Source organism: Euprymna scolopes, chromosome 46, assembly GCF_053919585.1.
Source record: "Euprymna scolopes isolate OS-2025 chromosome 46, ASM5391958v1, whole genome shotgun sequence".
Taxonomy (NCBI): Eukaryota; Metazoa; Mollusca; class Cephalopoda; order Sepiida; family Sepiolidae; genus Euprymna; species Euprymna scolopes.
In genome coordinates, this window is record NC_136527.1 from 207,028,200 (window position 1) to 207,100,288 (window position 72,089).

At 32.3% G+C, this 72,089-nt stretch overlaps 1 protein-coding gene across 1 annotated transcript; it reads left to right on the top strand.

Moving 5' to 3' along the window:
* Window positions 1–21,606: 21,606 nt before the first annotated feature.
* On the top strand, window positions 21,607–48,861 carry LOC145270339 (uncharacterized). Its single transcript, XM_080125987.1, has 2 exons — window positions 21,607–23,499; window positions 43,429–48,861. The coding sequence occupies exons 1-2, from the start codon at window positions 22,288–22,290 to the stop codon at window positions 44,740–44,742; spliced, it is 2,526 nt and encodes an 841-aa protein (XP_079982113.1). The 5' UTR covers window positions 21,607–22,287; the 3' UTR covers window positions 44,743–48,861.
* Window positions 48,862–72,089: the final 23,228 nt, after the last annotated feature.

Genomic DNA, 72,089 nt, shown 5'->3' on the forward strand with positions numbered 1-72,089 from the left:
TTCTTGTATAAATAATTACGAAACATTTCAAGTTTTGAAAGAAAAAATGGGGTTGTATTAATATACACATAGATTGGAGAAAGTTATCAAAAACAAATATATAAGGCAAGATAAGTTATTTTTCAACCTAATTGCATACGTTTTTAATGTATTTCCTTGTTGTTTTGCGGTTCAGTTTGAAAAGTGTCGTACAACATTTCACTTGGTAGCTCTCAGTTTTAGATAGTTTCTATGTATCTTGGTCTCAATTGGTTTATATGTCTTTCATGGGGAAATGTGCGTCCTTTTATGATATAGACCATTCTCCCGCTTCTTTTGGAGACTATTCAATCCCCCCCAATTTTTTCTGCCCGATAGCTTTTAAAGAAAACTTTATCACCGTCCTTATACGTCCTGTACTTTGCATTAGCTTTAACAATTTTTCTCGGAATTAATCGATTAAACACAGAACGTACTTTCCTGACAAGCATTTTTTCAGCTGGCGATAAATTTGCACAAGTATTCTGGCTTGGTATTATCCTATAATTTGTTAGGAATTTTTAAATACTCTTTTCTTCAGTGTCGATGTTGTTATTTTTCAATGCTCTTTGAAGGTATCGACAGACCTTTCTGCCTGCCCATTAGACCGAGGGTTATGTTGGTGTTGTGATATGTTACATGGCTACTTACTCACAGCAGTCCTTAAATTTTTTTTACTGTAAACATGGTACCATTGTCACTGGGATAGGTCTTCTACCTTTCCGATCAATTATTTGTCCTAAATATTCAATCTTGTCCATACGAAATTCAAATTTTCGAGAGACACTTTGAATCCGCAGTTTGCTATTCTCTCGAATGCTTCAAGAGTATGGTTGTAATGTTCTTCAACATTCTTGATTCTTATTAGAAAGTCGTCTAAGTAGGCCATTGCAAAACCTAGGCCTGCAAAAATGAAGCTAACAGTTTTAGGGCAAATAATCCTTTAGGTGTATTTGTTGTGAAGTATTTATTGTATTTTGAACCATCTTCCAGGACGTTGATTTGCAAACATGCTTCGGATGGATCAATTTTTGAGAAATTCCTTCCCCCATTCAACTTAGAAAATATATCCTCAGGTGTAGAGAGCGGATAGTATGATCTTTTAAGCAATCATTTAGTTCAGTTGAAAAATTCGCAGATACCTTGCTCTTTTTATTTTCACTTTTTACATATACTACTCAGAGTAGTTCACGTTTTTTATTACTCCATTTTTTTCTAGTCTATTTGGTTCTTCATCTATTGTTTCCAGTGGAAAGAATGGAACCTTCATTTTAGGTTTGAACACCGATTTAGTTGGTCCTCTAGTTAAAATTTTACTTCAACCTTAGTGCAACAACCTAGTCACTCAAAGAATACATTTTAAAAATACTTTTTTAAATCCTTAATAACTTTTTCTGGCAGTTTGGAATTTTCTATCCCTACCACACTTACCTTTCTACAAACGAATTTATGAGCCTCCCCCTATAAACTGAATTGTATCATCAAGTTGATACCAAAAAAATTAGAATTTTTTTCCTGGTATGACATAAATTTTGGTCTTTACTGTATTTTCGTCCAGTGTCACATTTGTATAAAACACACTTTTGTTTTCCATATTTTGTAACTTTTTTCCAAGTTATTTCATCAATTAGTTTTTCCAAAATATTATCTTCGTCGCCAAATGATATATCTTTCTTTAGATAATCATGCCACAAAACATTCACTTAGGGTTAATACAACGTTTATTTACAAAGGATATAAAGGCGAGAGTCTGTCCCTCTTGGTGTCCTCATACTCTGATTCCCGGAGAAGTATTTCTACTTTGTCTGCATATTATTGTACGGAGGGGTTCTAGGTCATTCCATACGAACTTTCCAAGGATAATGTTTATTTATCAGCGACTTTCAATCCTAAATGAATAAAAGAACGCAAATATAATCGGATAAATAATTTTATTTCCAATCTGTTAATATAAGTAAACAAATGAAAAAAAGACTTCGTAAAAATGTATAAGGGATGAGTCTGTTTTCTTTTGTTTAGCCAACCAGGCTCAATAGGTTTTTGGAGTAAAGATTTAATGATTAAGACTTTACTTAATTGTGAATTTAGAAAGCGTACAACGAGAGAAAATATAAGACAATATCAGGCAAAGTAGCACCATTTTCCATCTAATGCTTCGATTAGTAAATGATCCAGGAAATACTATATGCTACCCGATATGTCCCCATAGAAAAAAATTGGATCATCGCGAGCTTTAGTAGAAACCCAATCTTATGGTGCATAGTTAGTTTGCAGTCAACTCTATAGTTTTGATTAGGTTGATGAAGGCAATGGACAGTGGTTGCCTTTGTACAAGTATATACACATAATTTACACGAATGATTTTACTGTGTGATTTTTAGACTGTGCATCATCTAATTAATTTGAGAGAACAAGATTATTCACATACAAGATTATTGTCTGGCATGCGATATCTCTTAATCTTCAATAGATGTGATTTATCATTTTTTTCTTTTTTTGCATTTTTTTTATTTCGTCATAGCAAATGTCAAACAGTCATCCGATATCTTATATATTTCAATCGAGAAATATTTTTAAAGATTCTAACCGTCCTTTTAAGTGTCATTGTTTGTAACCCTTTCGTATTTTGTTTATCGGGTATATTTTTCAAGTATTTTTTGAAATTCCTTTTCATGATCATGGTTGCTTCTATAAGTATTTTGTTATCTTGTTCATCTCTTCTAACGTTTCTTCTTCCCTTCATGACACATAATAATAACTTTGTTTCACGAGATATCAAACTATGCGGATTTCGATTATCGTTGATGATCTACGAGTTATTTCCAACAACTCTGTCGAATATATGTCTTCTAACAGATCGACCAGTGTTGATATTGTATTGTGAATGTCTTTTCCGTAGATCACTGTCACTTTTCCATTTGATGTTGGTTCATGTTCCCAGATGTTCCACGACCTATCTAGTTGCATCTCTCCACAGATCTTCCAATGTAAGTATCTACATACTTTGTTATGGCGAGCAGTGTAATGACCATCGGCTAGAAGGATCTTGCATCCAGACATTATGTGGCTTGGGCTTTCAACAGCTGAGTGACAGAATCTGCATTGGTCGTTTTTTTGCAGACCAGCCATTTTCTTAAATTCATTTGTGAGCAAGCCTTGGTCTTGTGCAGCTATAATTAATCGTTCTTCATCAAATGGAAATTTGTCACTTTTAATCCATTGTAGTGAGGCCTCCTTGTCAATGTAGCTCTGGTTCAGTTCTTCCAGGAACCTGCCTGTTCTCTTATGTTGTTTCCATCCTTCTAGTCTTGTCTTCAGTTCCCTTTTAGTATACTCCATTCTCTTCTTTCGGGCGATTAGGGTTGATGGGTTATCATATTCTTCTACTGTGTTGTCCAGTGTGTTACCACTGAAATTTTCACCGAGCTTTGTAGTTGACGTCTGCTGGGGCAAAGATTTGGTGTGATGTTCATTCACCATTTTTATTTTGGGGTCAGAAGAACATTTGATGTATTGGCCTATGCTTACCACTGAAGCTCGGTATGCGTAGTTTATTTCAGTGAGGCCTAAACCACCTTCTCTCCGTAGTAAGTACAGCCTGTCCATGCACTGATGTTTGTAAATGACTTTATGAAGGGCCAGCATTTTTCGAGTTTTTGCGCCAAGGCTATTGATACAGTTTTGTGGCCAATTAATTATGCCAAATCCATAAGAGACAACAGGGTATTGCCAATTGATTGATTGCAGTAATTTTGTTTTTTGGTGATAGTTCTGATGAGAGAATTTTTTAAAGTCGCTTGAAGTATTCTCCCTGCACTTTTTCTCTCATCTTTCCATGTTCAAGTGTCTCATTCTCCTCTACTCCAAGGTATTTATAAACAGCATCCTATTCAAGGTCTTCAATAGAGCCATTGTCAAGATTAAGATGTTTTGATGATGCCTTTCTTCCTTTCTTTATGGTTCACTTAGCGCATTTCTCGAATCCAAATTCCATGCAGATGTACTCTGTATAATTTTTAACAATATCTATCAGAAAGACAAGTTGTTTCTTGGATTTTGCATGGAGTTTCAATTCGTTCATAAAGAGTAGCTTACTTAGTGGATCCATTTTGAGACAGAAAAGGAGCGGTGAGAGGCTGTCTCCTTGGAATATACATCGCTTGATCTTTATGTTTCCCCAGTGTGAATTCTCATATGTTTTACTAACTTTGCTTTTCCAGAACAAGAATATTCACACATTTCACAAGAATGTGGCTTTACAAAGTTTACATGAATGCGACTTTTCTCCAATGTGAGTTATTATATGTGTCACTAAATGTGATTTTCGAGAAAAAGAATATCCACACACTTACCAAGAATCTGGCTTCTCCCCGGTGTGGGTTCCTGTATGTCTCACTAACCTTGATTTTTCAGGACAAGAATATCCACAAATTTCACAAGAATATGGCTTTTCCCCAGTGTGGATTCTTGTATGTGTCACTAAATGTGATTTTGAAGAGCAAGAATATCCACAAACTTCACAAGAATATGGCTTTTCCCCAGTGTGAGTTCTTGTATGTGTCACTAACGATGATTTTACAGAACAAGAATACCCACAAACTTCGCAAGAATATGGTTTTTCCCCAGTGTGGGTTCTCGTATGTGTCATTAACAATGATTTTACAGAACAAGAATATCCACAAATATCGCAAGAATATGGTTTTTCTCCAGTGTGGGTTCTCCTATGTGCCATTAACGATGATTTTATAGAACAAGAAAATCCACAAACTTCACAGGAATATGGCTTTTCCCCAGTGTGAGTTCTTGTGTGTGTGACTAAGCTTGATTTTGTAGAACAAGAATACTCACAAACTTCACAGGAATATGGCTTTTCCCCAGTGTGAGTTCTTCTATGCGTCACTAAATTTGATTTCTTAGAAGAGGAATATCCACAAACTTCACAACAATGTTGTTTTACCTTAGTGTTAGTACTCATGTGTTTTACTAACAAAGATTTTTCAGAACTAGAATGTTTATACATTTTACTTGAACGTTGCCTTTCTCTTTTATTCCAATTCACTTATTAGTTTGTTTAGCTGAGGAGTTTCCTAACAGATGACAAACATTTACTCACTATCTTATATATTCCAAATATTTTTAATGCTGACTTCTATATGAGTGCAATTGTGTTCCTTTAATGTGCATATGTTTTGCAAATGCGTGTTCACAGTAAACCATATTTTGCAGAAAAAGAATATTTCACATATCACAAAACGTGTTTATCCAGATGAGTTCTCATATGTGTCACTAAATCTTATTTTTATAATAAATCACATATAATAAACATATGCCAAGTTCAATTTCTCATCTCAATTTATTGTAAAATCAAGAAATATTATTTTCAAGACTTGTTACGTTTTTACAAGTATATTAGGTAATAAATATTTATAGCATAATATTTAAGGAAATCATATTTCATTAAAATCCAATGATAGTGTTCAATCATGTTTAAAGTAAATCATATTCGATTAAAATTCAATAGTAGCGTTCAATCAGGTAAAGAAAAATTATACTCCATTAAAATTGATGAATAGGGTTCAATCAGGAACATCTGCAAAACAATAAAAAATCAATATTTTAATTGACGTATTAGTATTCTGCTGATTGTTGTCAATATTATTGGATTGAACTCACAACATCCAAATTTATTTCATCCCAAAATGTCATGAAAGTCACATTAAAAATAACCTTTTCCAAACAGTACACTGAACCAGTCGATATAGGTGTTGCTTAGAATATAATCGAGTTGAAATTTTATCTGCAGTTTTTATATGATATTCAGTTGACACGGTAAAGATTCGGATAAAAAATTGTTATAAAAATAAATACAATTTAGGCGTGCATTATGATTATGTTGGCGCGTGAAAAATAAAAAATAACTCCCACGCAAATCCCGGCGTAGCCTTATATATTAAATCGACTCAAAACGAGCGGACGTAGTACAGAGCACCCCACGTGATGTTTCCGTCCAATAGGATTTCTCCAAGGACATTTGTCTAAACTTTTCCTTTTAAGCTCACTTGAAGCCGGTCCAAATAGTATTTAAACACACACAAACATCAAATCCCTCTCTCAACTGTATTTTCATTCGGACGTTCCACGCATGTTAAAATCACTCTTCCATTTTCACCGCTCCGTGCGCTTCATGCAATTTCACAGGCGAACATTACCTATTGCCTCTCTTTACATGTTTTAACATATGAACAGTTCAACAAAAAAATACATTCTCCTTTTTTTATACGAAAACTTACAAAAGGACTTCTGAACTCATTATAAAGAGAATTATATTTTGTTTGTTAATGGTTGGTTTCTGTGAATAAACCTCCGTTTGTTTTGCATGTAAGTCTTCTTCTTTTTATTTTTTATTTATTTGTAGAGGAAGTTAGTTCCTAAAAAGGCCTGACGACCCCTACACACTGAACCAGTCGATATAGGTGTTAGAATATAATTGAGTTGAAATTTTATCTGTAGTTTTTATATGATTTTCATCGTGGTAAGAAAACAAACACGCGCACACACACACACACACATATATATATATATATATATATATATATATATATATATATATATATGAATGTTACAATTAAAATAACTTACAAAAATCCATTAAAAATTTACTGCTTGCTTTCTTCAAGCAAGTTACAAAAATTCATACACATACACACATACATACATACGCACACAGATAATTCATAAATGAATGTGCAAAATGATCAAGAAGAAAGTCGACAACATTGTCTTAAGATGTGTTTATTTAGGAACAAAAATAATTATTTGATTGAAATTTTACAGTGAAATTTCATATATATTAAGTTTGTTTTATTAATAATTTTAATTTTTTTCTAATATATTTGGTACAAACCATTTTTTTAGTTTAATAATCATAACGTACCTTGAAAAATCCTACAAATAATCCTAATTCTATACATATTAATTTTTTATTTATCAATACTTTTGGGGTTTTTTTTCTTATAGATTTGCCAATTATATTATTCCATCTATTCTTTTTATCTTTAATATTTGTCAATTTGTCAATCTACTTAATCAATGTAAAAAAATATTAGTTCTCATATGTGTTACTAAATGTGATTGTTTAAAATAAAATCACAATTTAATTTCTCATCTTAATTTGTGATTCGATCTTGTATTATATTTAGATCTATATAAAATTAAAAACAAATTTCACAAAAATAAAATTACATTCAAGATGTGTTTACATAACTATTGAACGTAATGCAATCATATGATTTTAAAAGTTAAAAAAGTAACCCGGTTTGCTTTCTTCAAGCAAATTACAAAAATTCATAATCGTTAGCCTCCTGGAAAATTAATGTAAACTTAAAGTATCCTAGACGACTTTTAAGCTCACATTAGAATATGCAATTACTATTATTGGCACATAATTTAGAATGTCTATATTCGTCTTAGATAAAATTCAAAAAGAATCTCAAATCAAATAGGTCTACTCTGTTCCATTCTCACCTTGTAAAATTGTTTTTTAAGCATTTCAATGTGCTCTGATGAATATATAATAATTGAACCCTCGACGTAAATAATTCTAAATCAAACAAGTAGACAAAATCCCACTCCTTCGCTGTCGATATATACCGGAAAGCTTTTTATTCTAATAGTTATCTTCTTTGGTTTGCTAGACTTTGGAATTCCCTTCCTGTTCCTGTATAGATGTAATATGTATAGTTATCTTCTTTGATTTGTTGGACTGGAATTCCCTCCCTGTTCCTTCTTTTTTATTGTATAGAAATCCAGTAATTTAAATGTAATATGTAAAGTTATCTTATTTGTTTTTTTGCTAGACTTTGGAATTCCCTCCCTGTTCTTGCTTTCCTGATTGTATACATATGCAGTAGTTTAGATGTAATATGTATAGTTATTTTCCTTAGCTTGCTAGACTTTGGAATTCCCTCCCTGTTCCTGCTTCCCTGGTTGTATAGAAATGCAGTAGTTTAGATGCAATATGTATAGTTATCTTCTTTGGTTTGATAGACTTCACTATTTGTGCGTGATTTATAAAACTTCGAATGTATGAAATTATTCGATTCGAAGTGGAGCACAAATTATTCAGGGTAGACACCAGTGCCTTCCGTAAGAGTTGGAACCTGGTGTTACAAGGATATTGCAAGACGGTTTCAGCAACACTCTCAAAATTCAACAAACACTGAGTACCCATACTGCCATTTATTATCATCTTACAGAACACTTTAATCAGTCATTAAATTAAGGTTATGTGACTGAGAACTGTATGCGTTTCACATATCATGTCTTCAGGAAATGTTGAAATATGTTGCAATTAATTTTGTGACACCACTTTTAAGGACATTTTAATAGTTACTTTTTAAAGAACAGTCAAAACTTTTTATTAAATTTAAGACAATTGTAATTCTGATATATTTTTGCGAGTGAAATAATTTTCTGTTTGGAATTTTACACATCTATGTTAGATCTTTGTTATTTCCATTCATATATTCCTGTATATCTGCTTCGTTTTGTAATTTGTTTTATTGTGAACGTCAATTAACCGTTAATCTATGAACCCCAAACAAAAAATATATAAATTTAAAAGCTTTTTAAACTTTCAAAAAGTTATCCCTATTCTATAAAAATACTCTAAATCCTACACGAAGATTGTTGAATTGTTTTCAATTGTTTTCAATCTTTTTATCACAGCATAAAGACTTTTTTTAATATTTTCCAGAAAATATTTGAAGCATTTTCATTAATTAAAATGTTAGCTTACAACTGATAATAAATAAAGTTAATTTATAGAACTTGTATTTCTTAGTTGAACACAAAAATATGTTTTAAGTCTTATTTGTGGTGTATGTAATGCTTGGAAAATTTGGGAGACAGGGAGAAAATGATAGACGACATTGTAAAACATAGGTTATTGATGTGTTTATTGCAAAATTAATTAAAACAATTAAAATGGACTTTTGTGAAACATAACTCAATCCCTACACAAACTAACATTATGCTGTTATATTTGATATTTATATACTTTTAAAATCGCTGGCTAACCTTATGGTAGAAAGGGAACAACTATGCATGTCTTCCCTACCAGTACATAGCCTCTCCATCATCAAGACTCCTACAGTGCCTCCACGTTGGCCACACATGGAAACTGGATGCCTTGCGGCCCCAGGCTACACCTGTAGGAGATCTCGGAGTAGTATGGGACCCCAGAGGTAGTGCGTTATGGCACACTAATGTATGGAGATGCCCTGACACACTACCAATCCTTACACCACTGTCTTGTGGGTGCCTTGGTTGGACGAAGACTAGGGGAACCAACCCGAAATCAAACACCACTGCCTTGTGGGCTTTATCCCAACAAAAGGCTTCAAATCCTACTGCTGCCTTGCAGTTTTCCTTAACTCATCCAGAAAGAAAAGGCATAGTAGCGTACACGATAGGGCAACTCTCTACCTCAGTGAGATTACTTTCGGCCAGAAGCTGCAGCCTCCTCTACTGCAAGTCGCTGCGGGTTTGCTCGTCTGGAAACGAGCATTGGAGGTTCAGAGAAAGCTTATCTGATGTGCAGCAGATACTACACCTTTCTGCGCAAGGAATTTTGGAACCAAAGTGGAAAGTCCTGTACTTCTAATACATTGTTATTTACTAAATAAACAATTTACATTCACACCAAATAAAGAGCATTGAGACATAATTGGATGCTATGTGAGAGAGAGGCATACAAATAAAGGCACCGTAAGTAATTAAACTAAATGTAAAAAATTGGTACCCACTTTTTTACGATCACCAATGTAAACAGGTTTTTATGTGAAACACTTAACGTGCATGCGGCTAGATGAACAGTTTTGGTTTTTTCATCCAAATATTTTATATCTTTTAAAATAAATATAATAGATAAACAGTTTTGTTTTTACATCCTAAAATTTTATCTTTTTCGATTTCCTTTGTTTTTTAAGGAGGGATAACAGCCGGTGTGTTGTTTGGAGAGAGTGCATGTATTAATCATACATTCTATGTTGTATAGTTTTAAATAAAAAAAAAACACCTCCCCTCATAAGTAATAATATTTCAGTTTAAATTCTATTTTTTGCTGTTTTAAATAAAAATTTCGATTTCCTTTGTTTTTTATGGAGGGATAATAATTTGTGTGTTGTTTGGAGAGAGTGCATGTACTTATCATACATTTTACTTTTTTGCTCAAAAGCTGCATAATCCGAAAGATAAGAAGACAGTACACCATTTTATAAATCAATAACACATATAGATCTCTCCTTCCCTCTCTTTCTTTTTTCTCATTCTCATTCTCCTTCTCTCTCTCTCTCTCTCTCTCTCTCTATATATATATATATATATATATATATATATATATATATATATATATATATATATATATATATATATAATGTTGTGTGTGTGCGTGTGAAAAAAAGCCCTTTTGGTGCTAAGAGATATTTTTTCAGTAATTGAAAAGATAAATCAAATATTTCGGTGGATCTGATGATCCTCTTTGAATTATAGATATATTTTTCTATTTATTGTCGATTCGTAACATTGAACATCAATAACAGCCGACCCTCCTGTTGCTGAATTGGGGGACTGTCATTAATGCCTCCCCTCATTAAAAATAAAATTTAAATTCAAATTCTATTTTTTGCTGTTTAAGAAAAAAAAAACACCTCTTCTCATTAGTAATGATGTTATTATTTAGAAAGCTATTCTTAACACAAGAAAGGATGTCCTTGCTTATTAATATATACTTTCAACTAACAAATAAATATAAGGAACATTTTCTGTGTTATAAGTTATTTACTTTTTAAAAAAATGTTACGTTACGTTAGAAGAAGAAAAAATGGTTGATACCAAATGGTCATCTCGGAAGTCTCGATAATCGTCCAAAACATTGCAAAAACAAAAAAACTCATAGAAAACCAATAAGAATCAGGATGTCAGTTTTGGCAAAATTTTATGTCAAACTATTTTTACAATATCTCTTGTTCTTTTTTGTTTTTGTTTTTTAAATTATGCAGTGAAAGTACAGAATAGTTAACAGCATATGACATCTAATCCCCATCTAAAAACGTAAGAAACCAAAAACTAATACGAATCCCCGTCTCCTCCCCTTGCAACACAAATTTGAAACTGCGAATGATTACAAGTATCACTGACTGCTATCTGGTCATAAAGTGAGTGCTAATTTTACATTAAATTATATAAGAAAGTGATCTCCACTATAAAATCTGAAATGAAAATGATGTATATTTTTAAATATTACATATTGGATGAAACATAAAAATTAAAACGAAATTCTCCAACGATATAATAGTTGTTTTTTTTATAAACTTAAACAATATAATACAAAAAAAAATGTAGTTTTCGTGATCAGATGTATTAACAAAAAGCTTAATTCGATCAACTTCAAATTAAATTATTTTCTCAGAAATCACACAAGTTTTACAAAAATAATCAAATTTTTAACAAAATCTAAATATCACATTGAATAAAATATTTTAAAGATATTTTTTAAATCATACTATTATTATCATATTTTATTGGATTGTAAAAACAAAATTAAATAAACTTATTTTAATGTTAAGATTATATTAAAATTTATAGATTAGATTTTTTAGTGTAAAAAAAGAAAACAAACTTACGTATATTTCCAGGAATTAATTACGAAGAAACATCCGGATGAATTCGTTTTTCTTTTGTGTTCAAAACACAAAAATTGTTTTGTTTGTTAAGATTTCTTTCGTAAATTTACCGAAATTTTGTTTTGTGTGCCCAATGCATTGCATTAAGGTATAAAATAAATGAAAATATAAAAGAATAAAAAATTAAAAGATGAAAAACGTGAAATTATTTAAATAGAAAGTCAACTTCTAAAGAACAAAGAACTTCAGGTCATCGTAATAACACGGTGTAATCATTATTTCGTTCCTCGTGTAAAAAATGTCTTTTTATTAGTTAAATGTTCGAATTGTTTTCCTGTCAAATTTAGATTGTATTTGTCAATGTGTTGGGATTTTTTTATAAAATGTCTTTTCTTGTGTGTATGTATCATTTATTAAAATAAATAAGATACATGATGATTAAAAAATCAGGTTTATTTTATTTTATTATTTATTTTTTTATTTTTTGGAAGACTGGCCATTTTATTATTATTTGGATTAGTCAAACTACTGTTAACATTCAAGATGAGAACTGTAGTCAGAATAATCAGCAGATTTACCGTTTAGTTGTACAAATAGCCTCGAACCATATAATCACTAAAAGGGACTCTTACAGGTCAACACCGGTATCGAGCAGAAGTTTGTTTACATGTTTCATAAAGTTTAAATGGCTAAAATATAATCACGTAATTATTGAAAATGTGATCATGTGATTAAAATTTAATTTTTTTAACCACGGTGTTTAACAAATTTTAAAAAAATAATGAAAGATTAAGTTTTAAAATGATTAAACGTGTTTTATTTTATAATTTAAAATGAAAAACATTGAACAATAAAAACAACATTTTCAGTACTTATGTATTGTTGGTACTGTGCTGAAATGATAATGTTATTTTATTGAAAGCCATTCTTAACATGGGAGGGTGTTTTGTAACTATTCTGTGATTCCACCTTACAATTAAAAAAGAAAAAAAAAGATATCGTAAAACTTTAATTTAACCTGAAAAACTATTTAAAAATAGCGCGGTACCAAAAATGCATAAGCACCAAATTTTGGTTTAATTTTACAATAGATATTTTTCTCGGATGCATATTACGGCAGATGGTACCGCGCTATTTTTATATAGTTTTTATTTTTTTAGTTTAAATTCAAGTTTCAAGATTTTTTTATTATATAAAGTTGTAATGTGCAAGTATAAATTAGTTACAAAACACCCTCACCTCCTCATATTAAGAATGGTTTTCAAAATAATAACGTTTTATTTCAGCTCGGCTCGGCACCAAAAATACATAAATACCCAGAATTTAATTTTTACTGCTAAATGTTTTCTCATTTTAAATTATAAAATAAAATGGGAACGTGTACAGTTTAATAAAGACATTAAAAATGAAAATATCGAGAGAGAGAGAGAGAGAGAGAGAGAGAGAGAGAGAGAGAGAGAGAGAGAGAGAGAAAGGTTATATTGTACGTTACGTATCCATTTGTTTTTTTATTTATTTATTTTTTGCAGCGAACAAAGCAAATTGTCATGACACCAATCAAAAGGTAGCCGTGTTTCGATTTTTAAGAAGAAAAACTATTATTTAAGATGGGAGGTATCGGCACTTTAAACTGAGTTATCTCCCCGTGGCGTGTTCAAAAAATCCAAACACGGCTATCTATATAATGTAATATTATGTAATATGAAAAAAAAAACACACATATTAATATATTTTATTATTTTTTATGTAATAACGAAAGAAAGATACATAATAAAATAATTTATTATTTTTTATGTAATATGAAAAAAACATATTAATATAATTTATTATTTTTAATGTAATAACGAAAAAAAAAAGACACATTAATATAATTTATTATTTTTTAATGTCATAGGAAAAAAACAACTTCATGCAGTATCTCTGTTACTGCTCTTCTCGGGTAAATGTACAACAAATAACCATTCCAACGTCCCATGTTAAGAACGACATTCGGAATAGACACCCCTAATCTTCCCATGTTAAGAACGGCTTTTACATTAAACACACAGCCTTTTCAGTATATTCGAAAACCTATAAAGTTGACATGTCGAATGTGAACGATGAGTTGGACGTAATGTAAAAATGATTTGAATTTAAAACGGAACGAAAGTTAAATTCTTTTTTTCATTTTACAAGAACCGTAAAACTGCACATTCATCGTAATTTTTATTATCATTTATTATTTTTAATGTTAGAAAAAACAAACACCAACTGCTTGAATCATTTCTGTTGATCTCATGAAATAGTTTTTAATGAATATAAATTGAAGTTTTTAAGGCAATCTCCTATAATATATCGATAATATAGCATAGTTCCTTTTTTAGGCGAAACCACGCTGATAATTATGTAAATGACCATTTTTTTTATACAAGGTCATTGTGCAGAGGAAGACAACTTCATTTTATTAAGAAATTCGTTATTTTTTTCATTTATTATTTTTAATGTAATAAGGAAAAAATACCAACTGCTTGAAGCATTTCTGTTATTTGCTAATATTCTTTCAAAAAACAAATCAAAGTAATTTATGTGTAATTATTTTATTCACTGGATTAATGTTTAAAGATTTTTGTAAAAATAAACTTTATTCAATTTAATCTTTATAAAAAAAATCTGATATATCTTGTGGTTGCGATACTATAGGGATAATCAAGAAACTGTATTACGTGAAGGAAATAAAGTGGTAAATATGTACTGCGACTGCGCATTTAAATAATAAAAAGAAGGAAAGTTTATTAACGTATTTATAGGGAGACAATGTGTAGTGTTTATCGTGTTCAGTCGAAGGAGGATCCCTCTTCTCGTATATCCGGTGACCAATGTTTGCAATTAAAGAGACATAACTCCCAGAAGAGTTACTTCCCCCTGAAACAATATATAAGGTAAATAAAAAAGCGTTTGATCAAGTTACACGGCGAGTAGTAGATTGTAAAGTATTGATTTGTGTCCTTTTCTATTCTCTACCATATTCACACCCGGGAGCCGGTGCATCGTTTTACAACATTAAACTACTTCTTTATCAAAGTGGGCGTTAATGCATGAGAGGAGGGCACAACCCATGACAAATAAAGCCTCTCTTGAACTAGCTACAAGGATGATAACGCAAAACATGAATGGAATGAACAAACAAATTAAAACAGGTATTACACTTTCATCGTTGTTCGTTTAATGCTGATTTTATGTAAAACAAGCAGACTAATAAGCAGGTTTAAGTCTCGAATAATAAGTGAAGGTCATCGTAAGTTTAACCGAATCAAGTTTGATAACAAAAAGTTGCAAGTCACATTACGTAATCATGACGTCATAGTTTAATTTCTTGGATCAAATCTATTTTTGTCATTTGACTGACTTCACTGTTTGTGCAATTCCTTCCTCTTATTGGATTTGTTTATGTGAAATATTTAGTTTTACAATTTTTAATATGAACATTATTTGGATTATTATTCGGAATACTGTTCTCATTTGGGACGTTAACAGTAATTCGACTAATCAAAATAATAATAATTTATCTAAAAAAATAAACCTGATTTTAAAAGCTTAATGTATAGTTTAAATTAATTTAATACGAAATATAAATTTACAATAGAAATACCCCAAAACGTTTAAGAATGACAAATATAATCTAAACTTTATAGGAAAACAATTCGGACATTTTTACACAAGGAACAGAATCATGCGTTCACCGTGTTACGATGACCTTAAGTTCTTTGTTCTTTAGCAGTTGATTTTTTCTTTAAATAATTTCTCGTTTAAATCGTGTTTTTAATTTTTTAATTTTGATTCTTTTATATTTTCATATATTTTATTTCTTAATGAATTGGACATACAAAACAAAAATTGTATCAATTTACTAAAGAAATCATAACAAACAAAGTTTCTGTTTTGAACACAATAGAAAAAAAAAAACGACAATTTTCTCGTATTTAATTCCCTGAATGAAAGGTAAGTTTCTTTCTTTTTTTTTTTTTAAATATCATTTAACAACTTACAAATACTTTTAAATATTAAAATAATTTATTTTTTATTGCAATCCAATATAAAAGGTAAGTTATTTTTACGACTTTAAAACATCCGTTTGAATAACTTATAGAAATAATCTGAAAAAGAAAAGCAGTTTATTTTTTGCACCTCAGAATTTTATTTCTTTTAATGAATACGAAATATAAATTTACGATAGAAATACCCCAAAAGGTTTAAGAATTGACAAATATAATCTAAACTTTATAGGAAAACAATTCGGACATTTTTACACAAAATCTTAAAAATTAAAAATGGTTTATTTTTTTTTGCAATCCAATAAAAATATTGATTCCGCCATGCTTTATAACAAACTTGAATGAAAATATATGAATCTCCGGTACTTGTACAGTTTAATCAAGACATTAAAAAATTAAAATATCGAAAAGAAGGTTATATTGTACGTATCCGTTTTGGACTGAAGATCTCCGAAAAAGAATTTCACTTAATTTGATCGAGTAGTTTTATTTTTATTTTTTTTTACAGCGGAAAAACACGTTTCTATGAGAGCGCGTTGAAGTCAGCCATTGTGAAATTTATTGAACACGCCACGGGGAGATAACTCTAGTTGAAGCACTGACATCCCCCACCCCATTTTTACTACTAGCTTTTCTTCCTAAACATCGAACCGTTTAGTCGGTATCAGAACAAATTGGTTTTTCGCTGTAAAAAAAAAATAAATAAAATAAAAACACTGCTTGATGAAATTAAGTTAATTTTTTATTTATTTATTTTTATTTTATTTATTTTTTTTATTTTTTTTATTTTATTTTATTTTTTTAATTTGTTTTTTTATTTTATTTATTTTTTTTATTTTATTTTTATTTTATTTTATTTATTTTTTTATTTTATTTAATTTTTATTTTATTTATTTATTTATTTTTTTCCTAAACATCGAAAAAAATATTAAAAAATAAAATAAAAACACTGCTTGATGAAATTAAGTTATTTTTTTATTTATTTATTTATTTTCTTTTATTTATTTGTTTTTTTTTATTTATTTGTTTTTTTTTTTTTTTTTGAGAACTTCGTTCCATAACGGATCCATACAATTTAAACATTTTTTGATATTTTCATTTTTTTAATGTCTTGGTTAAACTGTACAAGTACCGGATAATCTCCAATTCAAAAATGAAAAAAAATCTTCCGGTAAATATGAAGAATTGCTCCACCCTCGAAAATTCATTTAAAATTACCACTCATATAGGTTTTCAGGGTCACTGAAAACGAAATTAATGTTTAAAATGATGGCAAACGAGTAGATTCCAAGATATAAAGAAATGTTAGTTTTAAAAATGTAGGGGATCACTTTTCTATATTAATCTAACGTAAAATGAGCACCCACTTTGTGGCCACGAGTTTTCTTCGGGGGGGGGGGAGCTTTCTTTCCACACACAGAAAATCCTTTAAAATTACCACTAACTTTTAAAATTCCAGGAAACAAGTAGTTTCTAAGATATAAAGAAATGCACTTACTTTATGGTCATCTTTTTATTTTTTTTATGGGAGGAGACTGCCGGTTTGTTTTTCGTTCTTTTTTGGAGGGGGATATTCAATTATAGAACTTGTATAATTTTTTAACAAGTCCTTATGCAGTTTAATTAACTGCTTTGAGCAGCAGAATTGTTTAAAATTTTACAAAAATTCTGTTTACATTTAGTGGGAGGCGGTGGAGGGGCGGGGATGTTGTGGCGGCCATGCCCCCCCTTCACCACCTCCCACCAAATGTAAACAGAATTTTTGTAAAATATTAAACAGTTCTTCTGCTCAGTTAATGTCGGTGTGTTACTTATGTTAAAACGGTTTATTAAACTGCATAAGCACCTATTAAAAAAATATACAGGTTCTATAATTGAATATCCCCCTCCAATTGCATCTGAAAAGCCATTAAAAAATATCCCGAAAAATAGAAAAAAAAAAAACAAATTATAAATATTTAAGACTTTGTTATATAAATTTAACATAAATAAAGCACCTACTTCCTGTCCAAATTTCAGTCAAAGAGACATGTAATCGTTCACAGTTTCAAAGTGTTATGACAGGAAAAGGGAGAGGGAATTCCTTGTATCGATTTTTGTTTTGATTTTACGAAGGTAGGATTAAAACCCACCTGTTTTTAACTATTCTCTACTTTCACCTAACAATTTATTTGTCAGAAAAAGTGATGCACGACATTTATTTGCGACTGTCTGGAAGAGCTTAAGCAAAGAAAATGTATGTTGGAATGTTGATTCTTTTTATGCTTGAGGTAGCCATTACGTCCGACTCATTTGATTGGATAATTTGGGTATAAAAAGTCACATGATCAGACTTGCTTCCTTAGCTCACTCAGACATCCATGCTAGTTTCGCTGAATAACCCACTCAGATATCTCTATTGTCCAACTTACTAACCCACTCAGATATCTCCGCTAGTCTTACTTCTTATCACACTCAGTTGAAAAATACCACATAATTCTAATTAAAAAATGGAATCTTATTAGCATTGGGATGACATTGTGAGTTCCATCATTTTCATTCCTGTTTTCTAGAACTCAACTGCTGCCATTTTGACTTCTGGCCTTATAGTCTCTCATTCCAGTGTCTAGTCTCATTGATATGCAAATCACATTAAACCACATTCCTCCCTGATCCTTTAAGTTCACCTCACAAACCTACAACCAGGCTAGTTTCGCTTCCTAGCCATTAAAATATCCCTGCTAGTCCCACTTCCTCGCCCAATCACATATGCCTGCTTGTCTCACTTCCTAACTCATTCAGATATGTTGCTAGTAACGCTTCCCAGCCCATTCAGATATCCCTGCTTTTTTGGATTCCAAGTCCACACAAATATCCCTGCTATTCGTGCTTCCTAGCCCATGATACTAGGCTAGACACAGCTAGATACGTGACTCCTCCTCCTTAATACGACAAAACTGAATCACATTTCCAAAATTCTTCATTTTGAAACAAATTTTTAATTACTTCATTTAAGAGCGATAACCTTTTTAGCAAATGCAACAAAATTTCTTTTTAACTTTCTCATTTAAAAACTACTTTTTCCGTACAAGTCAACTGAATTGCATTGAAAGTTCTTTTAACAGCAACCGAATTTAAAATATGACCGAATTTCAGCATCACACACTCGAATTGCCATTATAAGTTCTATAGAATGTTTAATTTCAAAATGTTGACTTGCATGTGCAAATAAAAAATTCTCTATAGTCTGACAAATAATCACAAGTCCGAGCTTTGAATGCATTTTTAACTTAAGAGCATCAATTTTTTTCCAAAGTCCAGCTTTTGAATACATATATAAAATCCACAGCATAACAAATTTTTACTTTGACTTTTAAATTTGCATTTAACATTAAACCGAATAATTTTTTTAAATACGTTTGTTGTATGATGACAACAAAAAATCCAGTAAAGTTTATATAAAAGTGAGCACTTATTTACTGACAATCACCAATCAACTAAAATTTAATATAAAAAAAATAATTGGTAAATGTTTACAATCGAAGCCACCATAGTTTTAATCCTAAAAAAATGAAAATCTACTTTTTGTTTGCAATTGCGTCTGAAAAGCCATAAAAAATATCACGGAAAATAGAATTAAAAAAAATTATAAATATTTAAGACTTTGTTATATAAATTTAACATAAATTTAGCACCTACTTCCTGCCCAAATTTCAGTCAAAGAGACATGTAATTGTTCGCAGTTTCAAAGTGTTATGGCAGGAAAAGGGAGAGGGAATTCCTTGTATCGATTTTTGTTTTGATTTTACGAAGGTAGGATTAAAACCCACATGTTCTTAACTATTCTCTACTTTCACCTAACAATTTATTTGTCAGAAAAAGTGATGCACGACATTTACCTGCGACTGTCTGGAAGAGCTTAAGCAAAGACAATGTTTGTTGGAATGTTGATTCTTTTTATGCTTGAGGTAGCCATTACGGCCAACTCATTTGATTGGATAACCCACTCAGATATCTCTACTAGTCCAGCTTACTAACCCACTCAGATATTCCCGCTAGTCTTACTTCTTATCACACTCAGTTGAAAAATACCACATAATTCTAATTAAAAATTGGAATCTTATCAGCATTGAGATGACATTGTAAGTTCCATCATTTTCATTCCTGTTTTCTAGAACTCAACTGGCGCCATCTTGACTGCTGGCCTTATAGTCTCTCATTCCAGTGTCTAGTCTAATTGATATGTAAATCACATTAAACCGCATTCTCCCTGATCCTTTAAGTTCACCTCACAAACCTACAACTAGGCTAGTTTCGCTTCCTAGCCAATACAATATCCCTGCTAGTCCCACTTCCTCGCCCACTCAGATATTCCCGTTAATCTTGCTTCATAGCCAATTCAGATATCCTTGCTAGTTTCACTTCCTAGCCCAATCACATATGCCTGCTAGCCTCGCTTCCTAACTCATTCAGATATCCCTGTTAGTCACGCTTCCCAGCCCATTCAGATATCCCTACTTTTTCTGAATCCAAGTCCACACAAATATCCCTGCTATTCGTGCTTCCTAGCCCATGATACTTGGCTAGACACAGCTAGATATGTGACTCCTCCTCCTGAATACGAGAAAACTGAATCACATTTCCAAAATTCTTCAATTTAAAATGACAAATTTTTAATTACTTCATTTAAGAGCTAAAACTTTTTTCAGCAGATACAACCAAATTTCTTTTTAAATTTCTCATTTAAAAATGACGACTTTTTCCATACAAGTCAACTGAATTGCATTGAAAGTTCTTTTAACAGCAACGACTTTTTTGTTCAAATACAACCGAATTTAAAATATGACCGAATTTCAGCATGACACACTCGAATTGCCATTGTAAGTTCTATAGAATGTTTATTTTTTTTAATTTTGACTTGCATGTGCAAATAAAAAATTCTCTATAGTCCGACAAATCATCACAAGTCCGAGCTTTGAATGCATTTTTCACTTCTCAATAGCATCAATTTTTTTCCAAAGTCAAACTTTTGAAAACGTATATAAAATCCACAGCATATCAAATTTTCACTTTGACTTTAAAATTTGTATTTAATATTCAACCGAATATTTTTTAAAATACGTTTGTTGTATGATGACAATAAAAAATCCAATGAATTTTTACATTGACTTCGAAATTTGTATTTAACATTCAACCGAATAATTTTTTAAATACGTTTGTTGTATGATGCCAACAAAAATATACAATGAATTTTCACTTTGACTTTTAAATTGTTTCAATGAAGGGATTTATGAAGGCATTCATGGCAGACACAAGAAAAACGACACGTGACACAATTGTAATATAGATAAAGCATAACTATTTTATTTTACAAAAACTTTTACAATTTAAAACTGGACAATAGGCTTTTCAAAGATTACTGACCTAACTAGTATTGAGGATGTATTTATGGAGAGACAGAATATGCATCTTCACTTTAAGGTTTGAGTAAACTATCCCTCTCTCTCTATATATATATCAACATATATATATATATATATATATATAAATATATATATATATGTATATCAATATATATATATGTATATCAATATCTATATATATATATATATATATATATATATATATATATATATATATATATATATATATATCAATGTTTCTTATGTTTTCACTATGATGAATATCATATACAATTCTAGGTGTAACTCTTTATAAAGTATATGTTAAAAAACACCTGTACCCACTCTTTCTGTGTCAAATTATAAAACATGCGATTATTTTCTTCAGTGTATCATATTAAGGTTTGAGTAAACAAGATTTGATAAAAAAACAATATATAAACGATGATACTAAAATATTGAAATTCATTTATTTCTGTTATTTACAGATGTTCCTGTTTGATGATTGTTATAGAAAATTATTGATATGAACGACAACACATATATGTATGCGAATATGTATATATATCATTATATATTATTACATTTTCATTGATCAGTATGTTTTACTATAGAAAATTATTGATATAAAAGACAACACATAAATGTATGCGAATACTACTATTCAAAATAATTATTGGAAATAGTGTAGAAAATCACATCTTGAAGATAATATTCACATATGCGGTATATGTGCTTAATGTTCAAACAAATGAAAAGCTATAAACAAGATAATCACAAATCACAGAAAAGTATGCGGTTTTTGAAAAGACAAGATTGTACAATATTCGATTCCATTAAATAGCTTTTCCATAGGTAAAAAAAAAATTGTATTCTTGTGAAGGAGAATATTTTCGAAATAATGCTAAAGTGAAATACTGTAATATTCATAACAGAATACATAATATTGAACCGGGATAAAGTTTAGTAAAACATGCAAGTACACAAGTGAAAAGCCAAATTCTGTAATATTCATAACAGAATACATAATATTGAACCGGGATAAAGTTTAGTAAAACATGCAATCGTCCTTAATAATTTAGTGAAACATATGAGAACTCACACTGGGGGAAAAACAACATTCTTATGAAGTGTGTGGGTATTCTTGTTCTCAAAAATATTCTTTAGTGAAACATGAAAATTCACACTGGTGAAAAAACACATTCTTGTGAAGTATGTGAATATTCTTGTTCTATACAATCAGATTTAGTGACACGTATGAGAACTCACACTGGGTTAACGCCACATTCTTGTAAAGTGTGTGGATATTCTTGTTCTGTAAAATCAGCATTAGTGACACATATGAGAACTCACACTGGGAAAAAGCCACATTCTTGTGAAGTGTGTGGATATTCCTGTTCTGTAAAATCTTCTTTAGTGAGACATATGAGAATTCACACTGGGAAAAACCCACATTCTTGTGAAGTGTGTGGATATTCCTGTTCTGTAAAATCTTCTTTAGTGAGACATATGAGAATTCACACTGGGAAAAACCCACATTCTTGTGAAGTGTGTGGATATTCCTGTTCTGTAAAATCTTCTTTAGTGAGACATATGAGAACTCACACTGGGAAAAAGCCACATTCTTGTGAAGTGTGTGGATATTCCTGTTCTGTAAAATCTTCTTTAGTGAGACATATGAGAATTCACACTGGAGAATACAATAGAGAAAAGCCACATTTTTGTGAAGTGTGTGGATATTCTTGTTCTAGAAAATCAGATTTAGTGACACATATGAGAACTCACACTGGCGAAAAACCACATTCTTGTGAAGTGTGTGGTTATGCTTGCTCTATAAAATCACATTTAGTGACACATATGAGAACTCACACTGGGGAAAAACCACATTTTTGTGAAGTGTGTGGGTATTCTTGTTCTCAAAAATATTCTTTAGTGAAACATATGAGAACTCACACTGGCGAAAAACCACATTCTTGTGAAGTTTGTGGGTATTCTTGTTCTGAAAAATCAAGATTAGTGAAACATATGAGAACTCACACTGGCGAAAAACCACATTCTTGTGAGGTTTGTGGGTATTCTTGTTCTGAGAAACCAAGTTTAGTGAAACATATGAGAACTCACACTGGCGACAAACCATATTCTTGTGAAGTGTGTGGATATGCTTGTTCTAGAAAATCATATTTAGTGATACATATGAGAACTCACACTGGGGAAAAACCACATTCTTGTGAAGTGTGTGGATATGCTTTTTCTAGAAAATCACATTTAGTGAGACATATGAGAACTCACACTGGGGAAAAACCACATTCTTGTGAAGTCTGTGCATATTCTTGCTTTAATAAATCAATGTTAGTTATGCATATGAGAGCTCACACTACAGGACCTTAAATGATCTAAAATCAACATGGTCTCTGAAAGAAATAAACATTATACCGATTGTGATAGGAGCAACTGGCTTAATAAAAAATAATCTTCAGAAATACTTAGAAGCAATCCCTGGAGGACTAAGCTGTAACGAAATAAAAATAGCAGCCATAAAGGGAGCAGCGTCTATTCTTAAAAGAGGCCTCGGATATAAGTTTAAATCAGCAGAGAATCAAGTGTTAGCTCAAGGAGGGAACCTCTTTGTCTCTTAAAATTTACTGAAGTAAAATCAAAAAACGGAAAATCCACATTCTTTTGAAGTGTGTGGATATTTTTGTTCTAAAAATCAGCATTAGTAACAAATATGAGAACTCACTGGAGAAAAAGCTACATTCTACTGATGTTTGTGAATATTCTTGTCCTGAAATATGCAAGTTAGTGAAACATATGAGAACTTACACTGACTAAAAGCCATATTCTTGTGAAGTATCTCATTTGAAGTGTATGACTATTTTAGTTATTCAAAATTCATATTTAGTGACACATATGAACACTTACCCTGGAGATATAATTGGCCAAACATTTAGGACACGATTGTCTTACAAATAAGACAGAATCTCTGCTACAAATACTTGGAATATTGCATGGAGTTTTTGATCGTGGTTCTTCTGCTCTTATCCAAAACAAAGGATTTTTTTAAAATATTTCCAGATAAGGCTTTATTTTTTGCGTATTCATTTTTTCTGACTTTTGTCTGAAAATGGAAGACCAGAAAAGATCACAAAAATTAAATTTAAAGGATTATAAATTCCAACTTTGATCGAGGATAATGGCGCAATGGATAAAGGCAGTAAAATTTTACGATTCCAAGTCAGCTTTGCCTGAAGATATCGGATGATTTCCTTAGCGAAGATTTGTCGGATGAAATCGAATGACATTTTGTTATATGCACATTTGTTGCCATTCAAGGTGAAATCTTTTTCGTAAATTTGTTGGAATATTGCATGGAGTTTTTCTGCTATGATTTAAAACAAAGGATTATTTTATATTTCGAGATAAGAATTTATATTTTGCGTAATCATTTTTTGCGGATATTTTTTCTTAAAATAGAAGACCCGAAAAAATCACAAAAATTACACTTAAAAGATTATAAATTCCAAGTTCTATAATTTCAGTGTGACTTTCAATTTTTGTTGATAATTCACCTAGTTCATTTGTAGAGTTGCATAGTTTGAAATGACTCGTGCACCAGACAAGTCAATCATCCCCAGTAAGGTCCCTTAGAAGGTCAGAGGAGTAGTAGGCCGAAACATGGTAAAAAATCTACTATGGAAAGCAGGAATTACTGCGGTTACAAAATTCATAATTAATATCCGGTCGCGCTTAATCACCTGAAAAAGGCCAGAGGATTATTTGGCCGAAACAAACCCTATGCACATGATAACAAAAGTCTGTAAAAAATAAAGAAATTATCAAACTTCATCGGAAATGATTCAAAAATATTATTTTTTTTCTTCGTTTAAATCTTTTTTTTTTCATTTGACTGACTTCACTGTTTTGTAGAATTCCTTCCTCTTATTTGAGTTGTTTATATAAAATATTCAGTTTATGTGAAATATTCAGTTTATGTAAAAAAAAAAACCAGTTTAAGTGAAATGTTTAGATTTGAAATTTTTTATATGAAAATTATTTGAATTATTTTGACTACTGTTTGAAATGTTGTCAATGCCCTCAAAATAGTGTGAGGGGAGGAGGAAAAATAGAACATAATACATTCTCATTTAAGGGGCAGGTAACTCTTTTGGGAGTTATGTCCCTTTGGTTGCAACATTACATTATTCTTATCTTGGATGTTTACATTAGTTCGACTAATCCAAATAATTATGAAATGTTCAGTCTTATAAAATAAACCTTTTTTTTCTCCATATATTTTATTTATTAATGAATTGGACACACATAAGATACATTTTTCTTAATAAATCGTAACAAGACATTGACAAATGTAATCTAAACCTGATAGGAAAAAAAGGCCAGATTGGATATTAGGTGGCAAAATACTCTTGATTTCTATATCACATAAAAGGAACGAAACTCTGTTATCACCGTTATGTTACTTTGCCAAGAATATATAAATAATGACATCGGTATTTCGGAAGTTTACAGTTTTAAATAAGCAGAACTTCTTTTTCAAAATTAGACAGGAAAACAACTTTTATTTTAAAAAAGAAGAATAAATACCTTATTTATTTTAAACAATATATATACAGAACTATTTTTTTTAATTTAAACTTTTTTAAAAGAGAAAAAATGTTTTATTTTTTTTAAACAAAACTGTTTAAAATTTTAAACAATATGAATAGAATTTTTATAATTCAAAAAAATATACAGCTTTTTTATTTTTTAAACTATATAAAAAGAATTGTTATCATTTTAACCGGTAGTACTTTTAGCAGATTTGCGGTTTAGTGGTACAAATAACATCTAATCACTAAAAGGAACTTGTTCGGTAGACACCGATAATATCGATTAATGTAAGCAGAAGTTTTTAGGGAAGGTAATTGTACCTTCCTAATAAAATATATTTAAAGAACACAACACAAAAGAACAACAAAAATCTATTTAACAATTTGAAATATTTATTTGTAGCAGGAACTGGCAGGTCGGACTAAAAAAAGTATGAGGGAACAGAAACTTTCCGAGGTCGTAGGTCAGTCAGTACTGTGTCGTCCTCAGCTAATACCAGTTGTCTCCAGTGCAAGATATCCAGAGAAGAGGTGTTGCTTGGCTGAAGATCCGGTCCTGACTGATTGACTTTTCCTCAAGACTTTTCAGAAGCAGATGAATCAATGCACCCTTCCTGTGGCCAAAAACCTCAGAGGAGAGCATTGATTCACCAGAGAAAATAGTTCTCTGTAACTGCTATAGACTACTGTTCTCATCTTGGATGTTGACTGTAATTTGACTAATCTAAATAATATTAATAAAAAAATCTGATTTTATATCTTCATTTATTCTGTATATTTTAATAAAATAAAGATACAAAGAATAGGTTTACTATAGAAATAAAAAAATAAAACAGAAAAGAGAAATGTAACTTGGCCTGAACTGTGTAAAGCTTCCATTTTATCTCCACTTTGATCTTCCGACTACTCTGTTGTATCAGTTAAGATAAAAATTAAATGTAATAAGTCCTCAGATGTACCTCTCCATCGTACAGTATATAGATACTCTATGGCTGACTGGGATAACATCCGTATATTTATATCAGATCTACCTCTGCGTTCTTTGTTTAAAAAGGGTGTGTCCTATATAGTATCAGACCTGATGGAATGGTTAATTGTAGGTATAGACCGTTTCATACCCTCGAAAAAACCGCAAAGAAAAACCTAATAGCCAGCCGTGGTTCTCTCCAGAATGTGCTGCTTCCATTGTGTACAGAAATCACCTTTTCCGTTGCTTCTAACGCAATAGATGTACTCAGACTAAAGCCGCTTTCAGGACTGCTAGCAACCACTGTAAAACAGTAATAAAGAACGCAAGAGAGTTGTATGCTCAGTCCGTCAAGTCCAAAGTAGCTGGGCAGCGACGTTGTATGGCCTTCACCGAGGTGCACGACTTATATGACCTTCACCTTCACCGAGGTGCACGACTTATATGACCTTTATCGAGGTGCGCGATTTGAAACAAAAAACAACTTTTAATCAACTGCTAACGCACGCATCACTGTAATGTCCAATGACAACGACAACCTTCTCACTCGACCTGCGTTTTATACCACTCTCTCAATCCCTCCTCTTGCGCATGCGCCCAGAGATTCCTGACAACCTCGAGACTTCCGCTTATAAAAACCGTAGTTTTGTTGTCGTGCATGTCTACACAAGACACAAACACGTGGGCGTTTGTTTTGTTGGTAAGTACTACACTCCTCCCTGATCTTAGTTCGCTGGCTTCTGTGAAGGGTGGTATTTACAATCTCGGATTCAGGTTCTGGTTCTGGTTCTGAGTGTGGTTCTGGCTTTGGTTCTGATCCTGCCTGATCAGACGAACTACAACTACCACTCTCTTGCTCGGTGACCTCACTTAGCAGCTCATCATCTGATGATTCATCGCTCTCTGTAGTTGTGAGATGTACTTCACTAGCTGGGCAAAGATCGCGCACATGGCGTGGGGTTCCATCAACAAGGACCGACTGCTGGCTAACCACTCCAGATATTCATCCTCGCTTGAACTAGGTGGTGCACCGGTTTACATGGGACTTACCCAAACTGGATCCCCTACATTGTATTTGCCATGACTCTCCTCGTCGATTGGCTGGACAGTGTCAATGCCCTTTATCCTAATACGGTATGTGTGTATGGCATTGGCCGGTGCTGTTGTTAGTGTCTTCCTATCCTTTGGTGTGATGTTATACCGATACATGGCCTCCGTAATAGTGCATTGCTTTCTGACAGCAATTCTCTTGATGCTGCGACGGCTCCTCTCAGCAATGCCATTCCCTGATGGCACATGAGCACATCGCAGTCGTAGTCGGACACCCCACTCATTCAACAACTGCCGAACTTGGTGGCTACAAAAAGCAGCATCGTTGTCCGCCAATATCTCTTCCGGCGCACCTCGCTCAGAAAAGATAGATGACAGTTGGCGGACAACATTCGCTGAGTCCTGCCTGGTCATTTGCAGCCACACCGCAAAACTAGTGGGTATACAGTCGATAAGGGTTAGAAAGGGCTTACCACTGTAATGGGTAATATCCATCGCTACTCGTTGCCACACATGCTCAACCTCCAATCGCCCCTTCTGCCATTGCTCAGGTGCAGGATCAATAGACTGGCATACCTCACAGTGCTTGATGATCTGCCTGACATCTTCCCTTTTTACTGCCGGGTCCACACGCCTCGAAAAATACAGAGTTCTTTTAATACCTGGATGTCCACTCTGCACATGAATTCTTTGTATTTGGCATGAGCTAATCGCGCCAACTGCGCAAGATCGAGCAGCGAACTCCACACCTGTCTTCACAGCTTCATACCATTTGTGAGGCAAACGGGTTAGTTGGTCTGTACGATTACAGTGTGATTCCACGAGTGTTACACTCACTGACAGGTCATATTCCGATACAAGACTCTTCAGGGTGTTTAGCCTCCACTGGATTAACATCTCACTGGCTGTCTTAGTGCAGACTCTCGTTCGTCCCGAAAGTGTGTCGGACACCCAGTGGTAGACGCAGAGATAATCCGTGTACAACTGCAACTTCTTTGACTGCCATTGCAGTGCCAGATTTAAACCCTTCACAACAGCATCCAGTTCCGCCAGGTTGATGTGTTGAGCATCACTCACAGGTTGCAGCCAGCACACGTCTTCAATTACGTTTCCACGTTGCTTCAATAACACTCCCAATGCCAAAGAACTTGCGTCAACCCACACATTCACAGTGTACCCATCAACACACCATTCTCCACGGGCAGTTCCTCCTTGTCAACTCTCTCTAGGGTTTCCGTCGTCATCAGAGTTAGAAGAGCATCATCAGATACATCATCCCAACCTGTAGTTACTAAACTTGCCCTTTGTTTGATGGTGCTCACAGCTGCTGGGAGCCAGCCACATGCTGGTAAGTGACCAATAAGTTTCCCACACAAGGAAAAAATAGTCCACCGCGTAATAACATCAGGGATGTTTGGAATCTCACTGCCACACCTCCATCGTAAGGTACCGTCTTTCCTGCAGACGTCCAATCCTAATACTCGTGCTCCATCCCTCATACGTTCGGAATCCTTGCACTCCAACCCAAATTGAGCTAACTTTTCTCTGACGTGCGACGCAGATTGTATATCTTCATTGACGTACACATCGTCAATATAGGCCGATGTTGCGTCCTCAGTGGTCTTTTCCTGGGACAACACTGCATTTACAATGGTCTTCATGATTTGCGGTGCCACATTCAGTCCAAAGCCAAGTCGAGTAAGGCAGTATCTCTGACCCCGGAACCCCACTGTCTGGAATGGCCACAATGTCTCATCCACTCGCACCTGCAAATAAGCCTTCCGCAAGTCTATTATCGACACATTCGAGCCCTTCTGGTACCATTCTCTCAGCTTGCTGGCGCACACGTCAGCATCGGCAGTGTACGTCTCAATGTATCTATTGAGTTCACGATAGTCCAGCACCGGACGAACTTTTGATTTGTTATGCTGGACTACCGCCATTAAGGGAATCAGACCATTGGGTGGTCCCAGCTTGTTAGGGTAGGGAATCAGCCATCAATCCTGGATCCATGCCTCAAGTTGCTTCTCGTAATCATTACGGGCCTCATCGGGTATCGAGTACTCTGCAATGCTATTCTTGAGTTCGGTTGGCGCCCTTCCTTCTGTCCACTTCCACGATGCAGTCCATGCTTTTTGGTGAGGGGCGTAGTCCACCTTAAAATCAGGCCGATCAATGTGAACTGCAGTGCAGCACACACTGGGGTTTCCAAAAACCGCACAGTCCCATTTCTTCCGATAACAACTCCCCCCAGTGGCTTAATAGCATCATATCCCAACAGTACATCGAATCCCAGCAAATCCCCTCGCATCACTAGCACATTAATGTCTGCGGCCTCACCAGAGTCTGTGTGGACTTTAACAGTTCCGGCTCCACAGCAAGCTCGCGTATTGCCACCTATTGTGGTTACTTTGATGTTCTGCTTTGTCCAGTTTCGATACAACTTGGCATTCATGATGGTGTGTGAGCATCCGGAGTCGAGAAGAGCTGAACAAGGCACTTGGTCCACGTACACATTTATTGTCGGTTGTGCCTCAATTAAATCTTGTCCGGGGAACAAGGCAGCGCTGATGTCCTGCTCCCTGATGCATTTCCCGCACAATTTTCGGATAAATGTCCATAACTACCACATTGGAAACAGCGCGGGCGCCCCCGCCCCTTGATAATACAACTTCTTGCAAAATGGCCTCGTTGGCCGCAGCAGAAACATCTCCCATTGGTCGTGGCTCTCAAACTGCGACTCTTTTCAGTATTAGTCTTGGCTGCCTGCGCCATCATTACAACTGGTTCCCTCAGATCCTCCTCATCTCTGATAATGGCTCGAGCGCGTTCCAACAAATGTTCCATGGGCGTTACAGATACGCTGGTGGAAGCCCTCAATAGTTGCTTAACATGGGTGGGAAGGCCGGCCACAGATGCATACGCCAGTGTCTGCTCTGACACTCCATTGCCAAATAGAACTGCAAGTTTCTTCAGCTCCGCGAAGAAGACGTCCACGGTTTCTCCTGGCATGAGGTTCCTAGAGGCAAATGTTTTGTAGGCCGTGCAGGGATCCATGGCAAATGGCTTGTATAAAGAATTTTTTATAGAGGTAACATCAGCCTTCTCCACGGCACTAAGTTGCTGATACACACTCAGGGTACCTCCAGCCAATCTCAGGGGAATCACGGTATGCACCCCCTTTACTTCACAGAGGTTGCAGGTCAGCTCAACCCTTTCGACCCAGTCGACAACAGAAGTGGATCCATCGAATTCGGGTATCAGTTTTAAATCAAACTTTGCCCCAGCCATAGTTGTCCAGGAAAAGAGACAAAACGAAATCGCCAAAATAGCTTATGGCCTTCACCTTCACCGAGGTGCACAACTTATGTGACCTTCACCTTCCCCGAGGTGCACGAATTGACACACACACACACAAACAAAAAAAACTTCTTAATCGACTGCTAACGCAGGTGTCACTGTAACGTCCAATGACAACAACATTCTCACTCGACCTTCCTTTTATACCACTCTCTAAATCCCTCCTCTTGCGCATGCGCTAGGAGATTCCTGACAACCTCGAGACTTCCACTTATAAAAACCCAAGTTTTGTTGTCGCGCATGCTTACACAAGGCACAAACATGTAGGTGTTTGTTTTGTTGGTAAGTACTACAACGATACGGGAGATAACTCCATGTAAAGCGTCGACACTCCCTCCCCATCTTTAATAACTAGCTTTACTTCCTAAAAATCGAACCTTTGGCTCGGTATCATAGCAAATTGTTTTTCGCTGTAAAATAAAAACTACTTGATGAAATTAAGTGATTTTGTTTTTCGGGGAACTTCATTCCATAGCAGATACGTACAATTTAAACTTTTTTCGATATTTCAATTATGTCTTGACTAAACTGTACACGTACCGAAACATTATAAATGCATGAGTAAAATTTTATATCATCATACGAAGATAATGAAAATGCGAGATTAAAATTGTGTTTACATTAAAATAAACGTAATATTTTTTAAAAAGTTTTATCGTAAAAAAAATTAAAATCCGAGACTAAACGTGTGTTTATATTAAAATAAACTAGTAATATTTTAAAACATTTTTCATCTTACGAAAATAATGAAAAGTCAAGCAAAAATTGTGTTTACATTAAAATAAACAAGAAATATATATATATATTTTTAATTTATCGTAGAAAAATAATAAAAATGCAAATGTAAAATTGTTTTCAAATATATTGATGAACACTGTATGATTTTCGAACCGATTACACGTGTAAAAATGCGTAAAACCACTAGAAACTTTTCGAGAGGGGTAGAAAAGTAAGTTATCTTGCCTTTGGTAACATTTATTTGTTATATATTTGTTTGTTTTTTCTTTTCTTTTTATCATTTTTCGAATCTATGTGTAAGTAGCACAAACTGACATGCCGTAGAAATATTTAATAATTTTCAAGTCCTTTTTCACTTTTCATATTGTACGAGCTTCATTAAGTTCAGTGTAATTTAAAAATTAAAAAAAAAAAAAAAAAAAAAAAATGACATCCGAGAGTAAAAAATAAAGAGAAAAAAATTGGAGAGCGATACTATAACATTGTAAATAAAAAGTGAGCACCCTTTTCAAGTGTCGAAAAAATGACTTAATTTTTTTTTTCATCCAAGAAAATTCACTGAAAAAATTGCCAAAAAAAAAAAAAAAATAAATAAATAAAAATAAATAAATAAAATACAGAAAAAATAGAGAGGACTGAACGCGCGTTCAGATCCGCCAAATCTTCAGTTTATGTGAAATATTCAGTTTTTGCAATTTTTGATATGAAAATGATTTGAATTATTGGGACTACTATTTGAAATGTTGTAAATGCCCCGGCTCGCAGAGATGACAAATTGCGAAAAAAATAAAAATAAAATAAAAATAATAAAATAACACAGTTGAAGGAGCAGGTAACTCTTTGGGGAGTTATGTTCCTTTGATTGCAACAGTTCGAATAATCATAAAAATAATGAAATGTTCAGTTTTAAAACATAAACGTGATTTTTTTTTTTAATCTTTATTAATTCATATTTTTTTGTTATCTTCATGTATTTTATTTATTCATAAGTTGATACACAAGAAAGGAATTCACTCAAGAATTCCAAACATTGTGAACATGATAGGGGAACAAATCGGCACACTTAACTAATGACAAACATTTTTTCACGAGGAACAAAATAATGATTACACCGAGTTTAGTGGCCTTAAATTCTTTGTTCTTTAGCAGTTGATTTTCTCTGTAAATAATTTCACGTTTAAATCGTGTTTTTCATCTTTTAATTTTGATTCTTTAATATTTTCATATATTTTATTTCTTAATGAAGTGGACACACAAAACAAAAATTGTATCAATTTACTAAAGAAATCTTAAGAAATGAAACAAGTTTTTGTTTTGAACACAAAAGAAAAAATACGAATTCAGCCTGAATTTTTTTATTCGTATTAAATTCCTGCAATGAAAGGTAAGTTTCCTTTTTTTTCGTTTTTCTTTTGACATTTACAAATTATCATTCAATACTTTTACCAATAATCTTCACTATTAAATCAAGTTTATTTTTTATTGCAATTGAATAAGTAAAAAAATAAAACAAAAACAAAAAAAACATTGTTTCTGCCATGCTTTATAACAGACGTGAATAAAAAGCATGAATTTAGGATTTTTAAAAAAACATCCCTTTGAAATATATTATTCAGTCTCACATTTAAATTTTTGTTAAAAAAAAATACCTATTTTAGTGATAAAAAAAAGTGATTTATGAAAAATTATTACGTTTACCATAAACACAATAATTGAATTCAAAGTTTACCATAAACACAATAATTGAATTCAAAGTTTACCATAAACAAAATAATTGAATTCAAAGTTTACCATAAACACAATAATTGAATTCAAAGTTTACCATAAACACAATAATTGAATTCAAAGTTTACCATAAACACAATAATTGAATTCAAAGTTTACCTAAAAAAATAATTGAATTCAAAGTTTACCATAAACAAAATAATTGAATTCAAAGTTGGTCGAATTTTTAGACAACTGAGCACAAAAAAAAAAATTGTTGTTGATATTTTATCGTTTTAACATTTTTATTTATTTTTTTTTTTTTGTTGCTAAAGAATTTCGTTTGCTGCTTGAATGAGAATCACTTCATAAAAAAAATCCATAATCCTTTTCTTTTTCGCTTGCATGGGAAAAATATATATAGCATATATTCTTTCTTTGTTCAAAAAGAAAATTAAAAAGATTGCGGACATTGCACAAAAGCTGTTGTAGAAAGTATTGGATTTTTACAATCTTACTATTCTTGTCAGCGACAATTTTTTTTTTTTTACATAGGCATCACCACATTATCCAGGCCAAGAGGCAGCTCAAGGATAAGGGTTAAAGAGTGTACAGTAGAAATTGGACAATATAGTAATCATTAGTAATGAAAATTTGGTAAAATTATTAACTTATATGGAACGGCTCATCAAGAACTTATTTACGTTAGATTTGAAGACAACCATATTGTAGTCAGCCGGAAAGCAGGAAAACGGAAGACAATTCCACAGGCGTGTAGTTCTAAGAAAGAAGCTTTGTTCATGGAATCTATGTTTAGGTTTAGGCACAGATAAAGAGTGGGGGGAATTATTGATAGTGTTTACAGGTAGACGAGTGTTTCTTGTGAAAGTTTGGCGTGGAGGGACCATAGATTGAAGCTCAGTCGAACACTTTCCATGAAAATAACGATACATCAGAGACAAACTCGCAACATCTCTTCTGTGAGAAAGAGGTTGCAAGAAAGAGAAAAGGACATCTCCTACGAGGCTACGAAGTCTATTTTGAACTCTATCAAGGAAGAACAAGTCCTTTCTAGCAGCTCCTGCCCAGATGTGGCAACAGTATTCCATCCTTGGACGTACCTGGCTCTTATATAGATAGAGAATAGCATCAGCAGTGAGATATCTACCGGATCGATAGAAAGATCCCACCATTTTTCCAGCGGCCTTTGCAACAGATTTGATGTACGTGTTCCATTTAAGATCAGGAGTAATGTCAAGCCAAGAAGCTTGTCAAAACTTGAGGCCTCCTGAAGACGAGAGCCATTCATTTCAATTGATGCCAGATGTGGATCAGAATGTTGATGATGTAAAGAGAGAAGCTTGGTTTTAGATGCGTTAAAAGTAACCAGCCACTCCTTACCCCATTGTACTTTGTGCTCAAGATCAGAGGAGAGAGAATTGGAGAGAACTTGGTCGTTTACTGTCTTTGATGTGCTACCATAAATGGTAGTGTCGTCAGCATAAGTGTCTACAAATGATGTAAGGATGTGATTTGGAAGATCATTAATGTAGATCAGGAAAAGAGTTGGGCCCAGGATGGACCCCTGAGGGACACCGGCATTAATACTGTGAGCTTCTGATTTTTGCCCCTCAACTACTATTATGAACCTATCAGAAAGAAATGATTTAATAATTGAGAAGACATTTCCAGCAGTACCATAGCTAAAGATCTTATGAAGTAAACCTTTATGCCATACCCTATCAAAGGCCTTAGATATGTCAAGAGCAATTGCCCTAGAAAGGTTGCCTCCATCGAGAGATTTGCTAATCCTATGAGATATAACTGTAAGCACATCTCTGTAGAGCAGAACGGAAACCATTTGTTCACAGCAGATCCAAATACACCTGTAAACAGTTGAATAACAACAACAAAACCAAACAAACAAATCAACTTATTAAAGATAAATCTTCGGGTGGTCTTCCAGTGCATTTTCATCATCACTTAATTTTTAAAATATGTATATACATAAAAGGAGCACACATTTATTGGCCAGCAGTAATTAGCAGAAACTTTACACATAAAACATATTGGTAATTTACCCATTACAAAATTTAAAAAAATATATTTTGTGCTATTTTTTTTTCAACAATCATTTAAAAAATCTTGACACTGCAAGAGCCTGCTGACCTGATCTAATCCTGGCTGTGCTATTAAAAAAGTGCTCGGCCAAAGTAGCTCCAGTTCTCTCCAAACTTAATGAATCTTGCTTTCCTGCCTACTGGAAAACTGCTTCTGTTTAGTTTTCAAGAATTCTGGCGAAAGAACTGCCCCATTAGCCCCTTCCCACTTTTCGCCAAATATCTGAGTCCATAATTAACCAAGCTCTAGTCCATCACCTTACAGATGCTAAACTTCTGACCGACCAACAATTTAGGCAAGCCCGTTCCACAGCAGACATCCTAACTGTAATCTCTGAGCGTTTATACCATTCACTTGACAAAGCAAGGGAGGGTAGAGCGGTAGCTCTAGATATATCTAAGGCTTTTGACATGGTATGGCAGAAAGGTCTTCTAAGGAAAACCAGATCATACGGTATCACTGGAAGAATACATAACATAATAAAATCCTTCTAAGATAAGAGAAAAATCCAGGTTGTCCTCGATAATCTTAGATTTAAACAATATGATATAAATGCAGGAGTGCCCCAGGGGTCTATCCTTGGACCTCTAATTTTCCTAATATTCACAAATTACCTCCCTGAAAAAATTGTCTGTGAGATGAGTATATATGCTGATGACACCACGCTCTGTAACAGACACAACAGGAAAACAAATGAACACATATCTAAAGAAATGGCAGAAACACTAGAGGATGACCTCCAATCTGCTGTGGAATGGGGACAAAATTGATGGTCACATTCAATGCTGCCAAGACTAAACTTGTTTCCTTCAATAACTACAAGAAACCTTCTCTGCCATCAATAGCAATGGCCAAAGACTCTTTATCTGAAAGTACATCTTTTAAAATCCTCGGCCTAATGTTCACAGAAAACATGAGTTGGAACAATTACATTGAGAGCATTGCCAGGACCGCTGTGAAAAAAGTAGGTTCTCTCTACTGTGCTAAAGAGCTATTAATGATCGAAAGTATCCTGTACCTCTATAAGGCCACGATTCGCCCATGTATGGAGTATTGTTGTCATATTTGGGCTGGTGCATCTGCTACTAGTCTCTCACTCCTAGACAAGGTTCAAAAGAGATCCATCAACCTAATAGGTCCTGAACTGTCATTTAAGTTTCAGTCTCTGTCCCATCGACAAAATTTAGCATCCCTCTGTCTGTTCTACAAGTACTTTAACGGTGAATGCTCCAAAGAACTACAAGTACTTGTACCCCCTCAACGTAAATACCCCAACAAACCCGACAAGCAGCTAACTGGTACCCCTTCACAGTTGAGATCCCTAGATGTAAGAGAGCCTTCTACTGCAGTAGTTTCTTCCCCAGAACCGCTAGGCTTTGGAATTCCCTTCTGGGTTCCTGCTTCCCCAACTGAACTGACATGCAAAAGTTCAAGTGTAATGTGAACCGACATCTTGCTGCCCAAATAGTACCCCTGTAGCTTATAATAGCCCTCTGCATCAAACTGGCAATGTAATAAAAAAATGAAAAAAAAAAACAGCCTTAAAAATATCCGCAGAGAAAGCATTAAAAATAGAAACACATTTAAGATGTTAGACTGGAAGATTTCTTTCTCATATAGATTTAACGTAAATGATCCCTCATTTAATGGCCAGTTAGCAGTAAAAAAAAAGGTAAGTGTTCGCAGATTCCAATTCCTAGAGAATGGTGATAGGATATGTGGCGTTCATATCGTTTTTTTATTGTTACACTTTTTTGGGTTTGATTAGAGCCCACCTGTTGTTAACTCTTCTATACTTTGACCTAACAAAAGATACCGTAAAAATATAGTTAAAAAGCCAAATCTACATTTAACACTAAATATAGTTGGGCATAACAAAACTTTGCAAAAAGTGTTAATAAGACATATATTTAAAAAAGTGTCAGTGAGACATAGTTTGAATGTGTTTCTGTGAGAATTTTCGTTTATGAGCGATTATTTCGACTCCAAAATTACCGTTTTGTGTCAATCATTTTTTCTTGTACTAGAGTCTTAGCATTTTCCTTAGATGTTTGTAAACTCAATTTGTTATAGCGTGTGGTATAATCAGTAAATGTTTCTATCTTTGAGAATGTTTTATCAGAGAAGTATTTTCTGAATATTAGGAATAATAAAAGTGCAAGGGTTGACGCATTACTTTTGAGTTTTTTATCCTTGAATATATATATATAGAAGAGTATATATATATATATATATATATATATATATATATATATATATATATATATATATATAATGAAAATTACAATTGAATTTACTAAAATGATCAAAGATGGTAAAATTAAAGTAAATTATGAATATTAAAGAATTAATATTTATAAAATTATCTCAGCCAGACATAAAAGCTCGATAAAACCAAATAGGAAATAGAGCTTTTCTTTACCATATTCCCTCTGCTTAACTCATTTCGTTTTCAAGTAAGATCTTTGACTTACGTGTTGTTTCATCAAATACTTCTGCATGAAAAATCCGATCCCGTATTTTGCTAATTCCTACCCTCTGATGAGAAGGAGAGTATTTCTTCGAAACTCCGCGGATTAAGGACTATCCATTTATCTAGTGTTTCCTTTTCAGATTAAATATGTTTTTAACTCATTTCAAAGTGTTTTTAACATATTTTATTAACTGTTGGCTCATATATATATATATATATATATATATATATATATATATCTTGGAACATATATATATATATATATATATATATATCTCTTGGAACACATATATATATATATATATATAAGGTAGGATACGTGTGGATTTCACTGTAGAAAAAACTGGCAAAAACCGTGAAAAACATGAACCTACTTATCAGGAGTTAAAGGATTGGGGAAACTGTTCAGTGTTTGAGTAGACGAATCATTAAATCTGTGCCAAATTACTTCCAGTCCGTTGCTCTATGTTTGGTCTTTGGTGTAATGTCTGCATTTTCCCTAGTTGTTAAGCATGTGTTGCATCACAAAACGTAATGCACTTTATGAAATCCCCTCATTTCTTGAAAAGCCAGATCTACATTTCACACTATTTCCTTCGTATATCATTCTCTACAGTGTTATTTTATGTTTTTGTTATTTCTCAGACATATTTTAACCATTTTTACTTCATTTATTTAAAAAAAAGATTCCTGACTAAACTTTTGCCATGCTAAATTGATAGTATAACGATTCATCAATTTGTATATTTGATATCTGTAAAATCATATCGTTAAATAAGTAGATAAGTTCTGTCCATTGGAACAACCTTTCACGTTTTTTCTTGTCAAATTAGCCAACTGCATTACAAACGGATTTCCTCTCTATTCTACACTATTTTCTCGTATGTATATATCATTCTCTACAGTTTTATTTTATGTTTTTGTTATTTCTCAGACATATTTCTACCATTTTTACTTCACTTCTTTTTTAAAACAATTTCCTGACTAAACTTTTGATATGATAACGATTCATCAATTTGTACATTTGATATCTGTAAAATGATATCGTTAAATAAGTAGATAAGTTCTGTCCATTGCAACAACCTTTCACGTGTTTTTTCTTGTCAAATTAGCCAACTGCATTACAAACGGATTTCCTCTTACGATAGAGGGTAGAACTTAAGTAGTATACTTAATATGTACAATTCATACTAAACTAAACTAATCGTCTATACTGGATCCTCATCAGATTACAACTTACAGTATCCTTGCATTGTTAATTTCTAACATCTGATATTACTAAAACATTTTCTGAATAGATACAAAATATTTTCCCGATGAGCTCAACATCCAGTGATCGTACATCCTTATTTAATTCGTTATCTCACTTTGAATTTTACCTTAAATTTTCATTCTATCCCTATACAAAGATGAACACCTTCTAATACTCTATTCAACTACTATTAAAAAATTAGACAGATGCAGTTACAAGATCAGAGACTCCCTTGATGTGCTTTGTGCCTGACCTAGTTTATGGACTTGAACAAGAAACCATCACACTATGTACCTGCAATTTCTCTCAAAACTGTAAAAATATCCTTGCTAGTATGCTATGTATATCCTATAATGCTAGTATGCTATGTATATCCTATAGATACTTTTCCTCCAAGACGACTGCCTTTGTCTGTTTTGCATGACAAACATTTTCTTTTTTTAAATCTACCCTAAACTCTATACCCTAACGTGTAATTATACTGTACTGTTATTTAAATCCTCTCTCCTTATCAGTAACTGCTTTATCTCCCAAGTTGGTATTAAATCTAATCCATTGCACGCAACTTAGAGGCGTCTTTGCTCTCAACCCTTAACCTTAGTAGACTTACTTTTCATAAGATTTCTAATGCATACTTTAGATTATAGTCTTATCCAATAGATAAGCTTTAAAGTAAATAATTACTAGCCATAGTCTTATACATAGATCTATAATGAACAGCAACCCTTAATATCTTTCCTTTTGATAGGAGATTGTATTGCAATAATTAATGCATAAACTGAACTTATACTCATTGTAATACAAACTTCCGGATTTCTAAAGAAATGTGAAGCCATATTCCTTCGTTAGAAATCTGAAGACAACAACAAACTCAATGTTTTAAATTCTATATATATATTCGTATATACTAAAAACATGCCATTTATCAATCCATCTATACGTAATTATACTTACAGAATACACCATAACTTATATCATTCAGATGTACCTGTACTGAACTGTACTACAAATCAAATGTGGTTTCTTGTATCTTTATTGAGGATATATCTTATCTTTCAGTCATATTAAATACTCAGGTTGGGCACCAAATTTTAATTCCTTATACTATATTTAACCATGCATTAACTCCTCTCTCAAACCAATCAGCAGGAGATCTAAGCATTAGTGGTGTCTGGAATTCAGGAAAAGGCTGTGTAGATATATTTTCCGCTCGCCAGGTACAAAAGCAACGTATTGAGCAACTAGTGTCTTTTGCTTCCACTCCATAAATTTTTATTTATCCCCTCTCCCATTAACAAGCATATGAAAAAGCATAGTAATGGCCTTTTTAATCATTTCGAGGAGTGTAATTTTTCAGTAGATATTAAACTAAATAACCAATTAATACTAATGACCAATGCGGGGTCGCAGAAATACCTGCATTAAAACCCAGGCGCGGAGAAAACTCTCTTGGTTTTGATGGACCCATAGATCTTCCCAGGTCATCCGTCTTAGAGAAAAAAAACTCTGAAGCGAAACCTAGAGGGGAAACGCCTCTTCAGTCCTGGATGACAACGTTCCTAGAGCTGGGGACTCAAACATATTAAAGGTTGGCAAACCTAAACTGCGTAAGGAGGAGATAGAGATAGCATACTCTTATTCTATAGCTAAGCTGCTAAGTAAATACTAGCCATAGTCTTATACATAGATTTAAAGTGATCTATAATGAACAGCAACCTTAATATATTTCATTTTGATTGCAATAATTTATGAATAAACTGAACTTATACTCATTGTAATACAAACTTCAGGTTTTTCAAAGAAATGTGAAGCCATATTCAATGTCTAAAATTCCATATATTCGTATATACTAAAAACATGCCACTTATCCATCCATCTATACTTAATTATACTTACAGAATACACCATAACTTATATCGTTCAGATGTACCTGTAGAAAACTGTTATACAGGGTACTGAGATTTGGGAAAATCGATGTGATCGGTTTTCGGCCAGAAATTTGGCTGTTAAGGGGTCAAAGTTCAACGATTTACCTTTGAGAACTCTACCAAACTCCTCCGACAATTTTGGGTCTAAACACTTGAAGTTTTAGATATAGGTTCCTTGGACATGTATCTAACATAATAACTTGATTTGAGCCCAAAACAATAAATGTTAAGGGGTCATAATACTTGTCAAAGTTTAAAAAATTGATCGTTTTTTTTTTGCTCAGCATACACCTCCAAACACCCGAGCAACGCCGGCATCCAAGCTAGTATTTTATAAAAAAAAAGATTCGATCGAACAGAAGTGCAATTTTTTTTTAATCACCAAAACATCCTTTTGACACACTATAATGAACAGCAACCCTTTAAAGCCTTTCCTTTTCATAGGAGATAGTTTTGCAATAATTAATCCATAAACTGAACCGATGCTCATTGTAATACAAACTTCCGGATTTTAAAAGAAAAGTGAAGGCATCTTCCTTTGTTAGAAGTCTGAAGACAACAAACAAACTCAATGTTTAAAATTCCATATATTAAAAACATGTCACTTATCTATCAATCAATGCTTAATTTTATATAATTTTCACCGTAAACAAGACACAGTGCCACTTTGAAGTAGGGGCTACTATCGGGCACATAATTTGCAGGAGCATTATGAAAGGAGATGAGCAGAAAGATGTGTGTTCACATTACGCTTGAACTTCTGCGTATCAGTACAGTTTTCTCTCTCTCTCGGTAAAAATTCACATGCACACCCCATTAAGTCTCTTCTTGTGAGATATTTTATTAATTAATTTATTTTTTCGATGATCAATGATTAACTCCAGCAAAAAATTTAATGTGAGTGTGTATCAATGTTTCTTCTTTTCCACCAATATAGGAATGATAAAAAGTACTTTATATAATTTTCTCTAGAATGTATTATAGTATAAAGAACATTTGTATCGACTGCTTCTTTGGAAATGGCAGGAATTATTCGGTTCTTCCTAGTCTCTTATGTTTTTGCGTTTATCAAGAGATTGTGAGTTCAATCAAATAATGCTGACAACATTAAACACAATTTTAATACATTCATATAAATAACAAAACTATTGACTTTTACTTTTTTTATTTACAGGTGTTCGTGCTTGAACACATTTATTGGATGTTTCATGAATGATTTTATTAAAACATTTTTATATGGAAAAGTATTCCTTTATGTGAAAGACAACAAAATTGAAAAAATTTATTTTACTGGACATTGCCATTTAATAAATCCTCTGAAATGGTATTGAAAATCCCTCTCATCTCGAAGGTCATATAATTTTTGGAGCAATATGTGTCTAATGTTGAAACGCATCAAAAGGTAGGATGAGATTGAATCGCAAATTATAGAAAAATATGTGGCTTTTAGAAAAACAATGTTTAAAACAGTATGAGAAACCATAGCATTAAAAACATCTCTCGATAAAACTTGAAAGCCTACTCGAGAGAACTTGAATGCTTTCTAGATAGAACTTGAATGCCTACTAGTAAAAGTTCAAGATAGAATTTGAATGCCTACAAGTAGAAGCATGATGCTGGATACCCCACGAGACTAGATAAATTCTTGTCCTAAAATCCATTAAGACAGACTAAAATTAAACAAATATGAAAACATATGAATATGGTTTATTGTGGAGAGGAAAATTATGTTCCCAATTTCTTGACGAACCCAGTGTTTTAGAAATAAAGAATTGTAATGGAACATTCGAATATCTATGTGTCCCATATAGAGTTCAAGATTTCGACAGAAGTAAAATAAAACAAAAAAGGGTAAAACCGCATGTTTTACAAGTATGTGGATATTCTAATTTTTGTTAATTAAATTTAGTGATCAATACGAGAACTCGCACCGTTGAAAAGCCACATTCTTGTGAAGTGTGAGTATTCTTGTTCTCAGTTTCTTTACTTCGTGTTTGAGAGATAAATAACTTCAATGTTACACTCAAATATCGTTGTATCTCATATAGAGTTCAAATTTAGCTCCAGGTAGTGGGGCCCTTGGTGTCTGAGAACTTCGACCGAAATAAAATAAAATGGAAAACAGAAAAAAGTCACATTCTTGTCGTGTGTGTGGATATTCTTTTTCTCAAAAATCACATTTACTGACACATATGAGAACTCACACTGGGGAGAAAAGAGAAAAGCCATATTCTTGTGAAGTTTGTGGATATGCCTTTGCTAAGAGGTTACCTTTAGTGACACATATGCGAACTCATACAGGGGAAAAACCATATTCTTGTAATGTGTGTTCATGTTCTTTTTCTCAAAAATCACTTTTAGTGAGACATATGAGAACTCACACTGGGGAAAAGCCACATTCTTGTGAAGTGTGTGGACATTCTTTTTCTATGAAATCACATTTACTGAGACATATCAGAACACACACGGAGGTAAAACCACATTCCTGTGAAGTGTGTGGATACAATTCTTCTGATAAATCGAATTTTGTGAGACATATGAGAAGACACACAAGTGAAAAGCCATATTCTTGTGTAGTGTGTGGAGAGTCTTTTTCCATGAAATTAACTTTAGTGATACATATGAGAACTCATACTGGGGAAAAACCATATTCGTGTAATGTGTGTTCGCGTTCTTTTTCTCAAAAATCACATTTAACGACACATGTAAGAACTCACACTGGGGAAAAACCACATTCTTGTGAAATTTGTGGATATTCTTGTTCTGAAAAATCCAAGTTAGTGAGACATATAATAACTCACACTGGAGAAGGGCCAAATTCTTGTGAAGTGTGTGGATATTCTTGTTATCAAAAATCAGCATTAGTGATACATATGAGAACTCACACTGGGGAAAAGCCACATTCTTGTAAAGTGTGTGGACATTCTTTTTCTATGAAATCACATTTACTGAGACATATCAGAACACACACGGAGGTAAAACCACATTCCTGTGAAGTGTGTGGATACAATTCTTCTGATAAATCGAATTTTGTGAGACATATGAGAAGACACACAAGTGAAAAGCCATATTCTTGTGTAGTGTGTGGAGAGTCTTTTTCCATGAAATTAACTTTAGTGATACATATGAGAACTCATACTGGGGAAAAACCATATTCGTGTAATGTGTGTTCGCGTTCTTTTTCTCAAAAATCACATTTAACGACACATGTAAGAACTCACACTGGGGAAAAACCACATTCTTGTGAAATTTGTGGATATTCTTGTTCTGAAAAATCCAAGTTAGTGAGACATATAATAACTCACACTGGAGAAGGGCCAAATTCTTGTGAAGTGTGTGGATATTCTTGTTATCAAAAATCAGCATTAGTGATACATATGAGAACTCACACTGGGGAAAAGCCACATTCTTGTAAAGTTTGTGGATAATCTTTTTCTCAAAAATCAACATTATTGACACACATGAGAACTCACACTGGAGAAAAGCCACATTCTTGTGAAGTGTGTGGATACTCATTTTCAAAAACATCAAATCTATGGAAACATATGCGAACACACACTGGGAAAAATAATAGCACGAAGCTAGGTACTCCAGTAGACTAGATAAATTCTTGTCCTGGAATCCAGTAAGACTAAGAGACAAAATTGAAGACATACTACAATGTATGATAATGGTTAATGTGAGAAGAAAACTATGTTCTCAATTTCTTTGTTAACTAAGTGTTTGAGAGATAAAAATGTTTAATGGAAAAGTGTTTTGAGGCATAAAGAACTTAAATGGAACATTCGAATATCTATGTATCTCATATAGACTTCAAGTGTTAGCCCCAGGCTGTGAGTCCCTTGATTTCTGAGAAATTCAACTGAAATAAAATAAAACAATAAAAGCGAAAAGCCATATTCTTGTAACTTGAACTCACACTGGAAAATTGAAGTAAATTAAAACAAACCACATTCTCGTGAAGTGTATGGATACTCTTTTTTCAATAAATCAAATTTAATGACACCCATACGAACTCACATTGGAGAGAACTTGAATGACTACTGGAGAGAACTTGAATGCCTACTGGAGAGAACTTGAATGCCTACTAGACACTGTTCTCGAGTGTCTAAGGTTTCTCTGTTTCAGAACAATCGGGCATGAGGATACTTTTTCCATAGAAGTAAGCTCTAACCAAATATTTAAAATCACTATGGCTGACTCACATTAGCTTTTACAAGGAATGGTGCACCTTCTCCAAGTAACAGCACGAAGATGGATACTCCACCAGACTAGATAAATTCTTGGCCTGGGATCCTGTAAGACCAAGAGACCAAAATGAAAGATATACCCCAACGTATAAAAATGGTTAATTGAGGAGAGGAAAATTATGTTTTCAATTTCTTTACTAACTCGGTGTTTGAGGGATAAAAAAATTAAATGGAACATTCGAACATCTATGTATCTCCGTAAAATAAAACAAAAAAGCGAAAATCGAAAAATGAAAGCTTGCAAATAAAAGCGAACTGACCAAAACAATAGAGATTAAAGGGCGACCCAAATTAAACAAGATATAACCTGGAAAGGAATTCAAAGAGTTACTACAAAGCATAAACGTCGGACTTGCTTAAATAACACGGCTATATTTCACCTTAACTGACATAACTCATGCTAACTTTGGTGCAGCATGGTATATGCAAAGTAAGCTAACCCCAAAACTCACTGAAAGACAAAAAGGGGAAATGAGGAGGAAGAGAGTAAAAACTGTAACACCAAAGTGGAAGATCAAGCTTCAAAGAAAAATAGATATTTTCAGAAAAGAAGCCTCCCAAAAAATTTCTTATATTGTGAACCAAACGAAATCCCCACATTTCCTAAAACAATAAACAGAATGAAGATAAAGTATAACATTGAAGATCATCAGCTTTTAGAAAAGAAAGCAGAATATGAAACTTTAATTAAACAGATCTGGATAAAGACAAGAAAATTAGAGCTAAACAAGTGAATTGGCAGTTCGCTCAAAACCCCTAATTAATATACCAAAATCTAACGAGAACCAGAGTTTACCACAGTTCAAACACCATTAAGCAAAGAAGGCGGAGAATTGAAAAAGATTGAAAATGTAAATAAGGGTTATTGCGTGTACAGTAATCAATGGGATAGTATTGTAGTAATCATTAGTATGGAAGATTTGATAGTGTCTTATTTAAGGGATTGGTTTGTCAGGAATTTGTATATGTTGGACTTGAAGACATGCAAGTTGTAGCCAGGTGGTAAACAGAAAAACAGAAGAGAGTTCCACAGTCGTGCACTTCTAAGAAAGAAGCTCTGTTCATGGAATCTACGTTTGGATTTAGGCACAGATAAACAGTGGGGAAAATTAATGACACTATTTTCAGCTAGACGGGTGTTTTTCGTGAAAGATTGGCGAAGGGGGACCAGTGATTGGCGCTCAGACGAGCAGTTGCAATGGAAATAACGATAAAATAAAAACAGGCTCGCAACGTCTCTTCTGTGTGAGAGAGAGGCTGCAGGGAAGAGAAAAGGGTCCCCAACTAAGCCATTAAGTCTATTTTTTACTTTGTCAAGGCAGGATAGGCTGCTTTTAGCAGCTCCTGCCCAGATGTGGCAGCAGTACTTCATCCTTGGACGTACTTGGCTTTATACAGATAAAGAATTGCATAAGTAGTGAGATATCTTCTAGAGTGGTAGAAGGATCCCACCATTTTCCCAGCGTTCTTGGCAACAGAGTTGATGTGCGTGTTCCGTTTCAGATCAAGAGTAAAGTAAGTCTATTTTTTACTTTGTCAAGGCAGGATAGGCTGCTGTTTCCAGCTCCAGCCCAGATGTGGCAGCAGTACTTCATCCTTGGACGTACCTGAGTTGATGTGCGTGTTAAATTTCAGATCAGGAGTAAAGGTCAAACCCAGAAGCTTGTCAAAACATAGGGCTTCCCCAAGACGAGAGCCATCCATTTCAATTGTTGCCAGATGATGATGTAAAGATAGAAGCTTGGTTTTGGATGCATTAAATAAGTATGTGTTTTGGGAGATCATTGATGTAGATCAGGAAGAGGTTAGGCCCAGGACTCCAGCATTAATACTGTGAGTATCTGATTTCTGCCCATCAACCAGTACTCTTATGAACCCATCGGAAAGAAATGATTTAATAATTGAGAAAACATTTCAAGTGATACTATAGCTGGAAATCTTGTGAAATAAGCCCTTATGTCATACCTTATTAAGGCTTCGATATGTCAAGAGCAATTGCCCTGGAAAGGAAGCCTTTGTCAAGAGATTCACTCATCCTATAAGATATAACCGTTAGCACATCTGCTGTAGATCTTACGGAGCAGAACCCATATTTCATGTCACTAAGAAGGTTGTTTCTGTTGAGGTGGTTGACTACTTTATTTAATATGGATTCCAACAAATTGCTCATGATATACAGGAGACTTATTGGTCTGTACTAAGAGGAAGATGAGTTATCACCTGAATTCTTAAATCCAGGGCATACTGATGAGGTTTTCCAGAGTGTTGGAAAGCACTTCTCCTTAAGGCAACGCTTAAACAGTTTTGTAAGTATGGGGGCAAGTTCTGGTTGGAGCTTTTTCAGCACTATAATTTGAATGCCGTCAGGGAAAGTTGTTTTACTGGAATCAAGGTTCTTGATTAGCTTAGCGATCTGACGCATAGATATTTGTATGTTGCATAGTGTGCTGTCTGTTATAGGAAGATATCCTGGGAGGTGATGCCCTTCGTCACATAGGGTAGAATAAGCTACAAATTCTTGATAAATAGTCTGGCCTTGTCTGATGCTGACGAATTGACCTCAGGTTCATTGATGATGGTTGGGATAGAACGCACGCTTCTATTTAGGATTCTGTTTGCTATTTGCCAAAACTAGTGGGAACCAAGCCGCTGCTCAGATAGATATAACAGACTGAGCATATATATATCTTGCATTTTTTATTACTCTTTTATAGTGATTGGTGGCAGTCCTGAAATCAGCTGCTGTCTCAGTGCATCTATTATGTTGGTAGCTATGGAAAAACTGATTTCTGTGCGCGATGGAAGCAGCACATTTTGGGGGAGAACCATGGCTGGCTGTTAAGTTTTTGTTGAAATTTTGTAGATGGTATGGATCGATCTATGCCTACAATTAACCATTCGGTCAGGTTTTATACTATAGAGGACACATTATTTTAAACGTGGAATGCAGAGGTAGATCAGATATGAATGTACGGAAGCTATCTCAGTCAGCCATAGAGTATCGATATACAGTATGGTGGAGAGGTACGTCTGAGGACTTATTACATTTGATTTAAATTTATGTCGAAAAATAAAGTGGTAGAGAAGGACTCTGAATATCTTGGAATGACTTGAAAACAAAGTAAACTATGACGAAAGAAATATGCTGTGGTAGGGGTAATTGTCCTAATGAAACCCTTTTGAAATTATGTAGAATCTTTGCAAGTGTATCAAAACTATTGTAGATAAACTATATTATATGTAGTGTGTTTTTGCCTTTTTAACTAATATTTGTTATCCACATAATAAAATATTAAATAAAAAATTTTATTATGAAATCTTGTTGTCTTGTTTATATTTTTAGTTATTGTTTCATCTGTTAGAGAAATTTTGTTAAAGACAAGTGTTCAACTATTTATTAATATTTACATTTCTTTTACTTTATTTTTTTCATGAACTCTGAATAAAATTAACATATGAACCTCATTTAATATTGATATCAGTAACTTAATAAAATTATAGTGAACCATTTACACATTCCAAATTCGCTCTGTCTAGATCAAATACAGAGACACAGGGCAAGCTGTGTGCAATAGCACACACACGCATGCGCAAACATGACATGACTAATTAATACGCATGCATTTCCTGTGACTTCTGACATAGCCTTCCATTTACTCTTCTCTCTCTTGCTTGGCCTCAAGCAAAGCACACGAAAAAATGTTCGTGCTTCATAAATATGCATCATGTGAAGTAAGGATTGCATTTTTTATGTATAAACATTGTTACCTGTAAGATGCTTTCACGATTAGTTAACATATTACGAACAATCCAAGACTGTTATAATTAAGCTTTATATTGCTAGTGTAAAATATGAACTATAACCTTTGTTTGTACACACTTCCACAGAGATCAACACATACAAGCCACTATCACACGTCCGTCCTTAGGTGATGGCTAAATTATTGCACCAATGTATAAACTTACCCTTTTGTTTTGTTTTAAATAAATAATGTAGTTTTATATATATAATGGTTTTCTTTGGTGCTAAGTCGGGCACATACTTTATATGGCCTCGCAATAATTGCTGACCTTCGATCTCGACTCATAAAACTTTGCACTAAACACTTTTTCTTCTTGATACAGAGTATCAAACCAGATAACAGGGAAGCATTTTCACACCAAATTACTTTGTATTCCTCTGACAGCGATAAATAACTTAGATTCAACACGCATGTCTAACGTGTTGCAACCTTTTACCTGTCTTTTGTATGTTGTTGAATTGTTAGTCCACGTGCGCATAAAAAAACACAAAAATACTAATAATAAGATTATCCAAGCAATCGCAAAAAAGTTCCACAATATCCTTTTTAAAAAAAAAAAGTTTTACATAGTTTTTCTCACAAAAACACAAAAATTTACTGCAACTTTAGATTGAGAATATTGGAAATAATTTGGTGACCCGTTTTTCTGCACCACTATGACCTATAAATCTGCTTCTCGTGTTGTGCAGGGCTTAGCTTCCTTCAGGATGCCTGCCTTTAATTCTCGAAAACACGTATGAATTTTCAGATGATGGCTATTTTTGCAAATAGGAAGATTGCTTCTATAGTGCAAAAGTATTATTATTTGATTGAGACATTACCAGCAGATATTGTTGAAGAATTAAAAGACATTTTCAGAGCACTTCCTGCTGAAGATCCATATAAAACACTTGAGCAAGCCATTCTGGAATGGACAAGTGTTTCGGAAACAGCCAGGTTGAAACAACTTTTCAATTAGTTAACACTCGGCGATTGAAAGCCTTCTCAGCTTTTGAGACAGATGTGAGGCTTAATTCGTGCACGAACGATGAACGGCATTATCTTACAGCAGCTTTAGTTGGAAAAAATGCATCCACAATTATCCCACACGCTGTACATGTTCGTTTGAGATAAGGATATCACGCAATTAACGGTTATCGACAATTACCACCACGCGCCAGTTGTAACCATTGCCAGGCCCAAACCTGCCACTATAGCCTACGCATTCAATTCCAGCATCTAATTATCGGAAATTGCTGCCTTGACCAACGCAATTCAAGCCCTTCTAGTTGACAAATGATCATGTCCCAACCACAGATGAAATTAAGGAAACCTTCCGAATCTATGGTACATTGTGTTTTGCTATCTGTGGTGCACCAGTGCATGCCCAGCCTCATCGTTTATCCCAAGGAAAGTTCGGTCTAGCTCACTCAGAAGTTCAGCACATGATGGATTTCCTCAAGCAGCCCATGGTTATCACCACTTCACCTCGTACCCAAGAAATCGGAAATAGACTGCAGACCCTACAAAGACTACCTTGCTCATATGCCTATCCACATCTGCACGATTTTTCTGCATCCTTCTCCAATGCTACAATTTTCTCACGCATTTAGTCCGTGCATACAACAGAAATCCCGTCGCTGAGGAAGACATTCTGCGATTTGCATTCTTTTTTAACTATTCGAGTTCACACATCTACCTTTTGAAGTGGGTGATGCCGCCCAGGCATTCCAAAGGTTCATAGATGAAGTCCTTCATGAACTACTCTTCATCTTTGCATGCATCGACGACATACTCATCGCAATTTCCACACAAAGACACTACATAATTGAAGTCTTCCAACGTTTACAATCTTTCAGATTAAAAATCAATTGCAAATTCAGATTCAGTTCTTCAAAAGTGCAAGCAATCCATGATTTTCCCGTACCCCTTCATTGCGTTAACTTTGTCATTACATTCGAGATGTGACCTACTGCCGCCAGTTCATAAGCACATAACCTGTTCAAACTCACAGACTCACTCTGTACATGTAAGACAATCTTGTCTCTCCAAAATGAAAGCCTCACATCTTCCCACGCATCAAAAAATGTTCTGGTAAATTTCACAAAGCTATTTTACATTGATCTGACAGTTAAGCTCTTTCTTTCTACAGATGCTTCTGATGTATCTGTTGGTGTCGTACTCAACCAGGTGGTAAATGGTCAAACAGGACCACTGTATTTTTCTGTTAAGCTGGGCACTATTCAGCGAAAATAGAGCGTTTTCGGTCGAGAACTACTCATTTTTATTTTATATCAGGAATAATAATAGTCTAAGGATCAACCCCTGAGGCACTCTGACAGTAACGCTATACTGCTTAAATAGACGTCCATCAATGAAAACCTGGATGGTCCTTATTTCTAACAAAGATCTAATTATAGTTAGTATTCGTCCAGTTATATGATATAATTAGATTTTCATTAGCAGCCCTTCGTGCCAGACTTTGTCAAATACCTTGGATATGTCGAGAACTACAGAACTGGCTTTTCTCGCCTTATCCAGTGCATGGGAAATGCGTTCAGAGATTACTGTAAAAATAGCTCCAGTAGAACTACATGTCCTAAATCCGTACTGTTTATCAGAAGGGAGATTAGTTTTTGCAATGTGATGGTCTAGTGCTTGATTGAATAGCGTCTCAAAGATTTTAGCGAAAAGGGTGAGAAGAGTTATAGTTGAGAGGTTTTGCCCTTTCACAAGAATTCTTGTAAACTGGTACTACAGAGGCTATTCTCCAGCTATTAAGAAAGCAGGATTAAGCAAGGCATTTGTTGTAGAGTTTGGAAAGTACGGGGGCTAGTTCAGCTGAGTATTTCTTAATTAGTGTTCCAGGGATGAGATTAGAACCACACACAGTTTTTTTTTAGATCATCAACTGTGGCTGCCCTGCATATAAGGAGATTTGGAATGGAGTTGTTTGTTGGCTCTAGGGTAGAGCTGGAGGCGAATCGCCGAAAAGCAGGCCGGTTTTTTCAGTTGCTGTACATGCAACGTTTTGGTTGTTGGATATTAAGGGAATTACTGGTTGTCTTTTATTCACTACACTATTATAAATTTTCCAGAAATAGCGAGTTCCTATCTTCTGCGATTCTATGTGTTCTCAGGGTATTTCAGCATGTATTCTTTTGGCCGTGGTTATTCCTCTCTTACAATGATTTCTAGCATCTATACATTTTTTGCCTATTTGCATTTGAATTATGATGAACAAACCGGTGGAGTGTATGTTGTATTTGTGCAATAGCATTTCCACAATCTGTAGTGAACATTGCGTGTGGAGAATGTGCTTCAATGCCCACTTTGCACAGTTTAGTTGTCTCATTTTCACACTGTTCAGCAGGAGTTGAGAATGTTTTACAGAGAGGAGCCAAAGATTGGAGCTCAGTCGAAGAACTATCATAAAAACGATAGGGCAGAGACAGGGTCACCTGTATTCACAGAAACGTTACGACGTAGCACATGCAAACGTGCAAACAAGCGGTTCAGGCTATATAGTCGTCTACCTTCTGACCGAACAGCCGATAAACCCGGCAGACCTTTGGAACGCATGGTTCATCTCCATAGCATAACAAGTGGTTAGAAACGTGCAACAGGGATCCCGAATTCAGCAGTCGAAAAACAGATCAACAGATTTTAGATTTTCTCATCAATTCATTTATAAATATAGTCTACAACAAATCTGCAGAAGAAATTTTGAAAACTTATTCTCCAAAATACGTATTGACATGTGAACATCACATTTTAGAAATATATAAATTTGCAACAAAAATTGTTGGTTGGTTGTTTTTGTTTTACGGCATATCAACCCTTATCGAGTTATTTAATGCTGAATCCAAAGATTTTGAAGAAAATTTTTTTAATAGAGTATATTTGTTGTTTTCACGTCGGTTTCTATTTAACCCATAGTTGGGACCCTAACAGTTACTACCACTCCGGGTCAGAATGGACCTGGGAGCAATGGTAATTAAAGGGTGGCTCCACACTCCCCAACGCCCACAAGCTGGGCATCACCACTGGATATAGTTTAAGGTCATATCCAGGACCCCCATTGATGGACTTTTACCCTCTGCAGGGGGGGGGCAGTTGGCGTATTCTAATGCCCCACCGACAGGGCCACAAAGCTTGTTGTAAATATATTCAATAACAAGAATAAATTTTGAAAACTTGTTCTCTAAAATATGCATTAACATGTGAACAGCACATTGAAAAAATATATAAATTTGTAACAAAAATTGTTATAAATATATTCAATAACAAGAATAAATTTTGAAAACTTTATCTTCAAAAATTGTTATAAATATATTCAATAACAAGAAAAAATTTTGAAAACTTAATCTTCAAAAATTTTTGTAAATATATTCAATAACAAAAAAAAATTTGAAACTTAATCTTCAAAAATTGTTATAAATATATTCAATAACAACCAAAAATTTTGAAAACTTAATCTCCAAAAATTGTTATAAATATATTCAATAACAACCAAAAATTTTGAAAACTTAATCTCCAAAAATTGTTATAAATATATTCAATAACAACAAAATATTTTGGAAACTTAATCTTCAAAAATTGTTATAAATATATTCAATAAAATCAAGCAAGAAATCAAGAGGAAATTAGAAAAGATTCGTTAATTTAAAAAAAGCGACAAAAATCGAATTAAAATTAAAATATATAAATTTGCAACAAAAACTGTAATAAATATATTCAATACCAACAAAAAGTTATTCAGATGAAATTAGAAAAAAATCATTAAAAATAAAAAAACGGTAAAAAAAATCGACAACAAAATCGAAACAAAATTAAATCGAACATTAATCTTAATTTTATTTTTCAAATTTTTAATGATTTTCTTGTGTTTTATAAAGATAGAAAAATTGTTTGATAAGAAAAAATGCCATTTAATTATTATGTGGCAGAGTGAAAAGCAATTTATTTTACTTTCAATCTTCTTATTCATGTTCTTTGTAAATACATAACCAATTGCTGTCTTTTCAAATATTTAATTATTAGGGGAGAAGGCAGCAATCCCATATAACAAAATGCGTGGTTGCTCCTTGTTGATTTTCTGAAAGGTATACGAAAGGCGGCCGTATTCGTTGGTGAGTTGAATATGTTTTGGCATATGTAATCCAAATTCTTTTTAGGTGCTGACACAGTGTATCAGATATTGGATGGATATACCATTCCATTGCATATATTCCCGTGGGTAATGGAATTTGAACATTGAATTATATATGCATATCTATTGTGCAATGCAACTCGAAAATCAATGGTCTGGGTAGCAAAATATTCCGAGAGATGATTTTTAGAACCAATGTGTTGGACGAGTAACTTCTGATACGAGCTTGATTCTTGGTAAACTGCCGGTCAGATTTCTTGTTGAGAAGAGGTAAGGGATGCCTTTTAGATGAGGGAACGAGGAGGATACGGGAAACATAGAGAAGGTAAGGGGAGAAGGGGGAAGGGTTAAGTTTTGGCGAGCAGGCATGCACTTACGTGAATTTCTTCGGGGGGATGAATTGTATGTTAGTATTCGGTAAAATGTGTTGACTTCTTAATTTTAGCTTAAAATGGGAAATGTATATTTTTGTGATTTTTAGATGGGAGTATGAATGAGATGGGGTGGATGTGATGTTTCTGCTGTGCGGGTGGGTGAGTAGGTGAGATGGAAATGGAGACGAGTCATGGTCTGGAGTTTTTAAATGCTTGGAAGATTACTTATTTAAGTGAGTTAAAAATGGGGTGTTTTTAATTATGACGGTATATTTAAAAGTATATATATATATATATATATATATATATATATATATATATATATATATATATATATATATATATATATACTGGGGTGTATAAATATACATACCGTGCATATGTATGTGTCTTGTTTAATAGCGTCTATGTAAGAGTGATCACGTAAATGTGCCCCTTGATGTATGTATACTGTTTTCTTTTCTGCTTTGTTAGTATACAGCGTTTGTGGTTCTCTGTGCGCGAGTTGATACACATATCAGTACTGTTTACAACCGGAACGAATGCCATATACGAAGCAGTTCTTTAAATATGAGAAATAGACATATTTGCGTAGCATATGATGCAAAAGGGAAACATACCTTATCCCATTCACGTTCGCTCTCATGGTTGTTTTCTTGCTGGGATGTAACAATCTAATTTTTTTATTAATATCTACTTCGTCTCTTGTTTATTTTATTTTTTGATCATTTTCGGCTTGCTGAGGTGTAGAAATCTTATATTTTTATTAATATCTACTGCGTCTCTGAAAAATCGTATGCAATACATACGAATATACATCACAGAAAAAATATCTTATTTCCCGGTCTCTCACTATGTTGGTTGTTTTCAAATACTGTATGCAAGACAGTTCTTTTAACATGACGATTAGATATCTTTGAATTCCACATCACACAAAAGGGAAACATACCTTATCCCATTGACTTTCGCTCTCTTGGTGGTTTTTACCTTACAAGAAATACATCTTCTGACCGAAACACTATAACACAAATATATATTATTATATAGCTTTATTTCATGTCTGTGACTTTTCTGTCAGTTGCACCTAATTATAGTATACATAAATCATTGGTATTTTGTTGTTTACTTACTTTCAGCTAAGGCCAATATCATTAGGGACGCTTCATCAACTAAACTTGCTATTTTCTCCCTTTTCTCTCACATCAATATTTACTAATATCCTCGTTCCATAGACATTTAGGAATTTCGTAATCATAGTGGATAATGTATGATTATTTCCAACTGTTCTTTCTGGTACATTGAATATTCAAGTTTTACAGATTTTACAGTGGAGTTATTTACGCATTGTATAGCAGTCAACAACAGTTTACAGCTGGATGTCAGGTGGTTCCCAATCTTTACTTTTGTGTGGCAGAGTGAGTTCTCATGTGTCTCAATAAATTTGATTTGTCAGAACTAGAATAACTACACACTTCACAACAATATGGCTTTTCACCTGTGTGAGTTCTCATATGTAACACTAACATTGCTTTTTGAGAACAAGAATATCCACACACTTCACAAGTATATGGCTTTTCCCTAGTGTGAGTTCTCATATGTGTGACTAAACCTGACTTTTGATAACTTGAATATCCACATATTTCACAAGAATATGGATTTTCACCTGTGTGAGTTCTCATATGTCTCACTAAAGATGTTTTGTTAGAACAGGAATATTTACACACTTCACAGGAATGTGGCTTTTCACCAGTGTGAGTTCTCATATGTAATACTAACCTTGCTTTTTGAGAACAAGAATATCCACATACTTCACAACTATATGGCTTTTCGCCAGTGTGAATTCTCATATGTGTCACTAAATTTGATTTATGAGAACAAGAATATCCACACACTTCACAGATATGTGGCTTTTCACCAGTGTGACTTCTTATATGTATTAATAACCTTGATTTTTCAGAACAAGAATATCCACACACTTCACAAGTGTGTGGCTTTTCACCAGTGTGAGTTCGCATATGTTTCATTAACGTTGATTTTCTAGAACAAAAATAATCACACAATTCACAATGATGTGGATTTTCCATCGTGGGAGTTCTAATTTTTGTCACTAACGTGAATTTATTTGCTTTTCTCAAGCGTGAATTATAATATGTTTAACTAAATCTGATACTTGATTAGAACGCACTTTATTTTTCTCTAGTGTATTTTTATGTTTTACTCAATTATATCTACACACTTCATATTAAATCTTAATAAAAGTTGCATTTCCCTAGTGTGACTCATCAATAAATGATCATTTTTTTAAATTTTCTTCTTTTGAAGATTGTAACGCTGGGTTTGGGGCAGCCAAACCAGCTGCTAACACTGCTTTTCTTTTTAATGAAATCAACCGAGAGCTCTTTTTAGTATTCTCATTGTTCCCTGAAGTGAAATTGTCTGGACCTGTTTTGCACTTGGTTCACCAGGAATATTAGTTAGGTAGGAGTTCAGTTTCTTCTATATAGACCCTGTGGCACCTCTTATAACTGGTATGATTGATATCTTTCTTCCAGTTTCTTTTAATATCATGACTCATCATATGCCTCAATAGATGATTTTTCAGACCAGGAATATTCTACACACATTGGTTATATCTTTTTTTTATTTCAATTTTCTTATTTGTTCAAGTTGAAGATAAAGCAGATGCGACAAATTTACCCACCATTTTATATATTTCAACTGAGCGATCTTTTCAAAATTGCTAAATTAAACGATTTTGCATTTCTACTAATTTTTTCTTAGTTTTTCTATAGTTTTCGGTATTGTAGAAAATATTGTCTTTTTAACGACACATACTTTTCTTTCTGCAATTTTTTTTCTTTTTACGAAGTTTTTCTTAGTGCTTTATTTTCAGTTGTTGTAAAAATATTGTCTTCTTTCGACAACATTTTTACTTTCTGAAATTTTTCGTAGTTTTTCTATAGTTTCCGGTATTGTAGAAAATATTGTCTTCTTAAAATATTTTTCTTTCTTTCTTAGTTTTTCTATAGTTTCTGGTATTGTAGAAAATATTGTCTTCTTAAAACCACAAACTTTTCTTTCAACAACATTTTTACTTTCTGAAATTTTTCGTAGTTTTTCTATAGTTTCCGGTATTGTAGAAAATATTGTCTTCTTAAAATATTTTTCTTTCTTTCTTAGTTTTTCTATAGTTTCTGGTATTGTAGAAAATATTGTCTTCTTAAAACCACAAACTTTTCTTTCAACAACATTTTTACTTTCTGAAATTTTTCGTAGTTTTTCTATAGTTTCCGGTATTGTAGAAAATATTGTCTTCTTAAAATATTTTTCTTTCTTTCTTAGTTTTTCTATAGTTTCTGGTATTGTAGAAAATATTGTCTTCTTAAAACCACAAACTTTTCTTTCAACAACATTTTTACTTTCTGAAATTTTTCGTAGTTTTTCTATAGTTTCCGGTATTGTAGAAAATATTGTCTTCTTAAAATATTTTTCTTTCTTTCTTAGTTTTTCTATAGTTTCTGGTATTGTAGAAAATATTGTCTTCTTAAAACCACAAACTTTTCTTTCAACAACATTTTTACTTTCTGAAATTTTTCGTAGTTTTTCTATAGTTTCCGGTATTGTAGAAAATATTGTCTTCTTAAAATATTTTTCTTTCTTTCTTAGTTTTTCTATAGTTTCTGGTATTGTAGAAAATATTGTCTTCTTAAAACCACAAACTTTTCTTTCAACAACATTTTTACTTTCTGAAATTTTTCGTAGTTTTTCTATAGTTTCCGGTATTGTAGAAAATATTGTCTTCTTAAAATATTTTTCTTTCTTTCTTAAGTTTTTCTATAGTTTCTGGTATTGTAGAAAATATTGTCTTCTTAAAATATTTTTCTTTCTTTCTTAGTTTTTCTATAGTTTCTGGTATTGTAGAAAATATCTTCTTAAAACCACAAACTTTTCTTTCAACAACATTTTTACTTTCTGAAATTTTTCGTAGTTTTTCTATAGTTTCCGGTATTGTAGAAAATATTGTCTTCTTAAAATATTTTTCTTTCTTTCTTAGTTTTTCTATAGTTTCTGGTATTGTAGAAAATATTGTCTTCTTAAAACCACAAACTTTTCTTTCAACAACATTTTTACTTTCTGAAATTTTTCGTAGTTTTTCTATAGTTTCCGGTATTGTAGAAAATATTGTCTTCTTAAAATATTTTTCTTTCTTTCTTAGTTTTTCTATAGTTTCTGGTATTGTAGAAAATATTGTCTTCTTAAAACCACAAACTTTTCTTTCAACAACATTTTTACTTTCTGAAATTTTTCGTAGTTTTTCTATAGTTTCCGGTATTGTAGAAAATATTGTCTTCTTAAAATATTTTTCTTTCTTTCTTAGTTTTTCTATAGTTTCTGGTATTGTAGAAAATATTGTCTTCTTAAAACCACAAACTTTTCTTTCAACAACATTTTTACTTTCTGAAATTTTTCGTAGTTTTTCTATAGTTTCCGGTATTGTAGAAAATATTGTCTTCTTAAAATATTTTTCTTTCTTTCTTAGTTTTTCTATAGTTTCTGGTATTGTAGAAAATATTGTCTTCTTAAAACCACAAACTTTTCTTTCAACAACATTTTTACTTTCTGAAATTTTTCGTAGTTTTTCTATAGTTTCCGGTATTGTAGAAAATATTGTCTTCTTAAAATATTTTTCTTTCTTTCTTAGTTTTTCTATAGTTTCTGGTATTGTAGAAAATATTGTCTTCTTAAAACCACAAACTTTTCTTTCAACAACATTTTTACTTTCTGAAATTTTTCGTAGTTTTTCTATAGTTTCCGGTATTGTAGAAAATATTGTCTTCTTAAAATATTTTTCTTTCTTTCTTAAGTTTTTCTATAGTTTCTGGTATTGTAGAAAATATTGTCTTCTTAAAATATTTTTCTTTCTTTCTTAGTTTTTCTATAGTTTCTGGTATTGTAGAAAATATTGTCTTCTTAAAATATTTTTCTTTCTTTCTTAGTTTTTCTATAGTTTCTGGTATTGTAGAAAATATTGTCTTCTTAAAATATTTTTCTTTCTTTCTTAGTTTTTCTATAGTTTCTGGTATTGTAGAAAATGACTTCTTAAAACCACAAACTTTTCTTTCAACAACATTTTTACTTTCTGAAATTTTTCGTAGTTTTTCTATAGTTTCCGGTATTGTAGAAAATATTGTCTTCTTAAAACCACAAACTTTTCTTTCGACAACATTTTTACTTTCTGAAATTTTTCGTAGTTTTTCTATAGTTTCCGGTATTGTAGAAAATATTGTCTTCTTAAAACCACAAACTTTTCTTTCAACAACATTTTTACTTTCTGAAATTTTTCGTAGTTTTTCTATAGTTTCCGGTATTGTAGAAAATATTGTCTTCTTAAAATATTTTTCTTTCTTTCTTAGTTTTTCTATAGTTTCTGGTATTGTAGAAAATATTGTCTTCTTAAAACCACAAACTTTTCTTTCAACAACATTTTTACTTTCTGAAATTTTTCGTAGTTTTTCTATAGTTTCCGGTATTGTAGAAAATATTGTCTTCTTAAAATATTTTTCTTTCTTTCTTAGTTTTTCTATAGTTTCTGGTATTGTAGAAAATATTGTCTTCTTAAAACCACAAACTTTTCTTTCAACAACATTTTTACTTTCTGAAATTTTTCGTAGTTTTTCTATAGTTTCCGGTATTGTAGAAAATATTGTCTTCTTAAAATATTTTTCTTTCTTTCTTAGTTTTTCTATAGTTTCTGGTATTGTAGAAAATATTGTCTTCTTAAAACCACAAACTTTTCTTTCAACAACATTTTTACTTTCTGAAATTTTTCGTAGTTTTTCTATAGTTTCCGGTATTGTAGAAAATATTGTCTTCTTAAAATATTTTTCTTTCTTTCTTAAGTTTTTCTATAGTTTCTGGTATTGTAGAAAATATTGTCTTCTTAAAATATTTTTCTTTCTTTCTTAGTTTTTCTATAGTTTCTGGTATTGTAGAAAATATTGTCTTCTTAAAATATTTTTCTTTCTTTCTTAGTTTTTCTATAGTTTCTGGTATTGTAGAAAATATTGTCTTCTTAAAATATTTTTCTTTCTTTCTTAGTTTTTCTATAGTTTCTGGTATTGTAGAAAATATCTTCTTAAAACCACAAACTTTTCTTTCAACAACATTTTTACTTTCTGAAATTTTTCGTAGTTTTTCTATAGTTTCCGGTATTGTAGAAAATATTGTCTTCTTAAAACCACAAACTTTTCTTTCGACAACATTTTTACTTTCTGAAATTTTTCGTAGTTTTTCTATAGTTTCCGGTATTGTAGAAAATATTGTCTTCTTAAAACCACAAACTTTTCTTTCGACAACATTTTTACTTTCTGAAATTTTTCGTAGTTTTTCTATAGTTTCCGGTATTGTAGAAAATATTGTCTTCTTAAAATATTTTTCTTTCTTTCTTAGTTTTTCTATAGTTTCTGGTATTGTAGAAAATATTGTCTTCTTAAAACCACAAACTTTTCTTTCAACAACATTTTTACTTTCTGAAATTTTTCGTAGTTTTTCTATAGTTTCCGGTATTGTAGAAAATATTGTCTTCTTAAAATATTTTTCTTTCTTTCTTAAGTTTTTCTATAGTTTCTGGTATTGTAGAAAATATTGTCTTCTTAAAATATTTTTCTTTCTTTCTTAGTTTTTCTATAGTTTCTGGTATTGTAGAAAATATTGTCTTCTTAAAATATTTTTCTTTCTTTCTTAGTTTTTCTATAGTTTCTGGTATTGTAGAAAATATCTTCTTAAAACCACAAACTTTTCTTTCAACAACATTTTTACTTTCTGAAATTTTTCGTAGTTTTTCTATAGTTTCCGGTATTGTAGAAAATATTGTCCTCTTAAAACCACAAACTTTTCTTTCGACAACATTTTTACTTTCTGAAATTTTTCGTAGTTTTTCTATAGTTTCCGGTATTGTAGAAAATATTGTCTTCTTAAAACCACAAACTTTTCTTTCGACAACATTTTTACTTTCTGAAATTTTTCGTAGTTTTTCTATAGTTTCCGGTATTGTAGAAAATATTGTCTTCTTAATACCACAAACTTTTCTTTCGACAACATTTTTACTTTCTGAAATTTTTCGTAGTTTTTCTATAGTTTCCGGTATTGTAGAAAATATTGTCTTCTTAAAATATTTTTCTTTCTTTCTTAGTTTTTCTATAGTTTCTGGTATTGTAGAAAATATTGTCTTTTTAACGCCACACACCTTTCTTTCTGCAATTTGATCTATTATCCTTTTTGATTTATTTGAAGCTGAAACATCTATTCAACAAAATATATTACCTTTAAGATGTGTTATGTTTTCACCACTGTTTCACAAAATTCATCACATAGTATTGTCCAGTATCTTCTTATAGTATAACAAATCTTCCAACAGATGTCGTCGCTGTACTCTTTCAAATGAAGTAATAATTTTTTATAGGATGATGTTAAGAAAAATTACATTCCATTAAAATTGAATAATAGTGTCTAATCGGGAACATCTGCAAAATTAAATGAAATACAATATTTTTAAGTAGTTGCATTCAAATATTAGTATTGTGTCTATTTTTATTAATATTATTAGATTATTCTTATAAATTCAATATATAATCTGTTTGTTTACTGATGTAAATACTATTGAATTGAACTCACAATATTTAGATTAATTGAATCGAAAAAAGTTAATTGAGGCATGTTTAAAAAATAAGCGAATAATTTCTAACTTGACACAGACCAGTCAATACATGTTTAACTGAAAATATTTCTGTGTTTTATGATTTATGAAAGAGAAACATTTATGTTTATATATATTGCATTGATAAATTAATGCAATGAGTAACAATTCAGCTGGTAAATCGACTTCCCCTATTAATTGGGTGGACTACAGGATACCAGATGAGTATGATTTTAACTGTGACTCATGAACCCTTATCTGATGGAAACAGTCTCGACAACTCGTTTTTTTTTGTTTCCATTAACACGTGTTGTACAAATTCCCTTCACATAATAATAATACACTATGTAGTGTGCATTGGATTAGACAAACTTACCTAACAATTTTGCATATGCTACTATTTTGTGTGTGGTGTATAAAACTTTGAAAGTATGAAATTATTTGATTCAAAGTGGAGCTCAAGTTGTTCAGGGTAGATAAATAAAGAGACGTTGCATCTCGCTACCTCCCTGTTTGTGATAGTCCAAAATAGTTGTCCCTTAAATCCAGATTGTAATACGCAATGGCAGCCGATGATCTATACCAGTGCTTTGTATAGAGGTGTTTCCAGAGATGTCAAAATTATATTGCAATACAGTTTCATCCAAACTTTCAATATTCAACAAACACTTTATTATTCCCATCAGTTTGATAGTTACCACAGCTAATGTTTATAAATCTTATAACTAATATAGGTGTTCATACTTTAGTTATCTTTAAATAACAGTACTTATAACTTATATAGGTGTTAATGATTTAGTTGTTTTTAAATATCAGTAATTATAACTAATATAGGTCTTAATGATTTAGTTGTTTTTAAATATCAGTAATTATAACTAATATAGGTGTTAATGATTTTGTTGTTTTTGAATATGAGTACGTATAACTTATATAGGGTTTAATGTTTTATCGTTTATGATTTCGTTTCCATTATTAAATGAAGAGACTTTTTAATATATTTATTAGTAAATTGTAACAAGGTATTTCCTTTATTTAAGAGACCACTGAATTTTAGCATCCATGTAAATCGAATGAATACAGACGATTAATCATATCTGTTTTATAGTTACCACAGCTAATGTTTATAGAGCATGTACGTGGGTATTTTATTGAGACAGTTCTGATCAGCTGCTTACAATTTTACATGTGGTTTATCACATGCATGCTAGGGTGATATGACGTCATAATATCATCAGTTAAATATTATGGATAACTTAACACAAAGAGTTTATAACAATTCACCTAGTAAATCGACTTGCCCTTAAAACTGGGTGAGCTAGAGTGATGGACGGATACAAGATAATTATGATTTTCTGATTCCTTTTCGGCAACCCGGTTTTTGTTTCCACTAACATTCGTTCTATCAAGACTATATTCCCTTCACATAATAATAATACATTATGTTGTGTGTATTGGATTAGAAAAAATTACCTAAAAATTTTGTATATGCTACTATTTTGTGTGTGGTTTAAAAAAACTTTAAAAGTTAAAAATTATTTGATTCGAAGTGGATCATAAGTTGGTCAGGGTAGATACGTTTGCTTTGTAAAGAGGTGTTGCCAGAGATGTCGCATCGAAATTGTAAGACGTTTTCATTGACTTTCAATATTCAACAAACACTGATGACCCATGATGTCATTTATTATCATCTTTGCTATTTACAGAACACTTTAATCGACCATTAAATTGATGTTATGCCACTGTGTTTCACATGATAATGTTTTTAGAAAATGTTGAAAGATGTTTTAAATAAACTTATGACAACAATTTGATGGATATTTTATTTTATTTTGATATGTTAACAGTTATTTTTTAAAGTATAGAATCTATCTTTTTAACAAGTTTAAGACAATTGTAAAATTTATATATTTTTGCGAGAGTAATAATTTCATGTTTGGAATTTTACAAATCAATGTTTGATCTATGTTATTTCCTTTCCTATATTCATTCATATCTGCCCCTGCTAACAATATTTTTTATTGTGTAACCTCAAATAAACTATTTTATTTCCTGTCATATATTCATTCATATTTGCTCCTGTTCACAATTTGTTTTATTGTGTAACGTCAAATAAACTATTTTATTTCCTGTCATATATTCATTCATATCTGCTCCTGTTTACAATTTGTTTTATTGTGTAACGTCTATTAAACTATGTTATTTCCAGTCATATATTCATTCATATCTGCTCCTGTTTACAATATGTTTCATTGTGTAACGTCTATTAAACTATGTTATTTCCTTTCATATATTCATTCATATCTGCTCCTGTTTACAATATGTTCTATTGTGTAACGTCTATTAAACTATGTTATTTCCTTTCATATATTCATTCATATCTGCTTCTGTTTACAATTTGTTTTACTGACTAAGACAACGAACACCATTTTTCCCCACTCCTAGCACATGCCATCCCCCTCAGCTGGACATTTTGAGGATGCTTGAGTGTCATATATGCCAGTGTAGTTTGATTGGGCTGAGTTTTTTTCTGATTGGTTGAGAGTACCGGATTGACAGTTTTTGGCTGCTATTTACAACTGATAGTACAGGATCCCTAACTCTTTGGTAGCGTTTAGAGCAGATGCTCCATCAACAGTTGTATAATATCAGGATTATTGTAGTGCCATGTAGTGCATGGAAAGAAACCCTGCACTCATCTTTGCTAGGCTTTACTGATGCTACAATCCTAGTAGATGAGGGGTCAACTGATGGTCTACTTGGTATTCTGCACAACCACTTGTCCTGCCATAGGACTCAGACCGACATATGCACGGGCTTGGAGTCTATATTCAAAACACATTCCCCTGACAGAAGAAACGAAACTAGAATCAGATTACCAGGCTTGTATGTGCTTCAGACTTAACATGCAATATTAGCTACTTGTATTTTTTCTACCGCTCTCCCTCGACCCAGGACTGTACCCTAATATACAAAGTCTCTGGCAACATAGATACAGCATTGTCCCTTGATACTAGCGGCCCTGTCGGTGGGGCATTAGAATACGCCGACTGCCACCCTGCAGAGGGTAAAAGTCCCTCAATGGGGGTCCTGGATATGACCTTAAACTATATCCAGTGGTGAGGCCCCAGCTTGTGGGCTTTGGGGAGTGTGGAGCCACCCTTTAATTACCATTGCTCCCAGGTCCACTCTGACACGGAGTGGTAGTACCTGTTAGGGTCCCAACTATGGGTTAAATAGAAACCGGCGTGAAAACAACAAATATATTCTATTAAAAAATTTTTTCTTCAAAATCTTTGGATTCGGCATTAAATAACCTTAATATGTTGATATGCCATAAAACAAAAACAAAAACAACCAACCAACCCCTTGATACTAGCGCACAAGTACATGTAGTTAGTGACTTCAATGTCCACCACTGTAACTGGCTTCGATTCTCTCTTTTCACAGACGCAGCTGGTAGCACAACACATAGCTTCTCTATATCTCATTCCCTATCACAAACGGTTACATTTCCCACATGTTTGAAAGACCAGCAAGATCAACATGCCTCACTTCTAAATCTATTTCTGACCACCGATCATTGTATAACAAATCCACAAAGCCCACTCTGGAATGCTGATCACGTTGTGATAATTATAGAAATAACCCTAAATTATTGATGCAAAACTGAAGAGTCACTGTTAAACCCCCTGAGTTATTTCGAACAAGGCTGACTAGGAAACCATCAGGGATCTCATTATTGATGCCCCATGAGGAAATGTCTTTTTTCTTCCTGCTGAACAGTGCAAATGAGACACTGAATAGTTCAAAACTGCAATTGAATCACATGTTCCCGCACGGAAATTCTATGGCAAGCGCCACTCTCTCCAATGGTTTATATCTACTTGTGCAGCTGCCATTGCTCAAAGACAATATGCGTACCACAGATTAAACCGACAAAAGTCGAGTTTAAACAGGCAGAAGTTTATAGAAGCTCGAAGTAATTGTAAGAAAGCAGTCCATCACCTTACAGCTGCTAAACTTCTGACCAACAATTAATATGGATTTAAGCAGGCCTGTTCCACAGCAGATATCCTTACTGTAATCTCAGGGAAGGGAAAAGCGGCAGCCCTCGATATATCTAAGGCTTTTGACAGGGTTTGTCACGATGGTCTTCTAAGGAAAATCAGATCATGTGGTATCACTGGAAGAATACATAATGTAATTACATCCTTTTTAAGTAAGAGAAAAGTCCAGGTTGCCCTCGATGGTCATACATCTAAACAATATGATATACATGCGGGAGTAACTTAGGAGTCTATCCTAGGACTTGTATTATTCCTGATATTCATAATTGACCTCCCTGATAGAATCGTTTCTTATATGGGTATATTTGCTGATGACACTACCATAACAGGCACGAGGGGAAAACAAATAAGCACATATATAAGGGAATGGCAGGAACACTAGATAAAGACTTCCGATCTCTAGATGAAAATTGAATTTAAAAAAATTATGTTGGATTATATAGAATAGTGATTCATACTCAAAAATCTAAAAAAATGTGTTATTAATTTTTTAATCCATTAGTAAATATTTTTAAGGCGTAAAAGCCAAAATGAAGTCATTTTTTTCATTTGGTAGAGATTAGGTAAATTCCATTGGGTCAAACTGTAAAGGCTCACAAATATTTTTTTACATAAAATTACTGCTAATTGGTGATAACCAATAAATATGTGCTCATTCTATGTAAACTTTACAAAAGAATTTGATCCATGTTGTAAAATCTTAAATATTTTTTTTACATAAAATTACTGCTAATTGGTGATGACCAATAAATATGTGCTCATTCTATGTAAACTTTACAAAAGAATTTGATCAATGTTGAAAAATCTTAAATATTTTTTTTACATAAAATTACTGCTAATTGGTGATGACCAATATGTGCTCATTCTATGTTAACTTTACAAAACAATTTGATCAATGTTGTAAAATCTTAAATATTTTTTTACATAGAATTACTGCTAATTGGCGATGACCAATAAATATGTGATCATTCTATGTAAACTTTACAAAAAAATTTGATCAATGTTGTAAAATCTTAAATATTTTTTTTACATAAAATTACTGCTAATTGGTGATGACCAATTAATATGTGCTCATTCTATGTAAACTTTACAAAAGAATTTGATCAATGTTGAAAAATCTTAAATATTTTTTTTACATAAAATTACTGCTAATTGGTGATGACCAATATGTGCTCATTCTATGTTACCTTTACAAAAGAATTTGATCAATGTTGTAAAATGTTAAATATTTTTTTACATAAAATTACTGCTAATTGGTGATGACCAATAAATATGTGCTCATTCTATGTAAACTTTACAAAAAACTTTGATCAATGTTCTAAAATCTTAAATATTTTTTTTTTACATAAAATTACTGCTAATTGGTGATGACCAATAAATATGTGCTAATTCTATGTAAACTTTACAAAAGAAATTGATCCATGTTGTAAAATCTTAAATATTTTTTTTTTACATAAAATTACTGCTAATTGGTGATGACCAATAAATATGTGCTCATTCTATGTTAACTTTACAAAAGAATTTGATCAATCTTGTAAAATCTTAAATATTTTTTTACATAAAATTACTGCTAATTGGTGATGACCAATATGTGCTCATTCTATGTTAACTTTACAAAAGAATTTGATCAATGTTGTAAAATCTTAAATATTTTTTTTACATAAAATTACTGCTAATTGGTGATGACCAATAAATATGTGCTCATTCTATGTAAACTTTACAAAAGAATTTGATCAATGTTGTAAAATCTTAAATATTTTTTTTACATAAAATTACTGCTAATTGGTGATGACACATAAATATTTGCTCATTCTATGTAAACTTTACAAAAGAATTTGATCAATGTTGAAAAATCTTAAATATTTTTTTTACATAAAATTACTGCTAATTGGTGATGACCAATATGTGCTCATTCTATGTAAACTTTACAAAAGAATTTGATCAATGTTGTAAAATCTTAAATATTTTTTTACATAGAATTACTGCTAATTGGCGATGACCAATAAATATGTGATCATTCTATGTAAACTTTACAAAAAAATTTGATCAATGTTGTAAAATCTTAAATATTTTTTTTACATAAAATTACTGCTAATTGGTGATGACCAATTAATATGTGCTCATTCTATGTAAACTTTACAAAAGAATTTGATCAATGTTGTAAAATGTTAAATATTTTTTTTACATAAAATTACTGCTAATTGGTGATGACCAATATGTGCTCATTCTATGTTAACTTTACAAAAGAATTTGATCAATGTTGTAAAATGTTAAATATTTTTTTTACATAAAATTACTGCTAATTGGTGATGACCAATAAATATGTGCTCATTCTATGTAAACTTTACAAAAAAATTTGATCAATGTTCTAAAATCTTAAATATTTTTTTTACATAAAATTACTGCTAATTGGTGATGACCAATAAATATGTGCTCATTCTATGTAAACTTTACAAAAGAATTTGATCAATGTTGTAAAATCTTAAATATTTTTTTTACATAAAATTACGGCTAATTGGTGATGACCAATAAATATGTGCTCATTCTATGTAAACTTTACAAAAGAATTTGATCAATGTTGTAAAATCTTAAATATTTTTTTTACATAAAATTACTGCTAATTGGTGATGACCAATAAATATGTGCTCATTCTATGTAAACTTTACAAAAGAACTTGATCAATGTTGTAAAATCTTAAATATTTTTTTTACATAAAATTACGGCTAATTGGTGATGACCAATAAATATGTGCTCATTCTATGTAAACTTTACAAAAGAATTTGATCTATATTGTAAAATCTTAAATATTTTTTTACATAAAATTACTGCTAATTGGCGATGACCAATAAATATATGCTCATTCTATGTAAACTTTTCAAAAAAATTTGATCAATGTTGTAAAATCTTAAATATTTTTTTTTACATAAAATTACTGCTAATTGGTGATGACCAATTAATATGTGCTCATTCTATGTAAACTTTACAAAAGATTTTTATCAATGTTGAAAAATCTTAAATATTTTTTTTACATAAAATTACTGCTAATTGGTGATGACCAATATGTGCTCATTCTATGTAAACTTTACAAAAGAATTTGATCAATGTTGTAAAATGTTAAATATTTTTTTTACATAAAATTACTGCTAATTGGTGATGACCAATAAATATGTGCTAATTCTATGTACACTTTACAAAAGAATTTGATCAATGTTGTACAATCTTAAATATTTTTTTTACATAAAATTACTGCTAATTGGTGATGACCAATAAATATGTGCTCATTCTATGTAAACTTTACAAAAGAATTTGATCAATGTTGTAAAATCTTAAATATTTTTTTTACATAAAATTACGGCTAATTGGTGATGACCAATAAATATGTGCTCATTCTATGTAAACTTTACAAAAGAATTTGATCAATGTTGTAAAATCTTAAATATTTTTTTACATAAAATTACTGCTAATTAGTGATGACCAATAAATATGTGCTCATTCTATGTAAACTTTACAAAAGAATTTGATCAATGTTGTAAAATCTTGAATATTTTTTTTACATAAAATTACGGCTAATTGGTGATGACCAATAAATATGTGCTCATTCTATGTAAACTTTACAAAAGAAATTGATAAATGTTGTAAAATCTTAAATATTTTTTTTACATAAAATTACGGCTAATTGGTGATGACCAATAAATATGTGCTCATTCTATGTAAACTTTACAAAAGAATTTGATCAATGTTGTAAAATCTTAAATATTTTTTTTAGATAAGATTACTGCTAATTGGTGATGACCAATATGTGGTCATTCTATGTTAACTTTACAAAAGAATTTGATCAATGTTGTAAAATCTTAAATATTGTTTTTATATAAAATTACTGCTAATTGGTGATGACCAATAAATATGTGCTCATTCTATGTAAACTTTACAAAAGAATTTGATCAATGTTGTAAAATCTTAAATATTTTTTTTTACATAAAATTACTGCTAATTGGTGATGACCAATAAATATGTGCTCATTCTATGTAAACTTTACAAAGGTTTTTTATCAATGTTGTAAAATCTTAAATATTTTTTTTACATAAAATTACAGCTAATTGGTGATGACCAATAAATATGTGCTCATTCTATGTAAACTTTACAAAAGAATTTGATCAATGTTGTAAAATCTTAAATATTTTTTTTACATAAAATTACAGCTAATTGGTGATGACCAATAAATATGTGCTCATTCTATGTAAACTTTACAAAAGAATTTGATCAATTTTGTAAAATCTTAAATATTTTTTTTACATAAAATTACTGCTAATTGGTGATGACCACTAAATATGTGCTCATTCTATGTAAACTTTACAAAAGAATTTGATCAATGTTGAAAAATCTTAAATATTTTTTTTACATAAAATTACTGCTAATTGGTGATGACCAATAAATATGTGCTCATTCTATGTAAACTTTACAAATAAATTTGATCAATGTTCTAAAATCTTAAATATTTTTTTTTTACATAAAATTACTGCTAATTGGTGATGACCAATAAATATGTGCTCATTCTATGTAAACTTTACAAAAGAATTTGATCAATGTTGAAAAATCTTAAATATTTTTTTTACATAAAATTACTGCTAATTGGTGATGACCAATATGTGCTCATTCTATGTAAACTTTACAAAAGAATTTGATCAATGTTCTAAAATCTTAAATATTTTTTATACATAAAATTACTGCTAATTGGTGATGACCAATAAATATGTGCTCATTCTATGTAAACTTTACAAAAGAATTTGATCAATGTTGTAAAATCTTAAATATTTTTTTTACATAAAATTACTGCTAATTGGTGATGACCAATAAATATGTGCTCATTCTATGTAAACTTTACAAAAGAATTTGATCAATGTTGAAAAATCTTAAATATTTTTTTTACATAAAATTACTGCTAATTGGTGATGACCAATATGTGCTCATTCTATGTAAACTTTACAAAAGAATTTGATCAATGTTGTAAAATCTTAAATATTTTTTACATAAAATTACTGCTAATTGGTGATGACCAAAAAATATGTGCTCATTCTATGTAAACTTTACAAAAGAATTTGATCAATGTTGTAAAATCTTAAATATTCTTTTACATAAAATTACGGCTAATTGGTGATGACCAATAAATATGTGCTCATTCTATGTAAACTTTACAAAAGAATTTGATTAATGTTGTAAAATCTTAAATATTTTTTTTACATAAAATTACTGCTAATTGGTGATGACCAATAAATATGTGCTCATTCTATGTAAACTTTACAAAAGAATTTGATTAATGTTGTAAAATCTTAAATATTTTTTTTACATAAAATTACTGCTAATTGGTGATGACTAATAAATATGTGCTCATTCTATGTAAACTTTACAAAAGAATTTGATCAATGTTGTAAAATCTTAAATATTTTTTTTACATAA

Coding starts and splice junctions, on each gene's coding strand:
- LOC145270339 (XM_080125987.1), top strand. CDS start 22,288: ATGAAAATTCACACTGGTGAAAAAACACATTCTTGTGAAGTATGTGAA. Junction 23,500..43,428: donor GAGCTCACACTACAGGACCT/TAAATGATCTAA, acceptor AAATAAAATAAA/ATGGAAAACAGAAAAAAGTC.